Here is a 72,089-nt window from a genome sequence, read left to right as displayed (position 1 = left end):
GGCCAAGTTTAACCTGCACAGGGGCAAACTCTCAAAGTGTCCAGCGACACAGTGCCCACAAGGAGCTGCAAACGAGAGCCACACCGAGAGCTTACAACTACGTTCTTATATATGGGCGGGCAAGCAAGCGTTATACAGAAGCAGACGTGGCAGTTGGTAATTCGCTTACAAAGACCGCGAGCGGGAATTTCAAACCAAGCATTCTTGCACAAGGCGGGAAGACAGGATGTTTGTTCATTAACCTAGTAATCTCCTAGCTCTAGCTAGCTAGTTTTCTATTTTCTCATTAAAAACTACAAAGCACTGCTTATCTAGCCTACCCAGGGGAGAGCGTCTGCTAGACACAGGATGTTTGCTTTAACTGTACTTTGTCTCTTTTATTTCTTTTTAGCTACAATGTGGTTCTTGTCTATTAAGGTTAAATTTAGTTCTTAAGTTCCTTGTTCCCAACAGTGAGGGGATTAAGAAGTACAAATAGGTAGTTACAGAATAGCTAGGGGGTGTAAAGTACAGTATAGGAAATAGAGTAGCCAAAGAACTTATACACATGACCATGGACATGAACAATGGTGGGGGGATTGCCTGAGGGAGTGGGGCGTGCTGGGTGGAGGAGAACAAAGGGGGTAAAATTGGGACAACTGTAATAGTATAATAAATAAAATATAGTTTAAAATATCAAAGAACATAGAATTGCATTAAAAAAGAGTATCATAGGATTAAGGATAGTATTTATCTCCCATGTATCTTTATAAGACCAGTATAAACAGAAACTTTTTGAAATATTTAAATAGGAGAAGTGGATCCATCACTTTCTGATCACACTCCTTGTAAGGCAACGATAAGTTAATAGAGAAGCCAGGTAAAGAGTTAAAATAACTTAGAGCAAATTTTTGTGTGACCTCATCAGTATTCTGTATTTCTGCCAGTTGTTTTTAAAACAATTAAATCTAGGTGATGCTAATATGCCTGTCCTTCTCAAACTGGATAAAGGTCAAAAATTTTTCAATGTATTTCAGACTGATACATTGTAAAATACAATAAAAATGTTGTGGCAGTATAAAATTGCTCTAAAGGTTTCTAAGTGCTTACTCTCACTTTCTGTACTTATCGCAGACCAGGAGCAAACAGTTCACAAATTCACACCGGTTCAAAGACCGCTTTCAGAGGAGTACTCAGTGATACATTTTTCATAATAGAAAGCAGCAATTTTCAACCTTTTTCATCTCAAGGCACACAAACTAATTATTAAAATTCTGCAGCATGCCAAAAAATATACTTTTTGCTGATCTGACAAAAAATACGTATCATTTTGATTCCTTTGCACCAGAAGGCTACTGTTGTTTTGGCTGTTGTCATTTTTTCATTTGACAGTCTAAGGGAAAGAGGTCAGTGCCCTTGGCCAAATCGTCAGGTATTGCGTGTTTTAAAAATTCGTGCCGCACATCAGTTGAAAATTGTTGATATAAAGGTTAAAAATATATTCTAAAACATATACATGGAATGATTGTCATCCACATGTTTTACTAGAAGAACCAGTTTAGAAAGAACTTGGATGTGCTTTCAAGTGCCTGTAAGATGCAGTGAATTATATCAGTCTCCTAGAGAAATATCAAAATGTGCCTCCCATGTGTGCCCGATGTAAATACGCCTTTCTTTTGATTTGTTCTTTTGCCAGCCCTGTGGCTACTACTGCAGCTTCCTGTGTGTTTAATATATCAAATTCTCGTTCTGCTGGTTTCTTCATCTCATGCTGTACCATTTATTTAGGCTTTCCCACAGCTGAGAGGAAATAGCATTTTCAGCCATTTGGAGGAGACTTTGTTTTGTGTGGCAGTACCTCTAGGATCTGGCATGCTCTAGAAATGGAAAATATTTCCTTTGATGTTCTTAAGGTGGTGGTCTGCAGGGCTCCCAGGAAGAGGCAAGCAGGGCACACAGGTGCCATTACAGCACTTTAGAGTGGGAGGTGAGGGGTGGGGGAGGGGGGGCGGGCCTGTTTCCGTCGCCACTTCCACCCTTGTAAGGCTAATCCGGGCTACTTTGTTTCAAGTCTGTCTTTATTAGCAGATGTGAGAACTTGACCTCTTTAGGATGCTCTTAGAAATTGATTTTAACGTTCTGCTAAAGCAGAGGAATCATCCAGATACTGACAGCAGGCAGTGATAAAGATACACTTTCAGCAGCTGAAAGGAAAACCAAATCCCAAACAGCAGCCCCTTTGGCCTACAGCCTGGACCACGAGGTGACAGCTACGTGAAGAGGATGCCCAAACCAATGTGCTGCTGGAGCCATGCAGAGCGACCACAGGGAGTGGCAGTAACAAACCAATTACAAGCTGCTTGGGGAGCAGGAGGACCAACTGTTCACACAGAAAGGAAAGAAATGAAATAAAATACTAAAAATGAGAAAGAGAAATTGGGGGAACAGGAGGCAGCAAGGTGTATACAGGCCACAACACAAAGGAATGAAATGTCTGGGTTGGTGTCTGTGTTCATGTCTGTGTTCTTGGAGGTGTTCCGCTTTCAGGTCCTCCAGTCACTCAGAGGGAACTTCTTTGGCCCAGAACAGGGACTCCTGAGAGGACCAGGCTCTGTGCAGTGGCTTCCTTTCCAAGGGCTGCTCGGGCCTTCCAGGGTTTCTCCCAGTTAGCTGGGGGAGAGAGGGGACAGACGAGAACACCACTGTCCCAGCGGTGGGAGGAATAGAGGGGTAGGGGAGTTTGAACGTGAGCCGTTGTCAAAAACTGGGCACAGAATCTTCCTTCACAAACAGGTGCATGTCCCACAGCCACACGTGGACAATCCTGCCTGGCTGTGTGGGCCCGTGGGCACAGAGCACCTGTGCCAGGTCGGTGGGTCTCATATGATGACACGCTCAGTCCTGGCTCTCAGCCCCGGGTCTGCCTGCGTGTTACAGAGATCAGTTTCAACTTTGTCCTTGTTTTTTTGGCTTGTGGTGCTTCTGCCCCTACATTTCTTTTTAGTGTTTATCAAATTAAAATCAACACATTTTATAGAAGTACAGATTCCCCAGCTTCACCCTGATGACTAAAATATTTCTAGGGGAAGGTTCAGGAACTCTGGATTTCCCCAGAGCCTCCCAGAAGGTTCTATTGCATCAGGGCTAGAAGCCCTGTCTTTGGAACTGTTGGACCGAACCATGGTTAAATGTTAATTTCCAATTTTACACTTTTTTGTGTGATTCTAAATTCATCTAAACCCCATTGTTCAGATACCGTTTAAGAGTCTAGGTAGGGAATGAATTGCAACTTGTGTTGGTTTGGCAAATCCATCCCTCAAAAGGCAGTGTCAAAGAGGGCATGTAAGAGCTCTTAACTGGGGCAATCCTAAGGAAAACAGTTTAAGCTCCCTCGAGCTTTAAAAACATCTACTGTCTGTCTTACATCAGTTTTAAGATGATCTAAAACCATTCACAGATTCCCTAAGGATTTGTATAAGGCGGTGGTCTAGAGAATAGATCAGCAGGTTGGACACTGTACAATACTTGGAAGAATGAAATTACATCATTAGAATTCTGCTGTTCAGACTGGCCTCTTCTCCACCAACTAGTACAGCCACCCCCACTTCAGGATTGAAGTCTGTGCCACTCAAGTTCCTTTTGCATGCTCAAACATAAAACTCCATATTTTTAAATTCATCACAGAAGTAATTATTTGCCATATTCTACCATAGCCGTATTCTTCTCCTTTCTGTAAACCAATGAATTTCTTCCTGACAAAGGGGAGATATTAGTAGTGACCTACAGAAGAAAGGGGGGCATTTGGAGCTGAAGACACCAAAGAGGCAGCTTCTATTGTGGATCTGGGAACCCACCTGCTGCTGGGGCCTGAAACATACCTCTTCCTGGGCTTTCATGTACCTGCAGTCCACCATTAAATCCCCTCTTTGGGCTCAGACAGGCACATTCCCTAACATGCAAGCACAGGATGTGGAGACGGGAGGCTGGACCATTGTGCCTCCTTGGGTCCTGCCTACCTTGCTGGATCCCTTGATTCTTCATGGACATGTGATCAGTGCAGCCCCACGGGGTCCCATGTCTAGAAGACCCTGTGCTTGGTTTAATGCTCTGCTGTTGCCATCTTAAGATTCTTAATTCTGAACAAGAGACCCCACATTTTCATTTTGCACTGAGCCTGCAAATTAGGCAGCTGTTCCTGCCTCTAAGGTTCACCCAGCTTCCCAGGAAGGCTCAGAAGCACTTGGCCAGTCCAACTTCCTTTCCGTTCCGTGGCTGTCACATGAAACTGTGCAGCAAGATGAATGAGAGAGGTCACCTGATCCATGGGATTAGACACAAATCTTCTCAGTGGAGCAGTGAAGGGTCTTGCTGGAACAGGGATGGGGAGAATGCTCCCTTTGGCCCACTGCCCCCCTTGGCAAGCTCAGAGCCCCCTCTGAGCCACACTTGGCCCCCAGACTGGGCTCCTTTCAATAAACAGCCTATTCAGCATATAACTTTATCATTATTATTTTCGCTAAGAGTTTTAGGGAAACTCAAATCATAAAAGAACCATTTTTCCCTGGCCTCTCTCTTTGGCTGGGCCAAGGTATGTGTGTGTGTGAAGTGAATGGCACACTTAAGGTGAATGCGGTCTGGCCAGTGACTGTCACCCAACTCCCGTGCTCACTCTGCCGGCCTCTGCCCAGGAGCCTTCGGGTTTACTATTCTCCCTTCTTGGATCATCTACCTGCTTCTTTGGTGATCTTTAAGCTAAAACTCACTTCATTTCCTATAACCAGTCTCATACTGGTTATATGAGGTCCCATCAAATGGGACCTCAGGAACAAAATTAGAGGTGAGAGTGCCGGATAAAAAAAGATGTTGGACTAAGAGCAGGTCAAAGGAGAAGGAACATTGTTTCCTTCTGCTTAAAGTGTCAGGCAGGAAGCTGGTGGGGCTTTACTAATCAAGGGAAGGTTAACACCCTCACCCAGAGCTGCTTCCTGAATTCTCTAACTACCCCACAACTTACATTTTAAAATGTCCTGGATTTGGATGATGTGTGTCGGGGGCAGGGGGTCTGGAAGAAAGGTCAGATGAAATAGCATCACAAGGAGGCAGGGCATTTGGAGAAATAGTATCTAGTTAAATCCTGAGAGCTGCAGAGATCAGAAGCAACTCGAAGGAGAAAAGAATGGCGTAGGCGTATTTGTATTTATCAAAGGGGAGCCAGTCTCCTCCAGCGTGCTTTATACTTGTTGAGACCTGAAAAGCAGGCTGGTAGTGGTTTATGGAGCTCTTGCCACATGCCATGTGTGCACTGTGCTAATAAGTACTTTATGTAGATCACCTCACTCATGCCTCACAATAACTGTAAGAAGTAGTGTATTAGTCAGCACTTCTTAGGTTGCAAGTGACAGAAACTCATCTCAATTATGTTCAAGCTGAAAAGGGGGACTACATTGGCTCATGTATCTGAGAACGCCAGAGGAGGCTTCAGGGACAGCTAGATCCCTTTATTCAGTGTTCTTAGGAATCTATTTTTCTCCAGCTCTCAGTTTTCCCTTTCTTTTTGTTGGCTTTATTCATCAGCTCTCCCCAAAAGGGCCACTGGGCAGCTCCAAACTTAGAGCTCACAGAAAGAAGATGCCTTTCACAATATGCCAGCACAAGTCCTGAAGTAGACACATTGGTTTACGCTGGGTCCCATGATGGCCCCTGACCCAGTCTTTGACTCTGATTAGCTGGTCTGGGATTACACACCCACCCACGAAGCCTACTACTGACATAGCCCAAAGAGCCACATGGACGAGTAGGGCAGGGGTAGCTCCCCAGTGGAAAAAGAGGGGCTGTTACTGGGAGAAGGTAAAATGAATTACAGTTGGGAAAACAAAATACCTCCCATTACAGGGAAGCACTACTGTGCTTCTTTCAGATGGTAAAACCGGTGTAGAGTCACGTTACCTAGTTTGCCCACGGTCATACAGTTAGTGGCATATCAGCTGGGGTTCAGACTAAGGTTTTTGGCTCTGGAAGCAGAGCTCTTCCCCACCATGCTGATTTGTGTTTGGAGGGGAATCTGAAGATCGAAAAATGACCTGGAAATAGAACCTCTTTCTGTCGTGGGAATAGACAGGAAAGAGGAATTGTGCACAGACTGCCCACTCCAGGCAAGGCCGAGAAGTGTTGAGGAGAGCATCTTGTACGGGCAAGGGCCATAGCTGAGTGTGCACAGCTGAGAAGCAGCTGTACCTCCTCTGGACTGTGTGTTGAAAGCCTGTGACCGGGGGGCTACATGATGGGTAAATGAAATGTGCTGTCCTGGCACTTGAGCCCTCTTGGGGGACTCCCCAACTCTGCTTTCTCTGTGACAAAACCTAAAGAAGCCTCAACATGGAAAACAAGGTGAGGACTGTGGCTTCTACGTGCAATGAATCAGGTCTCCCCCATCCCGCTTCTACCCCACTCTCCATTCCCACCCCTCCTTTGGGGTGGGGAGCACGTCTCATGTATCTTTGAATTCCACCAATGGCATTGTTATGAAAGTTGCAAACATTCTGTGGTGCATCTCATTCTGCCAGACACCTGAGGGAATTCAGCCTTACTAGTGACTAAGTATTGACTATTGGATTTAGCCCACTTCTCAGCTCTTCACCGCTTTGGGCAAGTTATTTTGCTTCTCTGACACTCCACATCTATAAAATGTAGTTAACAACTGTCTACTGCCCAAGGTTATCCTGAAGATTAAGTAAGGCAATTTGGGTTATGAATCTCAACCAGTGTCTTTTTATTAACAGGTGCTCAGTCAGTGTTCCTTTCCTCTTCCCTCCTCTTCCGTCCTCTTTCCTCCTGCCCTAATTCAATGATCTCTCTGGGGCAACACTTCAAAAACTGTTGGGGAAAAAACAATTACTGAAGTTATTTGCATAGAAATGACATGCTTTATAACATGACATGCAGGATTCTTTGCGCCTTCTGAAGTCAGCTTTCCATATAAGGTGCTGCTGCCCTCCAGCCAGAACCCCCCAGGGAGACCGCAGTGGCTGACAACTTGGGCTTATTCCCTATTGCAGGGAGAGAGAACACGCTGTGGGGAACGGTGAGGACACCGCAGGGACTGGGGTTAGAAGGGCCTTCTCATATTCTGGCTGGTATTAGAAATTTGGAGGATGAATTTAAAGGAAGAGAGATTTTGCTTTGGATGGATCCACTCAAGGGTAATTCTGAATTCTTAACACTTCTTATCTAGAAGAATATAGGATAAAGCTGTAAGGTGTAAAGAAACAACAATCAGTCACTCACAGGAGAGCGGGGTGGGGGGCAGTTTGGAATTTTGAGGTTCAGACAATGTTCAGATTTTGTGTGTTCCAACACAATTATGGAATGCTCTTGTTTTTGTCTTGATCTATCAGTCATGTAAGAGCCTTGGCTGGTATTGATGTGCAAACTTGTTTGTATTCAACAGCAGAACACCAAAGTCTGGCTGTGCACAGCAGGCCAGCTCCCAGAGTCAGGGCCGCCTTTCTCTCTCTGAGAGCTTCACAGATCTGAACACGTTCAATGCTCACAATACTTACCTGGAGGTGGCAGGCCTTCTGCAGGCAGCTCCATTCTCTGCCGCACCCACATGGACGAATTTTTAAACCAACAGCTGGTTGTACTAAAGCAAGAGGCAGGTCTCTCTCCTGTTCAGTTGCTGGCAAGGGGGGATAATAAATCTTGGGTACATGTCAAGTAACAGAACCCCTCCCAGCACTTTGCTGTGTTACCAACACCTGAACACAGGGGGTGAGGTGTTCACAGCCCAGAAAGCACTACAGCAATTCCAGGTGTTGCTCAACCATGGCAAGTTGAGCAACATCCACCTTCCACTCTGTGGAAGGCCGATGCAAAGCTCACTATTATTTTGATGTTGGGGCTGGAGACACTGGAAAGAGGCTGAACAGCCTCCTGTGTGGTTAATGGACACAATGACATTTGCTTGAGATTTCTCTTGGCAGTGCGTCCTCCAAAGGAATTAAAATAGGGACTGCTGCTAAAGCTATAATCAGTAAGACCATCAGGGATTTGTTTTGTTTGTATTATTTCTCTAGAACAAAAAATGCAGGCAAAGACCCAAAAGGAAATAGGAAATACATGTGGAAATGGGAAAGATAAACTTAAAGCTCATAAAGCCTTGGGCTATTTGCTTCTAGTGCATCAATATCAGTGAACAAAAAGCTCACCCTCCTTCCAATAGCTCATTTAGTAGCAACTACTAGGAGGGAGCTCTTCCTTATATCCCACGTAAGTCTTTCATGTTATAGTTAAGCGTCTTTGCATGCTTAGTCAGAGGAGAAAAACAATGCTTTCTGTATAAAAAACTAGAATAAGTCCTTAATCCCTGATAGGATCTACACTCACCTTTTCCTTAGTTTTCTAGGAGCCTCCACCTTCCCCTTTTAGATCTACTGTCACAGGCTCCCCAACATGTGTTCCCTTCCCCAACAAGTTAGTTTTTCTTTCAGGTCAAATTGGCATTTGGGGAAGAGTTGGGGAAAAAAAATTCCTGTTTAGGTATGAATAGCCAAGAAATGCTTTTAATTCTCAAAGTGTCTGTAGGTATCTTGACCAGGAATATTGACTTGATCCAAAGGGAAGGGCCAATGGTGGAGTATCAGGCATCAGCTGTTATTCTTTCTAGAAAAAAAATTTCAATCTAATTTTCATAAGCCTTTGTGTGGTACCAAGAAACAGGGCATCTGCTCTGTCTCCATAAGAGGTGTTGGTCCTCTGTGAAGGATTGACAATCATCATTAAGTTAAATAATGCATATATACAAAGTACTTACTACAAATTTTATCTTGTTCAGTCTCAATGCTCAATTTTCAGTGCTCAGTGAAAGAAGTCATAATTATTATGATCTATTCAATTGCTCTTCACATACTTTGTCTAATACCAACATGGGCAGGGCAGTCACAGGTAATTGGAACTATAACTTGAGGTCATAGTCTTGTAGAAGAAGAGATTCAGGTTGGGTTTTGTCTCTTGGGAGTGCCATTTGCCCCTCCTCCACTCTAGGGTATCCATTTTTCCATGGGACAATTCACTGCATGTTTGTGGCTTGCTGTGCTTTCTGTAACCAACTGTGGTGATCCAAATTGCTTTTTATTAGTATATGACCCTGGTGACTTACACTCTGAGTGTTAGTTAAGCAGTTTGAATTAAAATATTGTGGGAACACCATCCAGGAAAGAGGTTGAAAGAGCTTTCAGACCGCACACCAAAGATGTCTGGAACCAGACACTTTTATAGAGAGATGTGGGGATTTGGGCCAAGTCATGGCCAAATTCTGACATATTTATCAGAGATGTAAGGCTGTCACACTGGGGGAAGTGAAGTCCCTCTTATAGTTCTCATGGGATTTGGAGGTGACCCCAAACAAGGTTCTCAGGTCATTCACTCAACAAGGACAGGATGGCCTTAGCTGCAACTGCAACATCGGAAACCTCCTGGGTTAGACCTGATGGTACATGGAACAGTTTCCTTTAGAGTAAGTATGCCTCTAGTTCAAGCTGCTACCTGAGGGTAAATTAGAGTAGTCTTAAAAGGATCGTTTGGCGTTCTAGTCAAGATAGGTAAATGAGGTTCTTGCAGCCTCCTACAACCACATCAAAATTACAACTTCAGAAAAGCCATCATTCAGAACTGCCTGAAATCTAGCTAAACAGAAGTCCTATAACTAAGGATATAAGGAGGCCACATTGAGACTAATAGGATGGGCAGAGAGGCTGAATGGGCTGGTCTCATTCCCACATGTGGCAGTTAAAAATCAGGAGGTATATATTGGCTGTGAAAGTCCTCCCTGAGGAGTGAGGGTTCCTGGTACCAGGAAGAGAAATCCCCATAACTCCTAGCTGTAAAAACCAGTGGGGACTGTGGCTGAGTGAGACAAAGGGCTTCTGGACTCCCAGGCAGTTCCTCTTAAAGGGTCCAGGCAAAGACTTACTTGGACTTACTCTCTCTGAGCTCTATCATGGGAACAGCAGCTTGAAAGGCATCAGAGACACATGGGGAGGAAATAAATTGTTTGTCATCAGGGTGAGAGCTTGAGGGACAGTTTTCTCCCAGACAGAAGTGGTGGCAGAGGTTATTGTTTCTTTATTGAGTCCTCTGCTTACAGAGCCACAGAGCCAGCAGGTGGGTTCCATATCTGAGTCTCCATTAACCTGGCTGATATTGTAGCCTTACCCTGGTGATTACCTGAGACCCCACCCCACCCAGCTTGTGGGCCCACCCATGCCTTTTCCAGTGGTTTTCACATCCAAATGGCCTTTCTTGCCTTATGTCTCAGACTTTCCTAAAATCTCACAAACAAGCAGAGATTTTGCATACTCTAGCCTTTGCATACTCTGTACCTCTTGCAAACTGGCCCCAAGTCTAGCACTAGTGGCAGTTGGCCTTGGTTTACAGCCTGTCTTCCCTTGGCTACATCTGAACCCAGTACAAGTAACAGCTATATGCAGGTCACTCTGTAACTGGTGCCAAGTGGCCTAGTCAGGGTACAGGAGGTGGCTGACCTTTTATCTCCAGTTTCAGTACACCCAGTGAATAGCTTCAGACTGTGCCAGATTACAACCCTACCACCTCCACAAGTGAGACACTCAAGGGATAGGCTCACCGGGCATCAAAACCCCACTGAAACAAGTCCTGTTCCATAGGAGTGGCTCCTGCACAACAGCTCTGTCTCTGTAGTTGCAGCTGGTCCTCGCAGCTAATCCACTAGAGGGCCAATCCTTCCCATTGACTACCCATGTGGTAGTTAATCATGACTTAACTACCACAGGACAGTGCACACAATCCACACAGGGGGCACACTTGAAGCACCCAACTTAGGTGACTAGGGATACTGTATCACTAAGCCCTACAAGATGCCTACTACATAAGGCCACTCTACCAAGTCTGGGAGATGTGTCAGCTCTACCCAGTACATTGAAAGAAACACAGAGAAGCAGCCAAAATGAGGAGACAAAGAAACAGGTCCAAAATGAAAGAATGGGATACATCTCCAGAAAAAGAACTAAATGAATGGAAACAAGCAAAATATCAGATACAGAGTTCAAAACAATGGTTATAAAGATGCTCAAGGAACTTAGTGAGAACTTCAATAGTATAAAAAAGGATATAGAAATCATAAAAAATAACCAGTCAGAAATTAAGGATACACTAACTGAAATGAAGAATAAATTACAGGCAACCAACACTAGAGTAGATGAAGCAGAGAAAAGGACAGTGTAAGGAGCCTCGGAGACAACTTCAAGCATACCAACAATCAATCACAGCAGTGCTGAAAGAGGAGGGAACAAGGAATTGAAAACATATTTCAAAAAATAGTGACAGGAAACTTCCCTAACCTGGTGAAGGAAATAAACATAAAAGTCCAGGAAGTACAAAGTCCCAAACAAGATGAACCCAAAGAAGCCCACACCAAGGCACAGCATAATTAAAATGCTAAATGTTAAAGATAAAGGGAGAATCTGAAAAGCAAGAGAAAAACACTTAGTTAACTCCAAAGGAGCTCACATAAGACCATCAGCTAATTTCTCAACAGAAGCTTTGCAGACCAGAAGGGGCTGGCACTAAATATTCAAAGTGATGAAAAGCTGTCATTTAGAATCAAGGGACAGATAAAGAGTTTCCCCGATGAGAAAAAGCTAAAGAAGTTCATTACCATCAAGCCAGTAATTACAAGAAATGATATAAGTGTCTTCTTTAAGAAGAAAAAAGATAAAAATATGAATATGGCCATTAAAAAGAATTAAACCTTACTATCTGCAACAGATATTGTTCCCTGACTTAAGGGAAATAAGTCAGTCAGAGAAAGACAAATACCACATGACTTCACTTATATGTAGAATCTAAAGAATGTAAATGAACAAATAAAACAGAAAGAGACTTATAGATACAGAGAACAGACTGATGGTTGCCAGATGGGAGGGTGGTTGAGGGGCTGGCTGAAAAAGGTGAAGGGATTGAGAAGTACAGATTAGTAATTACAAAATAGTCATGGGGATGTAAAGTACAGCACAGAAAATGTAGTCAATGATATTGTAATAACTGTGTATGGTGCCAGTTGGGTATTGGAAAATCAGGGATACACTTTGTAAAGTATATGGTTGTCTAACCACTATGTTGTACACCTGAAACTAATACAAAATAATATTAAATGTAGACAGCAATGAAAATTAAAATAAATGAACTTAAACTAAAAAAAAGGACTATTAGGGATGTGACATGAAGATAATCACAGAAAAATATTGGTGATTACAGTAAGAATGATGTAAAATTACAAGTAGAAGAAGGGCTACATAGATAGTGGTTGTTGTGGCTCATTTCTTAGGTTGGGTCCCCTGGAAAACAGAGGAAAAACCTTTCATGCTAATGTTTCACTAGGAGTCGCATTTGCAGGCAAGGAGCAGTGAAAATGAAAGGGTGAGTCAGAGAAGGCGGGATGGTAAAGCTGCAGTGGCAACACTGCAGTTTTGTGACAAGATGATTGCACAGTCTTAAAGGAAGCTTGCAAGAGGCCATATGGATCTCCTGCCTGTCTGAACCAGCCTTTGGAGATGGGGGTAGAGAAAGAGAAAAGAGTTCATCTTCATGCAGTTAGTTAGATTTATGTTTTCCTGAGCACAAACTCAATAAGCTTCTGTGTTACACATGCATGTGTGTCAAGAGAGTTCTTTGGTGTCTCATACCTCAAGGGTGGCAAGCAACCCCCAAGCAGATGGTATGCAGGGTGGTCATAAGCAAGAGACTATCATGACACACTCGAGAGAGACAGAAGGATCAGGACCAGCTGACCCAGCAGGACCTGCAGTCAGTAGCAGGAGGGACAGCGGCAGCGGACACCTGGCCCCTTGACCACTGGAAGAATGCAAACAGATGTTAGGGCTGCTCAAGCCAGGAGCAAGGAGGGGTGTAGATGTAGGGTGATATGTTTCCCATCTTCTCTCAGCACTCTAGAAGGCACTAAAATGAAATGAAAACAGGAAAGTTTGCCTTTCAACCCCTAGGTAGCCAAGAGTCAAGAAACTTAAGTTTAAAAGAGATGACCCAACAATTAAAAACATTGAGCAATGGCAGTACGTTCATTGTTCAAAACAATGAGATAAAAAAAAAAAAGATCAGAGCTATTGAAGCCAAAGATACAGATTACAATGCACCAGAAGATGCATACAAGATGTCACCATTTGGAAAAAGGGATTTGCACACTTAATATTTTAAACAGTTTGGAGGGAGGGGCTTTAATAACAATCTTCATAATTCTCTTATAGTATTATATTCTTTATACAATGTAATATAAGAGGAAAAAGACAACAATAGATAGGAAAGATATCATGAATGGCCCTTCTTGGAGAAAGCTAAGATATCTAAGAAGATAGGTTGGGGGGCTATCCAGTATTGGTCAGACTGATAATTCAGTGTTGGAAGGGGAAATGTACCAGGGTTAGTAAGAGGAAATTCACGGGTGGAGTGAGCAGATTCAGAATACTGCATACAGATTTTAAAAAGAACTTGTGGAGAAACAAAACGAGGAGACAGATCTGCAGAATATTTGACCTGTGCAACCACAGAGTAAACCACTATGAAGGCTAAGAGAACAAAGGTGCTTCTGCTGTGAGGGTGGAGCGTACCTGACAGTGGGACTTCTCCTCCTGTTGCAGACATTGTCGTGATGATAGGGCCCAGGTGAAATGAAGTAAATGGTCAAGAGAGGTGGGAATTCTAGTGATGGATTTGAGGGCTGTTTATCCACAGATATAAAGAATGAGGTTAGGGGGAAGAATATGAGTTCTATAGAGTTAAATGGAGCCTGTGTCAGGGTAGGTATTAAAATATCATGTAGTTGAATATGCATATTGCATTTCTAGGGAGAAGGCCCTGAGTACTTATGTCATAGACACAGGAGGTAGGAAAAAGAAGTGAAAAGAGCCCAATGAGCAGGGAGACCAGAACTGATGGGAGGCAGGCTGAAGCCTGGATTCTGTCTGTGAAGCTCAGCATGAGCTTACTATGAAAAACAGATTGGGTGAATGCTATAGGCTTTGCCAGTTTGTCTTGCAAGTTTTCCTTTTGTTTGGAGGAGCCATAGGGAGGGATGGGTAATGGAAAAGAACATTCATTAACACTTCTTCCCTAGATGTGATCCTACCTAGAAATATGAGGTGACACAGAAAATTGCCCCCATCTCAACACTCCCTAGCTCCTCAGATCAAGGTCCAAGTCCCTCATCATAGTTCAAGACCATCCACACTCTGTTTCCAGCCTCATGACACACTGTCTGTCCAGCCTAATTAAACTGTTAGACCTTAAACACATTCTCCATGTTCATGAGTTTGCTTGTCTTGTCTCCTCAGCCTGGAATGCCCTCCCTGATACTCTCTTGTTGTAGAAATCCTACCCATTTCTGCAGGCACAGTTCAGATGGCAGGTCAACCATACAGCTTTCTTTTTCTTAAATCCTTACCTGAGGATATGTTTATTGATGAGAGAGAGAGAGAGAGAGAGAGAGAGAATGCAAAATAGAGAGACAGATCAATGTGAGAGAAAAACATTGACAGGTTGCCTCTTACACACACCCCAACCAGGGATTGAACCTGCAACTCAGGTATATGTCCTGGCCAGGAATTGTACCCACAACCCTTTGGTGTACAGAAGATGCTCCAACCAATTGCAAAACCAGCCAAGGCCTGTGAAGCTTTCTTGACTACCCAGGTAGAAGTAGCTTGTTCCTCCTTTGAATTTCTGTAGCTCTGTGTACCTCTTTAACATAGTCAAATGCTGCCTAGTCATACAGTCAGAAAATACACACTAGCTTCATTCTTCTTTCTATTACCTCATTGGTACCTAGGATGGAATCTAAAATAATGTTGGATTTTTTAGAATTGTGAACTAGTAAGAGTCCAGCAAATATCTTCCAACATAAACTGAGTTAAAGGGTACTTGATGGGCAAATAGGAGAGGACAGAAAATAAAGGCAGACAAGGATAAATAACCAGACAAGTATAAAGACCAGTATAAATTTCTCCTCTGCTGCTACTTAATGAATGTCACTTCATACCCAGTCATAGAGGAGGAGGTCCTGGAGGTGACTAATCTAAGGCAGGAAGTGGAAGGATAGAAGACATCTGAGATCCAATTACGTTATTTCCAAATGCAGAATCTGTTTTCTTAAATTGGGCAAAAGCGTGCTCTGCTGCAGCTCAGTGTCATTGCACAGCGTGACCCATCTGTTACAATTGCTCTGTGCACATTTGTTCTGATATTTGATTTGACATGTGTGTCAAAGACCAAATAATGAAACCAATGAGAATTAGTGAGAATAGCCTCAAACTAAAAGGGGAGAATGGCTCTTAGAATAAAAATGAAACATAAGTGGGAGCATTTGGGGAACTGGCTGGCAGTTGAAGATCATTCTGGAGTATATTAGGTGTCAGATATGCCATATAACACACTTAGCAATGAGGACTTTCATTGTCCTGAGAAGAGGTTTTGACACTAGAAACCAGGAAATCTAAGTTGTTTTCATAACCCTAATCTCTAGCAAGTAGCTTCAACTGGCCTCAATTTTTTCTATCTATGAAATGTTCCTGAAATACTGCAAAGCACCCATCTCCCAGAGAGTATGGAGCATGCAAAAGACACTCCTCTTCCAACTCATGTTCTGGGAACCACTGGCCTTTTAATTCTATAAGAATGACAGTTTATCCAGGACAATATATTTGTGTCTGTCCATTCCAAAATTACTTCATAAGTAGCTACTGTGTGACAGGCTCAGCAATATGTTGTGTGAATGGGAAGATGAACAAGATAGATACCTTTCGAGGCCAAATAGCATTTGATGTGATTCTAGCCAAGTCTGCTTTAGGTATGTGACATTGAGCACCTGATTTTCACCTCTAAGCCTGTTTTCCTCATCTGTAAAAGTGAGATAACAGAATCAAACAGAAACAATTGCTGTGACGATCATATAATATAAAGGTGTGCAAAGCTCTCAGAGGAAGGTCTGGCACATTGGAGCCACTAACAAATGTGAGCAATGATGACAGTGATGATGATAATGATTTGACTACATCAAAGTGGCCGAGCAGCTTCAAGTTGGAGGGAGGCATATAGACCAATTTGAATCAATCACATGACAGCTTTAACAAAGTTCAGATAAACTGTGGTGCATTCAGAAAGTGGGATACTATTCAGTGCTAAAAAAAAAAAAAAAATGAGCTGGAGTATGACACCACCAAGAGGGCAATGCCGGTCATTCCTGACATCTTTCCATTTGTAAGAACTGACAACTATTCACATACAAAAGACACTACAGAGAGAATCACAGAATGTGGGAGTGAGGCTGAAGCACCCCCTGTACCACAGAGACCAAGATAGACTGCATTAGGAGGGTAAGAGAAGGTGCTACACACTGACTTCATTGCCCTCCCCCATGCTGGCATAACACCATGCAGAAAGGTCTTTCCTGAGGCTATGGTTCCTCCAGTGAGAAAAAAATTCCAGAGGGATCTCCAACCCCCAAAGTGCTGCGGGTAGCTCTGTGGGAGGCCCTACTTGGACTTGTCCCATGGAGATTGCAGGGGAGTCTTGAAACAATCAGCACTTGGGTTTTGGTGGATGGAGTTTGTACCTGCAGAGCCCAAGTAGTAATCTCAACCAGCAACTCTGCTCATCTACAGAACCAAACTGGTGGTGCACTGTGACCAGGGAGCTCAGCACAGTGTAGGTCTGCCTAATTCAGGTCCTCGTATGAAGAGATCTGCTGGCCCTATAGACTGGATTACCCATGCCCAGGTAGGAGAGCTGCCATAGACCCTGCTTTGGAGATTGACTCTTGGTCCTATTTGACCAGAAAAGTTAGTGAGAAAACCTGGAAGCTGCATAATCCAGCAATGCTCAAGCTGAGAGGCATGGACAGAATGAATGGGCCCAGAAGCAAAGCCATTACAAGGTGTGAAAGATTCCCCTGCTACACAGGGATGGAGAATTAATCTATAGCCTCACCTGAGGCAGAGCATAGCTCCTGGCCCCTCCTGACTGTAAAGGTTGTTCAGAAAAATTGAAAGTAACTTGGAGTAGCCCCTCCCCATCCCACCCAGGAAGGGTGCTGAGTCATAATCCCACAAGCTAAGGAGCCTGGCTCCCAATCCCATCTAACCAGAAGGGCTAGCAAGAATACCTGGAAGCTATGTAACCCAGCAGCAATTCTCAAGCCCAGAGGTGAACAGGTAGAGATGATATTTTGCAGAATGAAGCCAGTGGTCCTGTTTAGCCAGGGAGCAGAGGGTATGAGCTGGCTTGAGTTAAGACCACAAACATAAACAACTTGTTGGATTTAGCTCCTTCTCCTGCTGTGTCCAGGTAGAGAAACTGATTCATAGCCCCACTTAGTAGCTGAACATAGCCTTCAGACCACCCAACCAGGAAACCAATCCAGAGCAAGTGGGAAACTGCATAGCCATGCTTCCAGTGACACTTGAACAGAGAGCACAGCCTGTGATTTTTCCCATCTACAAAGTAAAACCAGTAGCCTCACCTGACCAGGGAATTCAGTGTATACCCTTTTTGATTCCATTCCTCAAACAAAGATATATACAGGCCCTAGGTCTTGCCCTGCTGCTCTGACAGGGCAGGCAAGCTAATTAATAGCTCCATATACGGCTGAGTACAATACCTAGTCACAATCATTTAGTAATCTTGACCAGAGAACCCAGGCAACTATAAAGCCCTTCCTATAGTCTCATGTGGGCAGGGAACAAAGCCAGCAATGTATCCAATTATGCTCAGTCGGTAGCACACCCCCTGACCCCTGCTCTCAGAGCTCAAAGTATTAGTTGTCTTACCCCAAAATAAACCCTAATAGTCTAAGAACATTACTAGCAGGCATGTTTAGAAGCCTAATTGAGCTGACTGGTAAATAACTATTTCTGCCAAAACAAACCTGTACAGTGTATAAAAGGATCCCAGTTACTCAACAGCATAGATGCAGTATAATACATCAAGGATTACACCAAAAAAATAAGGTAAACATGATACTATCAAAGGAAACTAAGGAATCTCCAATAACTGACTCTAGAGAAATAGAGATCCATGGCTCATCAGAAAAGAATTCAGAATAATTCTCTTAAAGAAGTGAACTACAAAAACACACAGACTGACAGCTAAACGAAAGTAGGAAAACAATGCATGAACAAATTAAGACATTCAGCAAAGAAATAAAAACCATCAAAACAAGCAAATCCTAGATTTAAAAATATAGTAACTGAACTGAACAATTTAATAAAGAGCTTCAAAAATGGACTAGACTATGCAAAAGAGAAAATCAGTGACCTGGAATATAGAACATCAGAAATGATTCAGTCAGAGGAGCAAAGTGAAAAAAAGAATTAAAAACAGTGAAGAAAGTCTATGGGACCTAATGGACAGAATGAAAACAGTCAATATTTGCATTATAGGAAATCTAGAAGGAGAAGAGAAAGAGAAAGTGACTACAGGTATATTTAAAGATAATTACTGCCAATTTCCCAAACCTGGAGAAAGGATGCACACCCAGATCCATGAAGTCCAAATGACACCAAATAGGTTGAACCTGAATAGGGCTACAATGAAACATATAATAACTAAATTGTCAGAAGTAAAAGAAAAAAATTTTAAAGCTAAAGGAAGAGAGAGAAGTAACATACAAGGGAACCAATACAATGCTGTTAGTGGATCTGTCAACAGCAAATTTTAAGCCAGGATAAAATGGAATCACATGTTCAAAATATTGAAAGAAAAAAAAAAGCCCTGTCGACCAAAATTTCTATACCCAGTAAAACTGTACTTCACAAATAAAAGAAGGATGAGATCTTGCCAAACAAACAAAAAAAGCTGAGGGAGTTTGGCTTAAGGAGAAATGCTAAAGGGAATTTTTTGAGTGGAAGTAACAACACACTAATTAACATCATAAAAGCACAAGAGGGTACATTGTGTAAACTTACTGGTAATGGTAAAAATATAGTCAAACTAGATTCTGTACTATGGTAATGGTGGTTAAACAGTCACAGCTCTACTTTGAAAGTTAAGAAAGTGGACTTGGAAAAAATTCCGTAACTAAAATATTATTAGTTACACAATATAAAATATGAAAATTATATATCATAACCTAAATTGTGATGGGGAGATGTAATAAAATGTAAAGCTTTGGCATTCTATTAATGTTACTAGTTTAAATTAGGGTGTAATAAGTTTAAGATATTTATGTAAGGCTCATGGTAATCATAAAGGAGAAACTTATAGTAAAATAATTACACAAATGAACATGACAAGAAGTCAAAGCATACTGACAGAGCAACATGTCAAACAGAAAAAAAGAGAGCAGGATAAGAAACAAGGAACAATGGACCTATTGAACAGCCAGAAAACAATGAACAATGTGGCAATAGTTAAGTCCTAACCTGTTAATAATTACTTTAAATGTAAATGGGTTAAATTCTCCATTCAAAAGACAGAGTGGCTAAATGGACAAAAACAACAACATGCTGCCTCCAAGGGACTTATTTTAGCCTTGAAGACACACATAGGCTGAAAGGAAAGAGATGGAAAAAGATATTTTAAGCAAATGATAACCTATAAAAATCAGAGGTAGCTACACTTATTCAGACAAAATAGATTTCCAACTAAAAGTGTTTAAAAAATAAAGACAAAGAGGTCATTATATAATGACAACAAGGTCAATTCATCAAGAGGATATAACAATTATAAATATGCACTCAAATCAGAGCACTTAAATATATAAAGCAAAAACTAAGAACTAAAAGGAGAAATAAACAACAATATAAAAATTCTAGGGGACTTTAATATACCACTCTCAGTAATGAATGATTTAGACAGAACATTAATACAGAAAGAATTGTGAATAACATCATACATCAAATAGATTAAACGTACATAACATTCTATTCAACAAGAGAAAAATACACATTCTTCTCAAGTGCACATAGAATATTTTCTAGGATAAGCCACATGTTAGACCACAAAACAGGTCTTAGCAAATTCAAGAAGATTGCAATCATACCAAGAATCTTCTCTGACCACTATGGTATAAAACTAGATGTCATTAAGAAGATGGAAACTAGAAAATTCACTAAACATGGAATTTAACACTCTCCTGAACAACCAAGGATCAAAGGATAAATTAAAAGGGAAATAAAAAACATCTTGAGACTAATACAAATGGAAACAGAACATACTGAAACTTATGGGATATAGCAAAAGCAGTTCTAAAAGTTCATAGCCATAAATACCTACATTAAGAAGCAAGAAATATCCCAATTAAACAAATTCTATGTCTAAGGAACAAGAGATACAAAAATACACTGATCCCACAGTTAGCAGAAGAAAGGAAAATAGAGAGCAGAAATAAATGAAATAAAAATCAGAAAAACAATAGAAAAGATTAACCAAACTAAGGGTTGATTCTTTTAAAATATAAACAACAGTGACAAACCATTAGCTAGGCTAACCAATGAAAAAAAAAGAGGACCCAAATAAATAAAATTATAAACGAATAAGGAGACATTACAATTGATACCACATAAATACAAAGGATTACCAGATACTATGAACAATTATGTGCCAACAAACTGGACAAGGAAGAAGATAAATGGTACTTGGAAAACTGGATGTTCACCTGTAAAAGGATGAAATTAGCCCTATGTCTTATAACATTGACAAAAATTGACTTGAAATGGATTAAAGACTTAATTGTAAGACCAGAAGCATGGTCTGGGTAATGATTAATTTTTGATATGACACCTAAAGTATAAGCAACAAAATAAAAATAAACAAGTGGGATTACATTAAACTAAAAAGTTCCTGTACAGCAAAAGAAACCATCAACAAAATGAAAAATCATGCTATGAAATGGGAAAAATACATACCTGATAAGGTGTTAACATCCAAAATATATGAAGAACTCATACAACTTGATAGCAAAAAAAACAAACAATCCAATTTTAAAAAACAGCAAAGGACATGAATAGATATTTTTCCAAAGAAGATAAATTAATGGCCAACAAGTAAATGAAAAAATGTTCAACATCACTAATTATCAGGGAAATGCAAATCAAAACCTCATTGAGATATCATGTCATACTTGTTCTAATAGCTATCATCAAAAAGACAAGAAATAACAAGTATTGTCAAGAATGTGGAAAGGGAATCCTGTGCACTGTTGGTGGGGTTGTGATTGGTACAGCCACTAGGGAAAACAGCATGAAGGATCCTCAGAAAATTAGGAATATGACTACCATAGGATCCAGCAAATTCACTTCTGGGAAAACATACAAAGGAAGCAAGACCAACAACTTGAGAAGCTATCTTCACCTTCACGTTCATAGCAGCATTATTTATAATAGCCAAGACATGGAAACAACTTAAGTGTTCATCAATGGATGAATGGATGAAGAAGTTATAACACACACACACAATAGAATAATATCCACTCATGAGAAATAAAGAAACCCTACCATTTGAAACTGCATGGATGAAGCTTGAGGGCATTATGCTAAGTAAAATAAGTCAGACCAAAAAAGACACATATACTGTGTGATCTCAGTTACTGTGGAAATTCAGTAAACAATCTAAAAACCCACCAAACACGGAGAAAAAGAGATCAGGTTTGTGGTTGTCATTCTTGGAGGTAGGTGTGTTGTAGGGGAGAAGGAAGGCTGGAGGAAAGTGGTAAAAAGTACAAACTTCCAATTAAAGATAAATATTAGGGATATAATGCTGGTATTATAATACCAGCAATAATGCTGGTATTATAATGCTGGTATTATATAATGCTGGTAGGGCATAAAACTGGTAGTTTTATGTTGTTACTAGCAGTTACCACTGCTGTGTCATATGAGAAAGTTGTTGAGAATAAATCCTAAGTGTTCTCACTAATAAATAAGAACTAACAAGCCATGAAAAGACATGAGGAACTTTAAATGCATATTACTAAGTGAAATAAGCCAATATGGGAAAGCTACATACTGTATGATTCATTCCAAATATGTGACTTTCTGAAAAAGTCAAAAATAAATAGAATAGATCAGCGTTTGCCAGCGATGGGGAGGAGGAGGGAGGGATAAACAGGTGGAGCAGAGGATTTTGAGGGCAGTGAAAACACTTTGTCTAATAGAATAATGATGGATATTTGTAGCTATACACTTGTCTGAACCCACAGGATGTACATCACCAAGAATGAATGCTAGGCTAAAATATGGACTTTGGGTGAATATAAAGTGTCAGTGGTTCATCCTTGGTAACAAATGTACTGTTCTGGTGAGAGATATTGATAATGGGGAGGCTATTCCTGTTGGGGGACAGGGGATATATGGGAAATCTCTCTACCTTCATCTCAGTTTTGTTATGAACCTAAAACTGCTCTAAAAGTCTAGTTTAAATTCCAACAGCATGAAGAGAATCCTTTTCTTGGGTTTGTTGGCTACCAAACTTGGGTCAGTTCTACTCTTGTGTGGTCCTTGCTGCTGCTCTGTTAGTGTTTGTGAGTTCCACAATTCATGCATCACTGTTGAGCCTCCAGTTCTGCTGTTGGGACTCGGGCTGAGCAGACATGCCCACGGTTCATGACAGCTTCCCATCCTGGGGAAGACTGGGGAAGGTGAAGAAGTGAGCAGGGACATCCCTTGAGGGATAATTTTCAGCTTCCAGCTTCCCCCAAAGTGCCATTTTCTGTATATGAGAATAATATACTGCTAGAATGAGAAGCTAAGGTTCAGAGAGAGTAAGTAACTTACCCAGGTAATTCCTTAGTGCCAGTATCAGGACTCAAACCTAGGTGTGGTAACTGAGATGTTCCGTTATGGCACCTTTTGCCGAGCTTGTTGCATGGTGAACGATGGAAAAAGAGCAAGGAGAATTTGGTGGCCTTAACTCCATAGCTCTCTTATTTCTTATCATCAACAAGTTCAAATAATTTCTGAGATTAACTTTGTATAGCATTCAAAATGGTATGGTCCTGCTCTGCATTCTAGTGGATCTGCCTGGTGTCCTTCTGTGCACTCCCAAAGCACTTGTGCCTTTCTTTTTATGGAGCAGCAATGTGCTAAGTAAGGCAAGGTGGACCCATCCTCCAGGCTCAAGGAATGACCAGTGATCTGTATAAAGCTGATCACAATAATCCCAAAGATGGATTTAGTTCTACCAAGTCAAATACAATAATATACCTGTTGAAGACTTGTGGGACAAAATTTCCTCTCTGACAAAAAGAGAAAAGGCCTTATAATCAAATTTCTTCTTAGATTCCCAGTAAGGGAGAGGCAGAGAAGCTCTCCTTTACTTGCTGCCCTTGGATATTTTCATGATGATAGGATGCTGTGGCAGCCATTTTGTAACAATGAGACAAACACCAAGAGAACTGGCAAGGAGTCACTGAGCTGTTTAATTGCTCAACTCGAACTTTACCTTAAGACTCCTTTATTCCATGAGATAATAAGACCATGAATTGTTTTAAAAATTCCACTATTACAGCCACAAACATTCTAGATGATCTTGAAAGCTTCCTGGAAGAGATGAGAATAGGCCTTGAAAGATAGTAAGATTTAGGTAGGCAGAAAGGAGGTGGGGAGTCCTTCTATTCAGGATAAGCAAAGGCAAAGAAATAAAAATTAGCCTGGCACATGTGGCTAGTGGGGAGGGGACTCTAGGCTGCTGTAGAATGTCAACTGGAATAATCATACATTTCTCCAAGCTCATGGTATTTACTCTTAGTGTGTGTATATGAATTTGCAAATATTCACTTGCCGATTTTTGTCAATAGAAGGAGAAAAGCAGTTGGCTCTGGTGCCCAGAATATACAGTGTTTCCCAGCTCTTGTTCTTCTGGCCAGACCTACAGACATGTACTGGGGTCTATGGAGAGTGGCTACAGCAAGGCAGAAGCTAAAGAAACTTTTCTCACTGGGTATTCTGTGAGATGGGCCAACAGCATCACTTTGGTTTCCTGGTAACTTGACTCCACAGAGCTGTAGCGATGATGGTGACATGAGGACAGCATTAGCCAACTCCATGGCAACAGGGGGCAGTGTACTGGGCTGCATCAGCAGACCCTGGAGGGCATGGGCACCTGTGCAGGGCGAGTCACTCTTCTCTCTGAGCAGGGTGAGGGACTTCTCTCTGAGTTGTCACTACATGGGCAGGAAGCAAGGAGAAAGCCTACATGAACCCCTTAGGGATTCCCTTGAGTCAGCCCTCAAGACATAAAAATGACAGCATGAGATTCTGAGGCAAGTGAAATGCTTCACTACCTGATATCTATGAAATGGACGTCATTACAGTTTATATGGCTCCACTGGAGTCCCTGGCAAATGAGGCCAGAGCAGGGTTTCTCGTTATCAGCACTATTGATTTTTTGAGCTGCATGATTCTTCCTTATGAGGGCTCTCCTGTGCATTGTGGGATATTTAGTAGCATCTCTGACCTCTACCCACTAGATGCCAGTAACACACCTTCTCTCAAGCTGTGACAACTGAAAACGTCTCCAGACATTTTGGGAACCACTGGTCTAGAGAAACACGGATGATAGAGATAGAGAGAGAGAGAGAGAGAGAGAGAGAGAGAGAGAGAGAGAGAGAGAGAGAGAGAGAGAGAGAGAGAGAGAGGGAGAGGGAGAGAAAGAGAGAGAGAGAGAGAGAGAGAGAGTGAGTGTGTGTGTGTGTGTGTCTGAGAGAAAGGGGGGGATGTAATATATCAGTAATTTACATTTATATTTGTTGACCATTTAGATTTCTACCTTTTCATTTTAAAAAGTTTCAGAGAACATTTCCTTAGTTTATTTGTCAATATCTTTAATTATTTTCTTGGATAAAAATTTTCAGAGAGCTTAGGACCTAGCTTTGCACATAGTAGGGCTCCATAAATTCTTGCTGGTTAGTTGATTGACTGTGGCTATGAATCTCCATCCTTCTTTTTTCCAACAAAGGTGCACTTCACAACAATTTCTAAATGGGCTGGATCTACAGAAGGCATTTGTAATTATATATAAAAATATATTTTATATAGAATTATTTCTTGCAGACCCATCCTCTCACAGTGTGGAGCCTGAACCTATGGTCCCCCGTTAGGGAAAGGTTCGATATGCGAATTCTCTGATCCCACTAGACCTACTCTGTGTTTTCAAATCCCTCCAGGGGATCTCTTAAACCTAAAGTTTGAGAATGACTACAATAGACAGTAAAACTGAACAAACACTGCTCTCACAGCATGGAAATTGCAATTCCCTCAACATTCACTCTGTAATGGTATATCCCTGGTGAGAGATGGCCAGCCTGTCTTTTGTTCATAGGAAGTCATGAGCCTTCACAATCTAATTGTGTGTAATGCTATCTAATTCCATCTGGGGCCCTGGCTCGTCTTTGAGAGGCTCTTCCCATGCCATTTACCTTACATGAAGGCCCAACTCTGCCTGCCTGATGGCCCGTGGCCTGTGAGCCAACAGCTGGCACGTTTAAATGAAGAATGATGCTTACATGTTCAACTTCATTTGCTAGATTGCTCATTAGATAGATAATGCCCTATCTTGGCCGGATATGAAGTCCATTATAAGTGAGGTGGCCAGCTGTTCAGGGCTGGATCCTTTTGATATAATCAGAGATTGTGGGGCTCCAGCAGGCACCTGTGCCAGAGAAAAGAGCAGCAAGTTCCCTGGGGCTAAGCCACATGGGCGGATGTGAACAAAGGTACTGGAGAAGATGGGAGTTGCACCCAACTTTGAATGCTGAGTAAGCTTTTACTCCATATGGGACAACCCCAGGGCAACCAGATGCATTACTAACATGTAGAAGACACAGTCAGGAGGCCAATTTGGAAGAGAACAGCTGCAGCTGGCAGGGACTTTGGTGCTTGAATTCACACCTGCTTTCCCTTCTCCCCTGTGGGTCAGAAATCAGTTTCTGTACTAATAGTTCTTGACATCTGTAATCCCAGGGGCTTGCAGGAGTGTGTGCACACGCATGTGCAGTTCCCTAATTAGACTGCAACATCCCTTAAAGACAGGAACTGTCCCTCTCACCACATGCTCAGCCTTGCTTAAAATGGGGGTCTTTCAATGGGACTACAGTTTAAATGCTCATGCACAAAGGCACCTCATCTCCAAGTTTTCCAGGGAACATCGCTTGTCCTGCCCACAAGACACATACTTCTTCTCAGAAGAAGTTATTGAGAAGCTAGTTATATAAGGGATTAAAAAACATAACACAATAACTATTAGTCAAAACTCTTCATTGTGGCCAGTTCCAAGTACTGCTTCCTAACTGAGAATTTTTTAAAATGGTGAAATGCATCATTATTCATGCCTGACATCTCCATCTCTGCTCAAAAGCAGTTTGGTGAACAATTCAGAAAGTCAGCAGCTTGAGGAAACAGGGTTACATTTAAACAAGCCAGGAAACTCTACCTCCCTTCTGGCTGGGAAGGCAGCAACTAGTGAAAATAATTCCTTTAGATTTAAGCAGACCAGCAGCTAGGGAAAATAACTCCACTGGGTTTAAGCAGAACAGGTCAGCAAACAAAGCAGCCATTTGATGGAAATGGGTGCTGAGGTTGCAGCAGGAAGAGCGGAAGCGGGAGTCAGAATAGAATGCTCACAGTCCCAACACGTTTGCGTGACTGGATGCCTGTGTAGCCTGAATGGCATAGCTTGGCATGAACGGAATGCGCTGGAATCAAGAGGAAGTCCAGCTTTCCCATGGTATCACGTTTTCTATTTGCTTCTCTTGCTCTTAAATTGGTTTGACCAAAATTTTGTTTAGTTTTTTCCTCATGATGCACTTCCTCTAGTAGCACTTTGTTGTCTTTAACTTCATTCGAAACTACTTTGTTAGATTATTTTGTGACAGCTGTCATATCGGTGTGTATTTAAAACAAAAAACTTATGAAAATTGGTGAATTTCTGTGCATTCTTCTTCCATATTGAAGATGGAAGATGATATGCAACAGTTTTGGTGTATTATATCTTATCATTTCAAGAAAGGTAAAAACTGCAACTGAAATGCAAAAAAAATAAAGGATTTGTTCAGTGTATGGAGAAGGTGCTATGAATCAGTCAAAAGTGGTTTGCAAAGTTTCTTGGTACTATTGACATTTTGGCCAAATGATTATTTGCTGTGGGGCTGTCTTATGAATTAGAAGATGTCTAGCAGCACCTCTGGCCTCCACCCACTAGAAGCCAACAGTGGGAGATAGCTGGCATACTTAAAATATCCAAATCAATAAAATTATTGCTAAAAATGAAAAATGTGTCTTTTACTTTATAAAAAAATGTAACAGACTTTTCAGCCAACTCCGTACCTTGGGAGTACCTAGCTTTTAGGCTCGATCTCTCACTCCTGAGGGGCCAGGCCATGAGACCCTTTGTGACCTACCAGTAAGATAGATGCCCCCACCCTGGTTCCAACGAAAGCCCAGAGCTGTCCTGGGGCACCCCTGAAGTGTGAAGGAGCCTCATCAGTCACCACTCTGTAGAGGTCAACAGCATACATATGTTTACCTGAATGCATACTTTCATTCTTTTCACTAGCTTCCATTTTTATCAGAAAGCCAGAAAAACAAATTATGGATTCCAGACAATTGTTCTAAGCCACATTTCTGAGACTTCAATAGAGCATGTCATACCATTTGCATCTTTTTATTACCTTAAACAGTTCACACTTATGGTTATCTAATATGAATGTAAAACTAAAGAATCACCACGGTTGTTTCATGGGTATGAGATCATGTCTCTGTATCCACTGTTTGAGCATTTATTAGTCACATACAGTGTGCCAGACCTGTGCCAAGCCCTGTGAGAGGAGGTCAAATAAGACCTTTTGTAGCATTTTCCCATGACACTTGCATTGTGGTAAGGGTGATAGAGCAATTTATCAGTGATAAGACCAGGTAGTAAAATCTATGACAGAGGCATGCTGAGGGGAGCACCTTGAGTCCCAGCTGGAAGCAGAGTGGGGTTGGGGAGAGACAGGATAGGAGGGCCCTTTAGAACACACACGCACTACACTGTCTCTGCAGTGGTGGGTGAACCAGACAGGAAGACAGGTGGGAGGGAGACCACATGTCCCTTTGCCTTCTGTCCCTTCTGGTTTTGTCACTGTAGCCTGTACTTTACTCCTGCTGTATGCATCAGGAACTCTGGAACTTTCCTATGAAGGGACACACTTTCTCATAGTGCAATAAAAAATGTAAAATATTTATTCTTTAGAAAACAATGACACCATTTTGGGTAGGTTGCTCCACCCTATGTTCAGGCATGACCTGTAATTTCAGCCTTTGATTCGTTCCCCACTTGCCCTCCATGAAACTATGGTTGCAGCTGCAGTAGATGACCCTGGATCTCTGAGCTTTGGCAGACACATCATTTCTGTGTTGCCCCATACCTTGGCCCTGCTCAGAAAGTCTTGTGTCAGGGGAATAGGGCACACAAACTTCATGAGAAGAATTTTCTGCTTGGAGAGGTCAGACCTGTGTAAATGTTAGGAGAAATGGCTGGGCAGTCAGGGAACAGTACGAGGGTTTGGGATGCCAGAAGAATATAGGAAGAGAGGAGAAGGGGGCTTATACGGGAAATAAGGCAGCTTCAGATACAAACCTGTCCTTCCTTGGGGCATTTCTGTGGGGCTCTGAATACATCAAACTAAGTTGTTCTGGACAAAAAGAAAGGAGACAAGAAGGTCTTAGCAACACCAGCACTTCTAGTGGAATTGCAAGGACTCCCATCCAAATTACCAGCTATTTTCTGGAAATATTTATTGTTCCTAGAAAACTAAAAGCCCTCAGCAATCTTCTGGGGCTGGTCCTGACTGGGGCTGCAGTTGCCATGTAGTTGAGCTGCAGGTCAGGGAGGATGCTGTAAGACATGCCTAGCAACTTCAGCATGGGGCACCATTGTTCTTTGGGATTCAATTTTACACAGAGTTCTTTAACACCAGGTTCTTGCCCAGACTTCACTGGCTGTTTGTAATTATAACCAACCATTATGTGAGTCTGAGAACCTCAAATAACCTTACCCAAAATTCAGAGCTGGGATGGAATTTTGAGTCCAGTGTTAGAATTTCATACAAGGGCCAATTAGAAAAAATGTTGCATCACCTCTCACAGTTTATACTTCAGGGAAGTCCAAAACAAAAATCACAGACCGTTTGTGATTATTTAATAGTGTTCTGGTACATGGTCTACTCAAATGCAAAACAAAATATAATTTATCCCATTACATTGAGAAATAAAATAAAGCATTTTGCAATTATTAGCAGAATGTGTTGGGAGAAAAGGTTTGAAGGAATTTTTTTTCCTTTTAGTTAACATCATCTTTTCCAGTGTATGTACTTCAAAACTATGTAACTGATACCTAGTCTAATTCTCTGAGGAAAAACAGGGAGGGAACAGTGGATGAAAAAATCATTTCCCTTTTGGAGAATAATGCAATCAAAAGAATGTTGCACAATAATATTGACATCACTGAAATCACTTGAGATAACGAATTTAAAGTGCTGTAAATTTAAGCTAGTAAGATTATGCAAGAAGAAAACAGAAATGAGAGAAAGTCGGTCACATTGTTTCTGTAAAGATTTTCAAAGGATGTTTCAAAAATGGAATCGTAGTTGTCGATCTAAGGGATACTTACAGCTGACATTAGCACCTCCAGAAGCTGTTCGGCCATTTTTACTTCTGTCTGAGTCCATCCTTGAGACTAAATAAAGATTTCATTCCCTCTTCTAATTACCTACTTATTTATTTAAAGAGAAGCCTGGAGGCTAGCTGGACATTAAGAATGGAGCAACCTCCAAAAGAAGATGAGTCAGAAAATAAAACAGGGAGCACTTTGAGTCACGACAGAACTATATCCACTGAGGAAAGTTAAGCAGCTTCTCCGGAGCCATAGAAAACTACAGGCCCTATCAGTCATCATTAGTGAACTGGTTTCCCAAACACAGGTCGATGGATCTGGGAAAACTGAATTCTCACTCGATGTTATCTGGTTCCTTCTCATGTATCAAGAACTCTCTCATGGGCCTAAACTATTGGGTTGGCCAGGAAGTCCATTACGCTTTTTTCCATACCATGACTCTAGTAGTGCTTAGTTGTCTTTAACTTCATTCAAAACAATTTTATTAGATTGTATTGTGACAGCTGTTGTATCGGTGTGCATTTAAAAAACATTAAATTGGTGAATTTTTGTGCAGCCATTTAAATATTGAGATGGAAGAAGATACACAACAATTTTAGTGTATTATGCTTTACTATTTTAAGAAAGGTAAAAAAGCAACCCAAACACACACATACACAAGCTTTGTGCAGTGTATGGAGAAGGTGCTGTGACTGATTAAATGTAACAAAAGTGGTCTGTGAAGTTTCTTGGTACTATTGACATTTTAGCCAAATAATTCTTTGCTGTGGGGCTGTCTTATGCATTGGAAAGTGTTAGCAGCACTCTGGTCCCTACCCACTAGAGGCCAAGAGCAGGAGATAGCTGACATTCTCAAAATACCTAAATCAATAAAATTATTGGTGGAAATGAAAAATGTGTCCTTTATTTTATGGAAAAAAATGTAATGAGCTTTTTGGCCAACCCAGTACTTTCCTTCTTGGCTGGTGGCCTCTGGGAGTTATAAGGCCTTGAGGAGGATTCTGCTGCGGTTCCTGTCAGCTCCCTGATTGCCAGGGTTGCTGTGACTGATGTGGCTGGCATGCCCTCTTCTCACGCCTCACACCACAGAAAGCCTCCCCAAGTTCTGAGAGGATGATTTCCCAAATAGAGAATTATTATTCAAAAAAACAAAACAAAACCAAACAAACAAACCCAAAACAGGCCATCATAGCACTTGACTACATTTGAATCATCACCTTAAGAAGAAACCATAAACTTAAACAGGAAAATATAAAAGAATATTTTTGTGATCTTACGAGTGGTGAGGAAAGATTTCTTATATAAGACAAAAACACAAACTATGCAAGATGATTGGTAAATCTGCCTACACTGAAATGTAATTAAAGACCTGTGTATATGAAGACAACAGAGGAAAAGTAAAATCAACCATAAACCTTAGGACAATATTTGCAAAACAGATACTCAATAGGGGTTTAGTATCTACAATGTGTAAAGAACTCCTAAAAATCAGAAAGAAACAATATTTACTTCACTTTTTCCTCTTGACTTTTGAGCTATTGTCATACATTTTACTTCTTTATATGTTCTAACCATATACTACATTGTTGTTTATTTAAAAAGTCAATTATCTTTTATAGATATAAATAAAGAGAAAAAAGTATTATTTATTTACATACATATTGCCATTTTTGGTGCTCTTCATTTCTTTGCTCAGAGACCTAGTATTATCTTGTGTCATTTTCTTTGTGCCCAAAGGACTTCTTTTCCCACTTCTTGTAGTGTGGGTCTGTTTTTAAAAAAACTGCTTTCAGCTTTTGTATGACCCAACACATCTTTGTTTCACCTTTGTTTTCAAAATATACAGTCATTAGATATAGAATTCTAGGTTGTCAGGTTTTTCAACATACTTCAACAGTGCTGCTCCAGTGTATTGTAGTTTGCATTGTTTCCCAGGGAAATCTGCTGGCATCCTTCTTTGTTCCTCTGCAGATAAAACATGTTTTTACTCTGGATGCTTTTAAGATATTATGTGTCTTGTTATAGTTTCCATCATGCTTCTTGTATCTGGGGTTTGTTGATCATCTTGGATCTGAGAGTTTATAATTTTCATCAAATTTGGAAAATTCCAGTTATTAGTTCTGCAAGTATTGTTTTTCTTTCCTTTCTCTTCTCTCATCCAGGGACCCCAAATACACTTACAGTAGATTGCTTGAAATTGCTGCACAGCTTATTGATGGTCTGTTTCTTTTTTTTTTAATTAGACTTTTTCTTTCTGTTTTATTTTAGATAGTTCCTATTGTTCGGTCTTTAACTAAACAACTAATCTTGTTGCCCACAATGTCTAGTCTGCTATTAATGCCATCAAGTGCATACTTCATCTTCTGCATTATAGTTTTCATCTCCAGAATTTTAACCAGCAAAATCTTTATGCCTTCCATGCTTAACTTTGTGAACACATGGAACAATTATAAAAGCTTCTACAAAGTGTCTGTATACCAACTGAAACATTTATGTGTGGGTCACTTTCAATTTTTAATTTTTTTTATTGAAGGTTTTTATGTTGTTTCTCTTTATTGCCTGGAAATTATTTAATCAGATTAGATTTAATTTTAATAGATTTAATTTTAGGTGTTGCTTTTAAAATTTTTTGGTTTGACCATAACAACATTATTCCAGGGACAATTACTACCCAATACTGAGGTCAGAGCCTTCTGATTATGCTACCCAATTTCCTCAGAACTATAAGGTTTTCTAGTCTGGCTGGTGGGAAGAGGAGTCAGGAAACAATGCTACATAAAACAACGTGAAATGATCAGGGCTTTCTGAGCAAAGATCGCTGGTGCCTGGATGAACGGATGTTTGAATGCCAAACAAGCCTTGGGAGTTAAAGATAAAGTCCCCTGGAATACTTTATACATTTGATTAGGGACCTTCGCTTTTTATCTCCCAAACAACATTTGTTTATATTAAAAGGCTACAGTCTCTTTCCTTCCCTCTGGAGGAAGGGGAGGAAGGGGTGGTCAAGTTGTCAGCACTCTAGTGCAAGCCCCATGCAAACACAGGTGATTTCTGTTCCCACTGCATTGTCCTTCGAGGTATCAAAGCAGGAGGGACTGACAAAATATATCCTCTGAGTAATTAAAGAGTTTGTGTGTGATCCAGTAATTTTCTGTCAGAAAATTACTAATAAATATAGATATAAAAACTTAATTATAGGCACTATTCCCAGTCCTGTGTGAGATCTAGTATTTTTTCTAATCTTTCTGTATGGTTCATTCCCCAGCCTTGAATATTTTAATCACAAGCATATGCTGATCAGTACTCTGCTGCATCCCTTTGCAAATCTCTAGAGTTCTCTGTTAGTATTTCTCCCCTCTGTCATTCTGTCCTGTGAATTTTAGTTTCTTTGGATCTTCTTGGGCCTTCAGCTGTTTTCTCAGCTTAGAGGGTACACCAAGCTTTGCCCGAGTTACTCCTTACTATGCTACAGCATGAAAATTCTCTAAAAGGAGTAAATCAGGACATTGGAGAAATCGCCTCATTTTTTTCCCTTGTCTTTCAGGGATCACTGTTCTTGGCTGGCTGACATCCCATGTCATGTGCTGTTCTACATATTCTGTCTAGTGTTTTAGTTGTTACAGAGAAAGGGTAAATCTAGTACTCCATTTTAGATGAAAGTAGAAGGGATCCTGCATAATTTTTAACAGAAAATTATAAAAGAACCAACTTCCCATGTCAGGAGAATAAGTAAATGAATTTTTGGATACTCTTACAATGATTTACAATACAGCATGAATTTTAATAAAATTTCAAATACATAATGTTCAGCTTCAGAGACATATAACCAACTGCCTCCTTAATATCTCCACTTACTGAAAGTGCAAATGTAAGTTGTAGAATAATATGTTATCATACAAGATAAATCTGACTTAGAGAGATGCAGATCAATGCTACATATTAATTTTGAATATACACACATGGTGAATGAGTATAAAAACATTTTAGAATAAGCTTGCAATTGAAACATGTTGATCAGTTACCTTTTAGGAACAGCATATATTACAGAATTAGTTGCCAAAATAAATGGTTAGTGCATAAATATCTCATTGTGGCCAAAGTGGCAGCTCTCTTCAAAGTGCAGCTTTGTGGTGCTTTTTTGGAAAATGATTCCAGGAAGCTCAGATTGTAATGCTATTATAATCTGTCTAATATCCTATCAAAATCCTGTTCTGCTTATACTAGTTGGAGTAGATTCAGATCTCTGCAATTGAAACCCAACTTTCATAAAGTATCTAAAAAAAAGAAAAAGAAAAGGAAAGAAATGGGCCACTAAAGATGTGTGAATTTAAATAGGTAGAAATGGGGGTAAAATATTTTAGGTAGAGAGAACAGTAGAAACAAAGGAACTGGAACCTTTCCATTCACATTTAACTATTCTCTATTCATTCACATCTTAGAAGAAAGGCCCAATTTCCCCTCAATACACATACACCTGCTTTTTCCAACTAACCTCCCTGCCATTAAAATTATTGGACAATTTCGATCTTTAATTTTCTTGACCTCTAAGAGTGTTTACTATTTCCACTTACAACAGTCTTTTCTTTAAGTTTGTAACACTACAGTCTTCTGGTTTCCCTCTTTTTCTCTGGCCTTTCCTTCTCAGCTTTCAGTGCAGAATGCCAGCTCATGTACTGGGCCACGTAATATTAGAATTCCTAGAATTCTGGAGGGTTGGTCCTTTGCTCACCATACCCTATACTCCTCCGTAAGGAATTGATTTATGCCCACAGTCTCAAATGTATTTATGTATAAACGAATTTCAAGTTTCTACTTCCAGCCATGAGAACTTACCATACACACACACACACACACACACACACACAAACTACTTACTTAGTAAATGTCTGCACTTAGTAAAGGTTCCTCAAACTCAACATGTCAAAAATTGAAAACACAATATTTATAATATACACATACATTTTGTTGTTATCAGTGTATGTATATATATGCTAGACCTTGACATTGGTTATTATTGGAGATATATATATATTATATAATGAATGTATAGATTAAAACCTCATTCAGAACTGATCATCACCCTATAACAGTAATGCTGTTATGATGAGAAATAACAGTAATGCTGCAATGATAAGAAAAGTTGTTGAAATTCTGATATCTACAAGTGAATCTGGTGGGAATTACAATAGTTGAGTGAAAGTAATTAAAAGATATAAGTGCATACATCTTTAAAGGAACATCTTTAGGATGCCCACTCCCTCCACTTTTGTTAGACATGGTATTAAAAGACCCAGCTACAGCAATTAGGCAAGAATAAGAAATAAAAGGCATCCAAATTAGAAAGAAAGAAGTAAATCTGTCACTATATTATATAGAGAGAACCCTAAAGACTCCACCAAAAAATGGGTAGAATAAACAAATTCATAAAGCTCTAGGATACAAAATCAGTATACAAAAAAGTATTGCATTTCTAGATTCTAATAACAAACTATCAGAAAGAGAAATAAAAAACCAATCCATAGTCAATTAATCTATGAATGAGGAGGCAAGAACATAGAATGGTGTAAAGACAGTGTCCTCAATAAATGGTATTGTGAAAACTGGACATTTAAAAGAATAAAGCTGAATCATTTTCGAATAACATATACAACAATAAACTCAAAATGGACTAAATACTTAAGTGTATAACCCCAATCATACAACTCTTAAAAAAACATAGGCAGTAAAATATTTGACATCACTTAGTAATATTTTTTTGGATATGTCTCCTTGGGCAGGAAACAAAAGAAAAATAAGTGGGACTACATTAAACTAAAGAATTTGTTTATATAGTGAAGTAAACCATTAACCAAATGAAAAAATAACCTACTATATGAGAGATGTTCACCAATGACACATCTGATAAAAGGTGAATATCCAAAATATACTTAAAAACTCATACAACTTAACACCAAACCACCCCCTACCCTGAACTATCTGATTAAAAATGAGCACTTGACTTGAGCTCATTTTCCCAAGAGGACATACAGATGGCCAATAGACACATGAGAAGATGCTCAACATCACTAATCATCAAGGAAATGCAAATAAAAACCACAATGACCTATCACTTCACCTGTCAGAATGGCTATAAATAAATAAACAAGTGTTGGTGAGTGTGTGGAGAAAAAATCCTCATTACAATCCTCATTAGTGGGATTGTAAATTGGTGCAACTACTATGGAAAACAGTTTGAAGATTCCTCAAAAAATTAAAAATAGAACTATCATATGACCCAGCAATTCCACTTCTGGGTATTTATCCAGAGAAATTGAAACCATAATTTGCAATATATATATATATACACACACACACACATATATGTATGTATATACACACACACACACACACACACACATATATATACCTTTATATTCATTGCAACATTAATTTATAATAACCAAAAGACAGAAGTAGCCTAAGTGCCCATCCATAGACAAATGGATAAAGGAAAAGTGGTACATACATGCAATGGAATATTAGCCATAAAGAGGATGAAATCTTGCCACCTGCAACAACATGGACAAACCAGAGGGTGTTTTCTCTGCCTGACTTAACAGGCAGAGTGACGCAGACACTGGCCAGCAGTGTCCACAGCGTCATGGATGAGACATGAGACATTCACACGGACTACCAAGTCCTGTGGAGGAAAAGGGACGGCATGGCTACCCTCCCAAGGGGATGGCACCTCGGAGCCACCTGGCCACTCTCTCAAAAGAGAGTGCCTCAATCCTTCCCTTCACAGGTTTTTTTATTGGGTTTAATTTGCACAGGAATACAGGTAAAGCTCATTAATCATTGTCAGGCAGTAAGGATCAAACAATAGATAACATACAAAGAACTCGGAGGGTCTATTCTGAGTCAGGGTCTGTTAGCTAACAGGTCTACAAAACTTTGAGGAACAAACCCCGGACCTTTATCATTTAATTAAGAGCATTCTTAGCAAAGCAGGTTTCATAGGAGTTTATGTAGTCTTTCTCAGGCCTGATTGCCCCAGGGAACCTGCCCTTTCCAGCACAGGGCTGCACTGCTCTGTCATTGTTTCAGGATTAAGTCAGGTGGAGGAAGCAAGGCAGCCAAGAGATTAGGAGACTTCTTGCAGGCAGAAAGTGGACACAGGCTTTGTCAAAGCCAAGGGGTGAGGATCCATCACCCTCTTTCTCCATAGCCCCCAAAGTCCTTCCCTGGGGCCTCCACATGATCATGTCTGTCTTAGATCGTTCCTCCCTTGGGGAATCTTACCCGTTATTGGCTAACTGATCAAGCATTGGGGATCAGCAGAAGCAGTGATCCTTCCAAGGAGATAAGCTTTGTCTCCTTAGTGGCTTATGGTCCAAAGGTCAAGGTCACTCACTCAGCCTTAGCCCTGGGGTGGGGCGGGGGGGTTATAGCTTCTGAAACCAGGCAGGGTGGCTCCCAACAGCAGAGAAAACAAACAACATATGATGTCGCTTATATGTGGAAACCAAAGACAAAACAAAACAAAATAAATGAGCAAACAAAATAGGAAGAAACTCGTAGATATACAAAAATATTGATGATCCCCAAATAGGAGGGTGGTTGGGGGGGAAGGGTAAAAAACATTGAATGGATTAAGAAACTACAAATTGGCAGTTATAAAAACAGTTACAGGAGTATAAAGTACAGCATAGGTAATGTAGTCAATTATATTGTAATGACTCTGTATGATATCAGAAAGGTATTAGACTTACCAGGTGATCACTTAGTTATATAAATATCTAATCATTATGTTGTATACCTAAACTAATATAATATTGTATATCAACCATAATTGAAAAGTAATTAAAAAACAAAGCAATCCAATTTGTATTTATATCAAAATGGATGAAATACCTAGGAATAAGTTTAAACAAGGAGCTGAAAGATCTGTACACTGAAAATTATAAGACATGAATAAAAGAAATTGGAGAAGGCACAAATAAATGGAAAGATATTCAATGCTTGTAGATTGGAAGAATTAATATTGTTAAAGCATCCATACTACCCAAAGAAATGTACAGACTCAATAAAATCCCTTTCAAAATCCCAATGATGTTTTCGACAGAAGTAGAAAATATCCTAAAATTGGTATAGAACCACAAAATTCTTGAGGGCTAATGCATTCTTTAGGCAACTTGTGTCCTGATTTTCAACTATATTACAAAGCTATAGTTATCAAAACTATATGCCAACAGCATGGTGTTGGCATAAAAACAAACACATGGTTTAATGGAACAGAATAGAGAGCTCAGAAATAAACCCACACATTTTTGGTCAATTTATGACAAAGGAACTGGGAATATATGGTTGGAAAAGACAGTCTCTTGAATAAATGGTGTTGGAAAAACTGGACAGCCACACACAAAGGAATCAAACTGGAGCACTATTTTGCATCATGGACAAAAATGAACTCAAAATGGATTAAAAAGTTGAACATAAGACCTGAAACCATAAAACTTCTAGAAGAAAACATAGGAGGTAAGCTTCTGGATGCAGATCTTGATGTTAACTCTTTGAATCTGGCAGCAAAAATACCAAAACCAAAAATAAATAGAAGGGACTCTCCCAAACTTAAAAGCTTCTGCATAGCAAAGGAAATCATTAGCAAAATGAAAAAGCAAATGAGGGAGTGGGAGAAAGTATTTGCAAATAATATATCTGATCAGGGGTTCATATTTGAAATATATACAGAACTCATACAACTTAGTAACAAAAACCCCAAACAATCTAATTAAAACATTGGCATGAGATCTGAATAGACATTTTTTCAAAGACAACATACAAGTAGCCAATGGGTACATGGAAAGCTGTTTAACATCACTAATTATCAGGGAAATGCTAATCAAAACCACAATAGGATATGACAGCATACTTGTTAGAATGGCTATTACAAAAAAGACAAAAAGTAACAAATGTTGGCAATGATGCAGAAAAAAAGGAACCCTTGTACACTTTCAGTAAGAATGTAAATTGGTACAGTCACTGGGGACAAGAGTAAAAACAATTTCATAAAAAATTGAAAATAGAACCACCATATGATCTAGTATTTTCAAATTCTGGGTACTTAGCCATAGGAAATCAGAGTATTGAAAAAATATATGCATCCTCACTGTCATTGCAGCATTATTTACAATAGTCAAGACATTGAAGCAACCTAAGTGTCAAGATAGATGAATGGATCAAGAAACTGTATATATACACACACAATGGAGTATTAAATAAAGTCATGCAATTGGCAACAGCATGGATGATCCTTAAGGATATTGTGCTAGGTAAAATAAGTCATACAGAAAAAGACAAATACTATATGATCTTGCTTAAATGTAGACTCTCAAAAACAACCAAACCAACCCCCAAACTGAGCTCACAGAGAACAAATGGTGGTTGAAAGAGGCAGGAGGTAGTGGGTGGGAGAAATGGGTAGAGGTATTCAAAAGGTATGAACTCCCAGTTATAAAACAGGTAAGTCCTGGAAATGTAACACACAGTGTGGCTACCACAGTGGATTGTAATGCACAGTGTGTTAGAAAGATGCTAAGCCCAACTGTCCTGACCACGCTCCATCTTGGAGGCCTGTTGCAATCTCAAATGCTTTCACGTCATTGCACATTACCTCGTGCCCAAACAAATTTTAGTATTATTATAAAATTCCAAATTTTCATCTAGAAAATGAGAAATGTTTTCTTTTAGTGCAATAAACTTTTTGGAAAATGACAAAAAAAAAGAAAGTTGCTAATAGAGTAAATCTTAAAAGTTCTCATCACAAGAAAAAATTTCTGGATGTATGGTGATGGATGTTAACTAGACTCATTGTGGTGATCATTTGGAATGTCTACCAATAGTGAATCATTTTGCAGTGTATCTGAAGCTAATATGTTATATGTAAATTGTATCTCAATAAAAAAGAAACATCCTTAGCACAGGTTCAATATTAGAGAATTATTAATAAAGTAAGAATCATACAGGGAAAAATGAGAAGACAGGTAAGAATGGATATTATTTAGACTACTTCTTAAATGTGGGGGTGTAATAGTTGTTTTCTGTGTTGGGTTGACAGATAGCTTTCTGTCAAATGGTTGTTTGATTTGTAGTCGAGTAACAGAACTAAGGTATGTTCCATATAATTAGATTTTTTTGAGGCAGAAGGTCAAAGAAAGTTAAAAATTACAAAGAACAATTACATTATATTTCATAACACATAATTAACAAAAATTAATGTTTCACATTTGCTTTTTGTCATTTTTAAATAAATAATATAGATAAAACTAATATCCTTATGCATGTCATTGTTCTTTTGCAGATAACATCCACTCTATTGACTTAACTGGAAAGGGTTTTTTTTTTTTTAGGGTAATAGGATAAAACATAGACTCTGGGGTAGGGCAGACGACCAGGCGTGGATGCCACACAGGCAGGATCAATGCAGCCAGAGGACCTGATGAACCGAACCACGGGGTTCTTGCAGCACAAATACCCCTGCAATGGCCACACAATACTCAGCACCCCACATGCTAGTTTGGGAAGCTAAATTTGGCGCAGTGCCTCAGAGGAATCAGATGCTTTCCCATCATGCATTTCCCCAGGCAGAACCATCATCTCACAATGCTCACTTCGCTGATGCTATTACACACAGGAGCTGTGTCTGGCCGAACCTAGGCTGTATGAAGAATCCCAGCTGCAAGACAAACTGGAAAGGGATGGCATAAGTGCGGAGCAGCCGGTCAACAGTGTTTTCTCCAGGCCCCCTGACCATCATGACCGGTCCCTTTTCTCTCTAACCCTTTATCCTCTACCTGCTGGAAGTAACCAATGTACATCTGTGAACAATGTAAGTATTTTAGTTTACATACATTGTATTTTCTCTACATGGTTGTATAACTTGGCTTTTATTTTCCACATATTTGAGACCTATTCATTCTCTTGTATTATTCATTGGTACCTTCCATTTGAATATATACCTTTTTTTCATTCACTTTTCTGGATACCTAGTTTGTTTTCATTTTTTTTCTATTATAAAGGCTAGCAAAATTAGTACCACTTATTTTCTTGGATACATTTACATAAATTATTCTAGGACAGAGTTTTCCAAAATTCCCTGGAGGTAAAATCACATGGAGACACTTATTACCAATATAGCTTCCCAGATTCCTGAAGAGTGAATGGCTGAGTAGGGTAGGAAACTTGGAAAATGCAAAACAAAATACCTGAAGCAGGTATAATTACAAGGGGACTATTCATAAAAATATGGGTATAGGTCATGGGTGGGAACACTGTTTCTGTAAAGGGCCAACTAGTAAATATTTCAAGCTTTGGGGATTGTCTTCTCCATTGTCTTCTTTTTTACAACTCTGTAAAAATGTTAAAAACATTCTAAACATAAAGGCTACAGAGAAACAGGCTGGTAGTTTGCCAACCCCTGGTTTGGTGAAACAAGGAATAGCTCAGTCGCTTGGAGTTCGTAGTAGCTGAGCTTTTCCTACGCAGACCTGTGGGAACAGAGAGGGCACTGGGACTTGAAAGAAGAAAGGCTGTACCGTAGTCAGACGTACAGCTTGTGGGAAACAGAGAGAGTGAGCCTACTGAAACCTTCAAGGGAGGAACTAAATATCTGAACCTCACTTCTCTGAGCTCCTGCCAGGGATCTCCGTTTGGCAGAGCTAACCCTGCAGCACAGGGAAATGGCTCCGTGTTATAACATCAGCACGTGGTCTAGCCTTCTGGGATACAGAATAGCATGGGTAAGGTGAAGAGTGGGTTTGGAGTCAACAGAAGGTATCCAGGAGACTTCGGTTGGAGATTCTGGTATAGGAAAGCTGGGATGGAACCTGGGAATGAGTGTTTAACAACAACTCAGATGATGTGGACCAAAGCTTGAGAAACACCCTTCCAGGAGGGGTGTACTGCGCAACATTAAATCGCTAGATCATAGTGTATGTGAGTCACCCATTTTAGAGCTAAATTGTTCTCCAAAGTAATAATATCAATTTAATTTACACCAGCAGTATATGAAAACTATCAATAATTTTCCCCTCAATTTAACTAAATACTTGATATTGTCAAGCTTTTCCATTTTTGCTAACTTAAAAGATGAAAATAGACTTTTTTTTGGTTCAGTTATAAGTAGAATTTATCTGATTTCCAGTGAGGTGAACATATTTTCATTTACTTGTATTTCAATATCCCTCCCTTTCTGAATTTATGTTTTTTTTTGCCCATTTAACTACTGTATTATTTTTCGTGTTTTTATTAGTAAAAATTCTTTGTATATTCTGGATATTACCCTATGTCTAATATATGCTACAAACCCCTTTTCCTAGTCTTTAGCTTACTTTTTTCATTCTGTTTATGTTATCTTTTGCTATACATAATTATGTAGCTAAAATATGCTAATTTTCTTTGAAAAATTTTGTGGAATAAATATTTTAATCTCATTGATTTATACTTTTTATGACTTATGACTTTTCCTCTAAAAAATTCTTTGGTATGTGTTCCACTACTTTCTTATAACAATTTCATAGATTTATTTTTCATAGTTAATATATCTGGAATATTCAGAATTTTTCCCAAAACATAAGAATATACTAAAATGCATATAAAATTATGTTGAATTATACTACAGATAAGTTAATATTCCTTTGATTTAAAATTCATTTAAAGAACTTACATTTTTCTCAGCACCAACATGAACAAATTAGTAGACAGCAGATGTTTGAAATGCTAATAAATAGAATTTCAAAAGAAAGGATATATTCAGGTCTGGCAGTTTTTGGTTAAAATAGAGTGTTGCACTAAAGTCAAAGAACATAAAAGCAATTTAGTCTAGTTAGTATTAATAGAAATGTTTCTTAATGTAATGTTATTGTGCATTGTAAGAACAATCTAATAAAAATGTTCTATTCTAGTGATCTGGCTCATAAATGCACTGTTGGAAATTATGGAAAAAGGGTGCTTTTAAGAGGTGGAAAATGATTAATATTGTTGGAATCTTGTCAAAATGGTGTCAGGAGAACATACATCTATTTCAAACATCCCCAAATTTTTGTTGAAACAAAAGAGTAAATTTGAATATGTGTGATAACAGGTGTTCTGAAATACAAAAAGACAATTAGCAATAAACCTGGAAAATACAAAGTAGATGGAACTATATTAATGAAAGAAAAAATTAAGAAAAATTCAGGGATGCCAGAGTTTCCTCCAAGCAGATGCATAAATACTCCTTGTCTAGGGAACACCATTCATACTCAAAGTTAGGGAGGTGCTGGATATTATTTGAAGACCCACTGTCTTACTCTGTTGGGGCTGCTCAGCCTACTGGGACTCAAACCACAAACACTCACTTCTCACAGTCTGGAGGCAGGGAGTCCAGAATCAAGGCACCTGCAGATCTGGTGTCTGGTGAGGGCACGCTGCCTGGTAATGGTAAAAGGAGTGAGGGAGCTCTCTGGGGTCTCTTTCCACCCTCATAACTGATCACCTCCAAAGGCCCCACCTCCTAATACCACCACAAGATAAGAATTGGGGGGTGGTTCACAAATATTCAGTCTATAATTCCCATAGTCTGAAAGGCCAAGCCAGTGAAGACTTTCACATACCCCTCCCTAGCAAAGGCCTCTAGGAGAAGGCCTTAGGATTCCTCTCTAAAAAAGCTCAAGGATTCCTCTCTAAAAAAAAATTGATTTTTCAGCCTGAGGAGAATCTCTAGAATTGATGTTATGGCCTGAGAAAAAAACAGAGCAAAACTTTAGGTAATTGAGTAACTACATAAAATAAACTATTTTTTTAGGTTTTTTTTATTGTTGTTCAAGTACAATTTTCTGCCTTTTCCCCCCACTCCAGCCCAACACCTCAGCCCTCCCTATCTCCCTCCCCACCCTGTTTCCACCCCCTCCTTGTTATTGTCCGTGTGTTCTTTTTCATTGTTCCTGCCAACCCTTCATCCTTTTCCCCTGAAATTCCCTCTCTTCTCCCCTCTGGTCATTGTCAGTCTGTTCTCAATTTCAGTGTCTTTGGTTATATTTTGCTTGCTTGAATAAACTATGTTTTCAATTACAGTTGACATATTCAATATTATTCATTAGTTTTAGATGAATGGCATATACTTTATGAACTAATCCCTCTGATAAGTCTAGTACTCACCTGGCACCATAGTTATTACAATATTATTGACTATATTCACTCTATATCCCTGTGACTAGTCTGTAATTACTTATTTGTCCTTTTTTACTTATTTTTTTAGAGAGGAAAAGGGAGGAGAGAAACATCAGTATGTGGTTGCCTCTCATGTGTCCCCTACTGGAAAGCTGGCCCACAACCCAAGCATGTGCCCTAGACTGGAAATTGAACCTGCAACACTTTGGTTCTCAAACCAGCACTCAATCCACTGAGCCACACTGGCCAGGGCTCCAATTTGTACTTCTTAATACCTTCACCTTTTCACCCATCCCCCCAACCCTGCTTCCATATGACAACCACCAATTTGTTCTGTGTCTATGAGTCTGAAGAAACTGTATTTTTGAAGTCAATTCTTCAGGAGTAAAATACCTTAGTTCTTTACTCTTAGGAGTAAAGTGCTTCTGTTTTGGCAGTTTGGGGGTCCACGGCTGGCCTGTCTTCTCCGTTCTTGCCACTATGTTCCACTCACTTACTTAAAGCTCACAATGAGTCAATTTTTTTTTTCATTTCACAAACATGTTTTGAGTGCCTACCAGGCACAGAGCCGGAAATGAGATGAATTTGTCCCTGTTCTCAAGGTACTTATACTTCAGAGGGGAAAGACAGACCATAATCAAAGCAAGCCATTATATAAACAAGAAATTCAAACTGAAATCTGCTGAGAGGGAAATAATTGGGATAAGATATAAGGTAGTGTGGGGGGCTGCTCCAGAGAGCAGGTCAGAGTAGGCCTTCCCAAGGTGACATATGATCTAAGATCTGGAAAAGGAACCAGGTGTGAAAATCCTGGAGGGCTGTTCTGGGCAGCTGAATGGGACAGATGATCCAGCTCTCCTATTTTTAAGGGCATGTTGAAAAACATACCTAGACAAATGAAGGGGAAGAATGTGTTGGACCTCTGTTTTTCTGTCAACTTTCCTTTTTATTGGAGAAGGTTACACACATCCTCACCCTACACACACATTGAAGCTTCTGCTAGAAATTTGTATCTGGAGTGGAGGGACCTGAGAAGTGTGTGCAGCCGTCATTCACAAGGCAGCTCCTTTAAACGGGCTGCCCACTACGTTTTACCCTCTGGGGGCCCCTGGCTGCCTGGCATTTTCCGTTTGGAGGTGATTCTCTATCTTCAATGCTGTATTTCACTCCGAATCCTCCCAGCGAATTCCTTACCTGCTTAAATTAGCCAGAGTTGATTTCTGGTTTTTTTTTTGTTTTGTTTTGTTTTTGTTTTGTAGCAAAATTACCCGAACTTGACAGAAAACCAATACAGGCACCTATGGTAATCAGCCTAGCTCTTCGATCATAAAAACAAACAAAAACCAAAACCTGACAACCACAGATCACATGACACTTGGAGAAAAGGAAACAGCAGAAAAGATAATAACCAAGATGAACAAACAGAAAAACTGACCTCAGAGTTCACAGAAGCACCAAATACAGTTATAATTGTAAAACATAAATATAACCTTGACCATAAAATATATGTGTAACTAATAAAAGTAAGGCTAGAGAGGTGGAAGTGGTTGGATATATGATGTGTTCGATTTCTCATCTTTCACAGTGGGATGTCAGCAAACTCCTTAAAACTGATCATTCAAGCCAGAGAACCTGAAAACCAGGAACTACTTAAAGCAACTATTTCAGGGAGCATGGATTTGAAGATGGAAAAAATTTTAGACTCTTCTACGTAGTTTTAGTTTTTCAAACTACATCTAGGCATTATTTTAATGAAAAATTAAACCTTGTTTAAATTTTAAAATAAAATTTGTATTACACAAAGGATGCATATTATTAGTTAAGGAAGGCCTGGCTCTGTTTAATTTTTAAATAAGAAATGACATCCTTTTAGGCTAGCATAGCCAGGAACCTCCAAATCTCACTCTTGACCAATGACTTCCCAGAGGGCCCATGAGTATGAAGCACGCAGACAGAGGGCAAAGCCAGGCAGACAGAAGGCAAAGTAACACTTCAGTCTTGGCTGTGGTCTTACTCGGCAAACCAGTGCTCAACACAGTGATACTAGCTATCTGAACGATGACACACTTGGTAGGCATTTTCTCCCTTAAATAACCTGGGGGTCAGTCAAGCAGCCTGTGAGGCAGGCTCAGTCTGTTTTTTCCGACCTATGCCCAGGTCATATCATACATGCCAATGGGACAGAAGTTAAATACCAAGCCCACCTGCCAAAGCCAAAGAATTTGAAACCTCAAAACAAACCCAGACAAGAAATAATTCCTCTCCTGCCAAACTCATGCAGGGAGAGGAAACTTACCTAGAGATAGTGAGCAGCCCCCAACCCTTCTGGTTTCAGTCCCATGGAAGTAAACAGCTAGAGAAAAAGGCAAGAAAGATCCCCCCACTCATGTTGACCTTTCAACCCAATGGTTCTCAGCCTGGCTATACAGTGAAATCACCTGGGAAACTCTAAGACTGCTAAGGCCCGGGCTGCATCCCCAGAAACCAGTATAATTGTTCTCAGGTGCCTTGAACATTAAACGGTTCCACATTTCTCCAGGTGGGATACAGCTTAACAATTCCAAAATGGCTTTTTGTGTATACTGGAGTAAAAAATAAGTAATGGATGGTGGATGGTGGCAGTCTATTTTCTCCATTAGAGAGAAGTTACAGACAGGAAAGAAGGGGTGACTAGAATGAACCTCGTGGTGCAGGAGTTGGAGGTACCAGTATGGAGTCATGCTGACACATACATGGCTACAGATTACAGATGTGTTTGTACAGAGGCTAATGCATACATGTATATTACTACCTCGCTCTGTTTGCTGGAAGCGAGGACACTCCAACAGCAACGGACAGTCCCAGTTCCTAGATGATGGTTTCTAGTAATGTTCTCCAATATAAGCAACCACCTGTCTTTGGAGAAGCGGCTGATGCAGGGGCCAGGGCATGGAAAATGCAAAAGAAGCCTGGAGCATCCTGTACTACTGGGAAGCAAAGCAGTGTTCAAAAACAAACGAATGCAAGGAAGGGTTCATGTCGAAGGGACACCGGAACCAAGCTGAAAGAATTCCCAACAGTCAAAGCTGGAAATATTTGAGCAACAAAATAAATAACATAGTATTGGATTATAACCCAAAGTATAAAATAAATACATGAGTCCATACAGATGTAATTAAATGACTAAATTAATAAAGGGGGAGAAAGAGACATATCTTTCTCATAGAATAGTTTCAAGTAATTTATGTTGCTACTCCCCTTCCATGAGATGGAGCTCAGCTCTTCCCTCACCTGCCTAAGAATGGGCTAGACTTTGTGACTTGCTTCCGAAGAATAAAGCAGGAAAAGGGAATGATAATAACTTTATAGTCGAGGAACCTGGGAAACACTAAGCAAGTGATGAAGGCTGACATCACCTGTGATGTCCTGTGACTATCACGGACCCTCTGAAGAGATGGCAAGGGCATTTCACTTCTGTGAAATAAATGTATAATTCCAGTATAATTATGAAAAGCACCAGATATACCCATATTGAAGAACATTCTACAAAATACTTGGTGGGACTACTCAAGGTTGTCAAGGAAAGCTAGGAAAAATTGAGAAGCTCTTTCAGAGCAGAGGAGATTGGAAGACATATGAGTAAAATGTTAATGGAATGTGGTACCCTGGACCACAGGGTACCACGGGTTAAATCTGAATAAAGTTTGGAGTATGGCGAATAACAATGTACCGATGTTGGTTTGTTAGTTTTGGAAAGTGTACTGCGATAATGTAATATGATAATAGAGAGGAAACTCAAACTGGGTCAGGGGTACATGAGAATTCTGCATTATATTTTCAACTTTTCTGTAAATTTAAAATTAGTCCAAAATAAAGTTTTATTTTAAACATCAACAACAAAAACAGCAACAAAACAAGCAGATAAAGTATTGACCAATAATGTTCAGGACAGAGGTAGAGATGTACACAGCGATCTTAATAAAATAAAGCTCTTGTAATTGGAGAAAGACAAACTTGAATTGCAGCCAAACTCAGAATCACTGTTTTGACCCCTTTGAAAGTGTTCTCTCTAACAGGGATGTCCAACCTTTTGGCATCTCTGTGCCACACTGGAAGAAGAGTTGTCTTGGGCCACATACTAATACACTGTGACACGTAGTCACAAAAAAATCTCAGAAGGTTTCAAGTGAATTTTTGATTTTGTGTTGGGCTGCATTCATAGCTATCCTGGGCCACACTCTGTCTGCGGGCCACCCACGGCCAGCGGGCCACTCATTGGACACCCCTGCTCTAGAACATATGACCAAATTGGAGTCTGATTTCGATGGAAGATTCCCCCTCCTGTTGAAGTGGAAAAGAAGAGGCGGCTCGGGGAAGTGAAAACAAAATTTTTGAACTACTGCCCACGCAGGACAGTGATCTGTATCAGAGCTGTGGAGGAACACTGAGGGTTGTGGATACTTAATTTTTCTTATTTTTCATTAAATATGTTCTTTGAGCATATTTAGGAAAACATAGAAGGAGAACGCACGATGAAGTTAGCAGTGCTTTAGAGTGGGAAACTATGGATAGGTAGGAGGTGCACATTTCATCAGTTTAAGTTGATTCCAGAGAAACCATGCCAGGGCATGCTATGCACTGGCTAGTTAGCATTTAGCAGTTCGCTAGTTAGCATTTCCTTGTCATGGCACATTGAGAGCACTCACTGTATGTTTATTGAATAAATGGCTTAATGTCTTCTAGTGGCCAGTGCAAGAGAGTAGAAAAAAAAGTCTTGATCCTGAATCACAACATTACTTTTGAGATCAAATGGTAATGTTAAAAACATGCCCTTTAAAAACTTTAAAAAATGTACAGTTCTGGCGTAAGTTAAATAGCATAATAATCTACCATTTATGTTACTTTAACCAACCTTTATAATTATGTGCTGTGCCATGAAGAAAAGAAAAAATGCTCCTAAGATGAGAAAAAGCTACTTTTTGTTTCTCAAGGATTTGCTTAATTTCATTTCCTGAGGTACAGAGGTATATTCAGAAAGCACGACTTTCCCTAGTTACATATCAGTGAAAAATACACTTTCTTAGAGCTCAAGGATTCTTGCCATCTCCTGGGAAATGTGGTAGGGCACTTAAAATCTTTATTCTTAAAGCCAAATCCATCTTGGCGGATGATCTCATGGCTTATGTTTTCTGTGGGAGAAACAAGACTGAAAATCTATCAGAGAGAGGAAGGTAGAAAGAGGAGGGAGAGTGATTGGGAATGAGTGGTGAGCTGCGAAGCAGGAAGAACCAGATGGTTCCAAACGAGAACTAAGAATCCGCCTTTCGTTCCTATCTCAGGGAAACTTGTTCTGGCCCAAGAGGAGGTCTGGACAGGACAGAGGCAAAGAAATGCCTTAAGATTTGGTCCAGGACCTCTCCAAGGAAAATATTTTTAAGAAGTTAAGCATCCGAGATTTGTCATTCCCTCTGGGGCCTTTCATTTTGTTGTTTTGAGCTCAGAAAAAAAGGACGGAGGCCAGGTAGGCTCACCACAAACAGAAGGCCTCGCAGGCTGCCCACTCCCAGAATTCCTGAGCACATAGGGCAAATGTGGGAAGCTGGAGTGATGGAAAATGCAGCCCAAGGATGAACTGAGAGAACAAGGGGTATATTTATCGACCTCAGACAAAGCATTGTAGAATGCCTTTCCAGATCCTGACCACGATGGAAAAATCTTTCATTATCAGAAATAAAATCCAATAAGTGGTTCCTGTTTTTCATTATTGGCAAAATTTTTCTTGACACACAAAAAGCTGCACATCATGAATGTGTACAGTTTGATGAATTCAGAGTGAGCATGTACATTCATGAAACCATTGGTACAATCTATTCCGTGAACCCATCCATCACCTCCAAAAGTTTCCTCCTTCCCTCTTTATTATTATTTTGTGATAAAAACACTTAACAGAAGGTTTACCCTCTTAGCAAATTTTTTAAGTAGTAAGAGATTCTTCATTGGCCAGGAAACTCAGTTGAATGGAGGGCTGGGTGCTAGGTAAATGATTCTGTTAACTGCATGTAAACACTGGTGAAATCTCAATAGCAATATGAGAATCCATCACACATGAGCTAGTGTCTTTCAAAGGAAGATAAACTGAGAGCAGGTAATTTCTTTCTAAACAAAGCTGAAAACTCAACTCCCTTTTTCCGAGTATCCTATTTCCCTCTACCTTTTTTGAAGGCAATATAGCATGCTTAAAAATTCAAGATTAGCCCTGGCTGGCGTAGCTCAGTGGATTGAGCGTGGGCTACAAACCAAAGTGTCGCAGGTTCGATTCCCAATCAGGGTATATGCCTGGGTTACAGGCCATGACCCCCAGCAACCGCACATTAATGTTTCTCTCTCTCTATCTCCCTCCATTCCCTCTCTGAGAATAAATAAATAAAATCTTTAAAAAATCAAGATTATATTAAATCACAACAGAGCTTAAGTACTACTCTGAATTTATTGGGCTTTGTTCATCAATAATTATTTACTGATCTCAGGTACTGAATGAGGCACTGGGGATACCAGGACAAGTAGGAAAGAATGTCACTTCTGCTTTCCTACTTTATAGTTATCTCCCAAGCAGCTGCAGATTCTTTCAGAATGACATGGATTTAGCTCTTATTTCAGAATCTATAAAAAGCACAGCTCCAAATTTCGGGTAATGCAAATTAGGGCTTCTGACCTAATCATACGGTAGGATGGAGACAAGGGTTATATTCGGAGACAAGGTTTGAGTTATAAAAAGATGAAACATATGCCTCTATTCATCTGCAATAAGAACACAGACATGTAAGAAACTGTGCAAGTGGTGAGAAACTTGACAGCCTCTGACATTTGACAGTGAGTATATCACTTTTGAAGATCTCTGCTGTTTTAGATAAATCTTTGGGAGCATGTGAAAGTATTTAACCTCTGAGCCTCAGTTTCCTGCTCTGTAAAATTGGGATCATACATGTGCACAGAGTAGTCATGTGAATAATCATAATATACATCTAGTGCTGAGTATCCAGTTGATCCACAAAGTGGCTGATTTTTCCCTTTTTAAAAAATTTTCACAATTAAATGGCTGATTGATGAAGTGGCAATTCCTCTATATTTGGAATGTTCATTCCCCAGAGGCTGAAATGAGTGGTAACTGACAGAAGATGTAGAGACAAATCATTCATCAGGAAGGACTGGAACATATCTGAACTGTTCTCCAACTCCGCGATTCTAGAAAAGCCTTGATTAGATGTTGCCATGGAGCTGTGGCTTCCTCCTCCGTAATAAACAAGTTAGGACACCAAATCCACTTTAGAGGCGCAGATGGGTTTAGTTATTTCTTAAGCGTCTGATGTGGGAGGCATAATCCAGGTGCCTCCAATGTTATGGCATTCAATCCTCCCAACACCTGGTGGGGAAGGGCTTTTAAAGACATGAGAAAAAAGGCTCAGCGAGATAAAAATTCAGTGTAAGTTCAATATAGTCATCATATTTCATGTAAAAACACAATATTAACTCAATGTGTGAAAGAGTGAGGGTTAAACTCAAGACTTTCTGTTAATTCAAGTCTACTTTATTTCCCCTCTACAATATGCAGGTTGAGATGCAGTTAAACTGGAACTTGATTTGGCAGGAGCGTCCATAAGTAACAGGTATTTTTTAACTTTTGGCCCCTGGTAACCAGACTTTGCATATTCCCAGCTAATTTCACATAAGCAAGAGCCACCTGTGTTTCTCCCTATTCTTCAATTGAGGCCACTTGGACAGCATTTTACCTTTTAGGTTCTGGGAGCACAGGTGTGGAATAAGAGTAAAGCCAAAAATCTAGCAATTTTGAACTCCCAAAGCACAGGGCTCTGGGCTCTCAAGCCCTCAATTGAAGACAGTGGAAATAATGAGAAGCAGCTGCATCGCTTTCCATCTTTTTAGGTTTTAAAAGGGTACAGGGCAAAGGAGGTTATTGTAAGTCATGTTTTTTTGTAAGTCACTGGCTTATTAGAGGAGACCTTTAAATATTTTGTCATGTCAGAGTTGAATGTGAAATGTGAATTGCATTTAAATTTTCTCATCCAGCCTGAAGAAAACGATTTTGCCCAGAGGCATCCATCTGCAAGTTTAGCGAACCAGGTACTGGTTACATTACATAACAGGCTGGGAGACACCCCAGAAAACAGGGACACTCTGGCAGAAGTGCTAATTCTCATTAGGTCAATTGGACATTATAAGGATTCCTTTGTGAGCCCGTATGGCCCATTTATCCACAAAAGAAGCTCAGTCCGATGCTCTCTTTTTCTAAGTGACCAACAGAGGTTGGGAGAGTTCAAAACAGGAAATTGGCTCTTTTCTTAAAGGTCTGCTGGTCTCTAGCTGTTAAGGTGACAATATCTAGCAGATTATTTAGACACTATTTTGCATACTGAACTCAAGCTTTACATTAAATATGTGCAGCATTGGAAGGCATTATATGTATAAGATAAAGCCCCCCAAATAAGAAATTCTCTCCTGCCATCTAAGAAATAAATGAATCCTATTCCAGTAGTTGGTATGATCTGTGTATTGTTGGGATCTTGTGCAGTTACTATGGAAATGCCAGGTCTAAAAAAAAGCTATAATTTCTGTTAGTATTGCAAAAATGACCCCACTTAGCAGTATGAATTGATTGAACCTTGCCCTGTAATTTGGTAGAAGGCGTAAAGGTCTCCAATCTCTTTCACGGCTCTTCTTATGAAAAGCAGTTGGCTCAAATGGCTCACGTCAGAGTACTAAAGAAATACAGTGGTTTAGATAAAAGCTAGAGCATATATTTAAGGCAGCATATTTCTTTAGAATTATGATATCAAATGATGATTTATTTATATTTATAGGAAGCTTAGGAATGTGAAATGGTTAGCTAGCCTTAACTGGTAGTATGTCATGTAATTTACTTCTTAATGAGAATTAACATTTGTTATCCATTGCCAAGTTATTCTGAGGCTCCAAGGTAAGCAGAGAAAGAAATGTTTAGAGTCTGTGTTACATTTGCATTGGATAGGAATTCATAGAAGCAAAATAGATGAGTTATCATATTTGATATTTTCACCATTTGAAATATGTCTAAACTCATTAGTGTTCTTACTATACTTTTTATCAAGGGAATTGACATAAATTATACACCATGGGGATGTGAATATTAGAGAGCTGAGATTCATACTTCCTCTTTGGTGGTGGGTGGTGAGCTGTCAGGGAGGCAAGGAACCCTGACAGGGAGTGAGGGGAGAAATGTTTTGTTTGAGTTGTGCTGTTTGCATCCACACCTGGACCCCACAATGGCCTCCCTACTTGCTTTAACGATGTGATCCTTCTTTGCCCTTCATTTCATCACAACCTCCCCCACCAACTTGTCCCACGTCCCATACCTCCCCACTCAACACAGATCTATTCAAATTCTACCCCATCTATAAACCCCAGATCAGATCGTAAGATTTTTGTTTAGCTGTCTCAGCTGGTCCAGCCAGCATCATTAAATTTCTACAAATAAAACTTTTTTTTCCAAACCACTAAACCACTCATACTCTATGGCATTCACTGACTTTTTCCCCCAATGAATCCAATAGCCTCTTTTTAGTTTTCAGTCCATCAGTATTTAGCACCATTCACCAGACATCTCTGCTCATGTTGTAATTCTATCTTCTCTTGGCTGCCCCCATCTCTGCTAACATTCCTTCTCAGGCCCCTTGCTCTCTTACTTTCCTTTACACATGCTCATTTTTAATCAAACAAACATTGTTCATTTATTATCCAAACAAACATTTATGAGGCACTCATCAAGTGCTAAGGATCTGCAGATACAATGATTAATAAGGTATGTTCCCCTTCACCAAGAAGTTTCTAGCTTAATGGAGAAAAAAGGTCAGCAAACCAGCAACTGGACTCCTTTTGTAGATGGGTATAAATTCCACTGTTTATGTGAGCATAGAAGAAGAGCTTCCATAATCCAGATAGAAGAAGGAATCAAGGAAGGCTTCCTAGAGGAGGTGGCTCTTGAGCTGAGTCTTGAAGGGTTAAAGCTTATTCAGATGAAGGAGAGAGTGAGTTTTTCGGGCAGAAAGAAGACCATGTAACATGGCATAGATATACAAAATAGCATGTTTGGAGAAATAAGGAGCTTGTGTATTGGGAGGAAGTAAGGTATAGTGGGAAGGATTATAGACCTTGAAGTGGGATATGGGATTGTATCTTGGCCACCTGACCATGGACAAATTACTTAATTTCTGAGAACCTCAGTTTTGCCACCAATACAATGGGAATAATAATATTTAGCTTGTGGTGTTTTGGAGAGTAGTTTAAAGATAACTAACATAAAGCTCCTTCATCATACCTCAAAACATAGTAGATACCTGGTAAATTATATTTATGTTTTATTATGGTGATGATGGTGTGATAGTTAATTTTATGTGTCACCTTGGCTGGGCCACAGTGCCTAGATAGTTGGTCAAACATTATTCTGGATATTTTCTGTGAAGGTATTTTTTTGATGTAATTAGCATTCAAATTGGTGGACTTGAGAAAAGCAGATCACCCTCCATAATGTGGATAGGCCTCATCCAATCAGTTGAAGGCCTTAAGAGAATAAAGACTGACCTCACCTGAGCAAGAAGGAATTCTGAGAGCAGACTACCTTTGGACTTGAACTGAAACTGTTCCTTGAATCTCTAGCCTGCTGGTCTCCCCTATTAGAGTTAGAACTCATCGAGCTTCCACAGTCACATGAGCCAATTCCTTAAAATAAATTATTCTCTCTCTCTCTCTCTCTCCCTCTCTCTCTCTTTCACACACACACACACACACACACACACACACACACACACACACCCTGTTGGTCTTGTTTCTCTGTAGAACCCCAACTATTACAAATGGCTTACTTGACTCCATATCCAACTGCCTATTTGAAATCTCTACTTGAATATATTACTAGGCATTTCTAGTTCAATATGTCCTACCTACACTGAGCTTCAGATGTATTCCCTCCGAACCCTACATCTTTCCCATCTCAGCAAAAATCAACTCCATTCTTATAGCTGTTTGGGCCCTAAACCTTGACGTCATTCTGGACTCCGTTTTCTCTCACACTCTACATCTTACTCATTGGAAAGTCATATTATTAGCTCTACATTCAAAAAACATCTGGAATTCAACTGTTTTTCATGACCTCCACCATTATCCCCATGGTTGAAACCACCTGAATTATTGGACTAACCTCCAAAATGATCATTCTTCACTCCCTTCTCAGAAGCCTTAGAGATAATGCCTTTGTCTGTTCAAAACCTCCCATGGTGTCTTTGATAACAAAAGGGCTGAAACTCTTTCCTGGCCCACAAGGTCCTACATAGTCTGTCCCCCTTCTCCTCATCTTCTACTACCGTTCTCTTGTTCACTTTTCTCAGCCCCTCTGTCCTCCACGTTGTTCCAGGAATTCACCACATCCTCTCAATGCTGTCTCTATACACAATTCCTATCCTCCTTTTGTGCTTTATTTTTCTCCTTGGAACTTATCACCATCTAACCTACTAGATTTTACTTATCTCCTTTACTCTTTCCTTATGAGAATTAGGCTGCATGACAGCAGGGGATACACTGTCTTTTGTTCAGTGCTGCATCCCCAGTGCCCAGAACAGAGCCTGGCACATAATAGGAGTTCAATAAATATATGATAAATGGTTAAATGCTCAAGGTGATAAAAATGAGGAGGAAAAGGAAAGGAAGAGGAGCAGGAGGGGGTGGAAGGTGAAGGAGAAGGAGGAATTTCTAAAATAGAGGCCAGAGAGCTCATGTGATATGTTATTTGTGATATGGGAACATGTCTCTTTCTCAGACCTCCCACTTTCAGAAAATCCAATGCCTCAGTGTTGGGCCATGTTCCCATCCATTTCTACCAACAATGCTTACTTATAAGTCCTAATCCCTGGGTGTTACTTCTGGAGATTCTGACTAAGCAGGTTTGGAGTCGGTCTATAAATCTCCATTTAAAAAAATGACATTGATGCAGGTGGTCCTTGGACCATACCTTGGGAAACATTAACTAGAATCGAGTCCCAAATTTGTAAGCCATGCCTGGCTCATAGATGTATTTTATTTGGTTGAGAAAGTGTTGGCTCACAAAATGCTTATGAAAAGTACATTACTTACCAACATTTACAAATTAAAATATTTTCTATACTATTCTTATTTCCAGGTTTCTGTTTTCATTTGATGACTTGGCAACACTGGACTTCTAATATGGCAATAGTTGGCTAAAGGTATGTGGCAGTTGCAGATTTCATTTAAAAGGGACATGTGAACTCCAGGTTACCACAGATGCCACACCTTCTTATTATGTTTTAAACACAGCATTCATCTACATTACTCACAAAGCCCCAGAAGACATCTGAGTCCGGAACTCTCTGCCTAACCAAACCAAGCCGAGGATGGGAGTAGTCTCAAGTCGACACAACTCTACATACATCCCAAATCTCAAAAGGCTGTGGGCCACTGCCTGAAGCCAGGAGCCCCAGAAGAGGAAACACAAAGACCATTTCTGTAAAGGAGGAGAAAGAAAATAGCCTTTTTATTATTTTGCTAATGATTCTGTTTGAGAGGAAAAATAAACCACTGGGTAATTTCTATACCAAACTTTTAATGTATTAGTCTATAGTTTTATTGGTAAGGAGATAAATGAGAGTACAGAGCAATTCATTTTACATAAAGATGTAAAAGATGTACATAAACATATGCATTGAGTTTTTCATCATTCATCTGTACAAAATAAGTGATCAGTTCTTGTTCTTCAGAAGGACTGAGCTTAGCTCACCAGAAGAAAGCCAGGCACACTTTGAGATAAAACTCCAGAAGAACCAGCCTGACTGGATCAGGTACCCACTCTGAGGTATGAGGGTTCTCTCCCTGGACACTGTTTTATGGTCAGCTTGGAAGTACAGTTCCGGTTGTGATGGGCTTGCTACTGAAATATAACCCAAACCAGTTTTAAGTAAACTTGTCCTAATTGCCTCAAGAGTGGTTTAAAAGAAAACAGGTGACTCCCCATTGGAGAGCCCAACGTAAACACATACACACCCCAGCCTGGGAGTCCTAGCTGTGAGGGAGTGGCAGTCCCGTGGCAGTGGGAGCTACAGCTGTGACACTGAAGGACAAACAGTGGCAGAACTGGTGGCTCACCCAGCAGACTGGCAGGAGGTCTGGTACAATGTGACTTTGAGGTTTCCAGCAAACAAAGATAATGGGCTCCCAAGGAGCACACTGAGGCATCTGGGACCGCACTAAAGGAATGGAGGATACTTTAACCTACAGGGATTGTAATTAATGGAGACGAGAGATATTTTCCATTGTCATTGTTACTCCTCTTGATTCTCTACCCCTCAGGCCTAGGAAGCAGTGGCTGTATAGACAGTGGAGCCAAACTTAACCGTAACTTCAAATATCACTCCTTCTCTATTTAAACATAAAGACCCTGAAGATCCTTGTTCCTTCATTTTTGTGGGAGGTTTAAAACACTATTGGTCCATGTCAAAACCACTGTATTACAGTGGTTACTACATTTTCACCATCCACATGTCTGTTGTAGGACTCCCTGGGACTACTGTAAGTGCATTAGATGAGTGTCCAGCCTGCTCTGATCCTCTGCCACAGTGGACAGTCCCAGCCCAGGCAACCGATTTGTAGATGTATGCCTTTTTAATATCATTATTGGTCACAAAAGCAACCCAAAGGAGTGTAGACCAATGAGAGGGAAGGCATTCCACTTCTGGAAAACCATCTGAGTGACATATTTTCTGTTTCCATATGAAAGAGCAGCATATTGGAAAGGACATAGGCTTCAAAGGTTAAAGGAACCAGGTTAAGATTCAACATCAGCCACTTCCTAGAAGTAGAGCCTCCAGCACTTAATTTGCTCTCCTGTGCCTCAGTTTCCTTACCTGTAACATAGGGCCAATATTGCATACTCAGTAGGGATTGGACTCAAATGAAAGATAACATAGTCCACTGTCTGACTCACCAAGGCCCCAGGAAGGGTCACTACGGTGGTTGTGGTTGTTCCCATACAAAGGATATCATAAGGAATCAGAGATCTACAGAGTTTAAAGGGACATAAAGTGTTCTAATCCTACTCCCTGTTAGAGGCACAAAGTACTCCAGAAGGGATTATTCAGCCTTTGCTTCAAATTGTCCCTTTCATTAATGTTAATGTTATTATTAATAATGTTATAATTATTAACATTAATAATATCACCTGACATTGTGCTGCCTATGCATGAAGCTCTGGTATTTAATGCTCACTCTGAACATATAACATGAGTAATATTATCTCCCTGCTTTATAACTGAGGACTTGGAGGCTTACGAAAGTTCTAGGACTTGCCCAAGGTCACACTGCTGGCCCTGACCCCTGATGCTCTCATCATCTTTCTGTGTTGTCTCCCATGTTCAGACTACCAAGGTCAGTTTTGCCACCCACACAAGTCATTCCTTTTTTTGTCCCTCTGAATAAAAACGAGGCCAATGGAACACACATGTCTTCTAGGCACATGAGCCCTGCTGACAGCAGAGCCAAAAAAAGTAAACACACCTGGCTCATCACCCTTCCTTTATGACCTCTTTTTATTCTAGCTCTGTCCCATCAAATTCAGAAGCTAAAACAATTTTATATGCCTTTATTGTACAATAAGGCACCCTTTCTGAAATCTCTGTCTTAGAGATTCTGGTTTAAGTTTCCTCTTCATAATTTTACAAGTTGAAGAGCTACATGACTCAACCAAGTTTGGTTATTCCAATGTATGCCTAGTGGTGACACTGTTACAGGAGGAGCTACGAAAAGCTAACGAGGGAATCTGAGGGACAAGGCGAACCGGGAAGAGCCCTTTGTGGTGGGATCTGGTCAGAGGGATTCTAGGGGTCAGGTCAGATGGAAGGAGGTGGCAACATTTGCCAGAAGGTCTGTGGCTGGTGCCCAGGCACAGCCCGGGTGGTGGAGGGCAGGCAGCTCTTCTGTAGGGACCTTCTGTGCCTTCTGCTTCAGGGGTTCACATCATCAACAGTGACAGTAGTCTGGCCTGGCTCTTACAGGGGGGAAGAGTGTCTGACTTATGTAATAACATGTATTCTATAAATATTCATGGGATCAATGAATAGAAGTAGTCCAGGAAGGGGGAGAGATGTAAAGACAAGGAGAATGAAGGGTCTTACCAGCAGTGGCAGCAAAAAAAAAAAAAAAGAAACACTTTTGGGGTGACAAAGAGAGAAGGAGACAATTCTTCAGGTGAGAGGGCCAGTTTTAAATGAGAAGTTAACTGTGAAAATATGACCCCAAACTCCACAGTAAGTTGTGGATAAATAGATGGGTGGGTCCATCCAGAAAAAGTTTATGGTGTTTATAACTGTGGCATGGGGATTATGGATGGGTTTATTTCTTCTTTTTTGCTTATGATTGTTTTGTAATTTCATTTTCTCACTCAGGTTTGCTGGAATTTGCTGAAACACTATACTTGGGTCTGCCACAGCTTGCAGGAAACTCGGACAAAGCCTTATCCTATTCTCTCCCGGGGAGTTGACTGAAAGCTATGGGTCAGCCGAACCTTAGTGAGGAGACTTTTTCTTAATGTATCTAACATTTGCTTAATAACTCTGTTTATTCACATCATCCAACAGTGAACAAAATTTATTTAAAAAAATTGTGAAAATTAAAGTATTGTTGACATACAATATTACATTGGTTTCAGGTATACCACATAGGCTTAGGCATTTATATACCTTACAAAGTCACCTGATGGTAAGCCTAATAACTGTCTGTCACTGTACAATGCTATTATGACATGATTGACCATATGCTCTGTGCTGTGTGACCTTCTCAGTGAACCTGTAGGCAGTTCACCAGTTCTTTGCAGCCCTTGTGTTGGGTGCTTCCCTCAGCTCTCCCAGACATCAGCTTGGAAATGGAGATTCACACTAACTAGTTCTTTGAATGGAAAATGCCTCATTTTCTCTTCTTATTATACAATCCCATGAATAAAAACACCCTATTAAATTTCAGTAGCTATTGCAGATACTTGTAACAATATTATATGGAAAGCTATTTCCAAGTCCAAATGGTTGGAGAATACCTTTGGCTTTACCAGTGAACCACATCTAGCACAAACCTTGTCTTTGGAATTTTTTCCCCTTTTTTGTTTCTCCTGCTTTTAACCTTAGAAAACGGTGTCACATGGGGCTCAAGGCCAACCTCTCGGTGCTCAGCAGGATACAAAGGCCTGGGGAGAATGCTATTTGACAGTAAAGAATGTTTAAAGTTTATTATTTCTGAATGTGCTGGTGTGTGTGGAGTAATTACACTACACCCTGCTGACTCTTTTTGCTTGAATTACGGCTTGGCTTGGACTTGTCTGATTTTTATCTACATTAAGCCTCCCTATCTCCCTCATTCTCACTTTTGTTTCTTTCATAAGTAAAATATCTGAAGAAAGCAGAGGTGAAGAATGGGGGTGGGGAGAAATGTGTCTGGAGATTTTTCTATATGATTACTATAATCTGAGGAACAGATGTGGGGGAACATTCCACTGCTTTCTGTTGAATCTAAAATTCAGATTGGAATCCATGTAATTTCCATTTTTAAAGAATAAAGTCCTGATGTTGCCACCAGTCCTGATTTATAGTGAAATCTCCACACTAGAGGTTAGGAATGACCAGAGTTCCGAGGATGAAGCAGTAGGTCTGGCTGCTTGCATCTTCTTGGTTTTTGCTTCCTGCCTCATCTTCCTCTCTCCAGGGCATGCCTGTCCTCGTCCAGCTCTGCCACCCACCCCTCATCCCTCCCCCTCCCGCCACAGGAACGCACATCATCAGGCCTTTGTACCTTAATGCGAATGGAAGTCTCTGTGTTAGCGTTTGTCAGCATTCTGAACCTGGTGTCAATTCACTTTGTATCAAAAGATAGTACTCTGAGAAAGCAGTAAGGAAAGGTTAAGAGTCAAATCTGATGAAAGTGGATTAACTCCCCAAGACCTTTTGTCTGTTAAAGCAGCACCTATCAGAGGTCCCAAGGGAGCAATGGGCAGGTTTTGCTCAAGTGTGGAAAAGCGAGAAAAGCAGGGCTGGAACATATTCTCATGTGTTTTTGTGCACAAAGTTAATTACACATTAAGAAAAGGATACACGTTTATTAACTTATGGTTCCTGGTCACAAGCCAAGTACAAGAGCAAAAAGTAAAGAGATGTAAACCTTACGTACAACCTAGAGTTTTTGTTTCTTTTGTTTTTCTGCTTCCAGGTGATAAGCAACACCAAGCTAAATACTTTTACATCTATTTAAAGCCTATATATACACATATATATCCATCTCTGTGTCTATGTATTATTTGTCAGGGATAATAATAATTAATATGTTTCCCTTTCCCCTTCCCTGCTAAGGAAATTTTATTTGCCCGGTCCATCTCTCTCTCTGTCTCCAGGCCTCTGATAAAAGATATCTTTGAGTGTTGAGTTTCTGGACCTTTGTAACATAGAGAGGAACTGCATCAGAAATGGCTAGTTTCACTTGCAAGAGTAATAATTTCAAGAACAATGATTGAGGCCAAAGGAAAGAGAAATGAGAAAGACTGAGGGGAAAAGGGAGCATAGGGAGGGGTTGAAGAAAGGTTTGAAAGCGAAGAATGGGGAAAGAGAACTTGGGATTATACAGGGCCCATAGGAACTAACACCTGCTTCAGTGTGGTTGGTAGGGTAATAATGTGGGTGTGAAATTATAGTTTCATTTTGAACATTTCACGTAAAATTTCACATGATATGCTTGAGTGTGATATCGTTATGTTACAGAAGTACACACTTATGATTTTGTAATAAAAGATTTTGTAATAAAAAGGGGGCGTTATTTGTGCCAGGCCCTGTATATTTATGTCCTTTGAGATAATGGAATAAAGATTTTGATTCATTTTTGTAGCTAAGGAGATTTCCTTTGAGTACAAAATAATAATAAGAAAGAACCATGGTAAATCCTCCTAAGTATAATTAAAGCTTCACAAATGTATGCATATATATTTTGTATTTCATATAATCTGAGATGACCATCTAATCTGCAATACTATATTTTAAAATGCACCATTATTTCATATACCTGCATTTAAGAGAGAAAAGCTCTTTCAATTATTATTTTGACAAGTCCTCAATTATAAGATGCATTTTTTTCAGAGGTTTTAAACTGTGAAAAATACGTGTATCTATAAAAGAATAGATAGTATTCCAGAATAAAATACACCAAAATATTAAGAGTACTTAACCACTAGATTTTGAAATTGCAAGCTGCTTTTGTTTTCTTTATACTTTTATGAGTTTTCAAGGTGTTTTAATCTGATCATGAATTACTTTCCTAATTAGAATTTAAAACATGGTTCAGATGTAGTTTTGCCAGAAATTCACAAAGAATAAAGCCCTTTGCTTCTGAGAACTTCTGGTCCCATTGGCAAAATCCTACCAATGCTACCACTGTCAGATAATTCAGTTCCGAGGTAAAACAAAAGAGCCTTTGAAGTTATTGTTACAATATGTTCTCTCGATTTCCTAGGATCTAGAGGGTGTCTTTGCTAATAAAACAAACATTGCTTTACTTAGCATAAACTATTTGTGTGAATCTATCAATGTAGGTGTATCCATTTACAAAACATAATAGTGAGTCAATTTCTAAACAGTGCGGTGCACAATTTCTTTTCAATGGCCAGTAAAATGGGAGTTTATCAATGCTCCTCAGGCATCTCTGCCTCTCATGCTTTCTCCAGCTCATCTGATAGCACTGTGAATTCAAGGTTTGAAGATTCTGCCATGTAACTTAAAAGTTTAACTCCAGCCCCCACCCATACTGATGGATTCTTCTGGAAGACCAGGATCAGGAGTTAAAGAGGAAACATGCCATCTACTGCCATCCCTTAGGTGCATAGTCCAATGTAAGAGGGAAACACAATCAGAAGAAAGCTTTCCTGTTTCCTATGGCAGGATTCTCAGTTTGAGTCAAGCCCCAGACCACTGATGAATTTGAGACAAAAGGGTAGCTTGGGAGTGAGGAGGATAGCAATTGCATTTCTGGAGAACTTTCTCCAAAATCATCATCTTTAAATGACTTTTAAAGGTTATCATCAAAATTGCTCTAGAAAAAGCTATTTGACATATGCCGTAAAACCTTAATAGTAAGACAGTGAGATACGCAGTTAGTGGGTGGTGGCTGTTTTATGTGCTTGCCCCCGACCAGAAGTGCTCTCACTCCTAGGGCTGTCAGAACCTGTCTTTGCTCATGGTCTGATCATGTCTAGAGGGCCCAGAGGGCTGCTCCTTGGACCCATCTGGAACTGGGAGTCGGGCTCATAAGTTCGAGCCAAGAAAAATAGGTTGGAGTTAGAGGGCAGAGGTAACTTTGAGTGCAGTGTAGTGTGTGCCTCTCAGTATGTCCTCTGGTCATCCCTTGCAGAGTCATGGATCGTTTCTACAAAAAGACTACTTCAATAAGGAGGAAGTTTAAAGAAAAAAAGTATAACTCTAATAAAACCTCAGTAAAAGCAGGAAAGCAGAAGGCGATACTATTCAGCAGAGTGTGTGCAGGTTGGGGTGAAGGGAACTGTTCTGACTTGAGGAGGCTTTAGGAACATGGAACAGACAGGTTTAGATTTTGAAGGTGGGCGAGAAGCTGCGGGGAGCACTGGGGTGGCTGCCACACAAGTGTCTCTGCCGGACAAAAGGGTATATCTCAGTAAGTTGAACAGCAACAGAGAGGATAGAACTTACACTTTACCCTAGAGGGTTGGTTAGTGAACATGTGATGAATTCCCTAAGCAAGTTTTGAGAGGCAGTCAGGGGTGGTCAGGGCAGGCTGGCATTGTATAAATTACAGTGAGGGTCGAACCAGAGAAATACTGTTTGCTACTCATTTATTTATTTGTTTAGTTTTTATCCTCACCTGAGGACATTTTTTCATTGCTTTTAGAGAGAGTGGCAAGGTGAGAGAGTTTAGAGAGAGGGGAAGGGAGGGACAAAGAAAGGGAGATCAACATAGATTGGTTGCCTTTCATATGCATCCCGACCTGGGACGAATTTGCAACCTAAGCATGTGCCCTGACCAGAAATCAGACCAGAGACCTTTTGGTTTGTGGGATGATGCCCAACCAACTGAGCCACCTTGACCAGGGCAGGCTGCTACTCTTTTAATGATGCTGTTGTGACATGCAGGATTTGGGTTACACATTTGCACCACTCCCCTAAACTGGGCACGAAGTAATTCCTGATTTTGCATTTAATCACTGAGGCAACAAACTGTATTTGTCCAGCGCTCTTGTCCTGAAGTGGTATTCTGTGTCAGAGATAAGACTCATTGCTGGGCACTGCCCCTCTTCTAATACATGAGGCTGTAGGACTCCACGACTCTAAACTTGGCCTATATAATTAAGAGTGTCCAAGATTTCCATGGGTTCCCCAACCTTCAGAAGGAATCCCTTCCCCAAACCAGTATTCTAAGTTCCCATCTGGTGAACCATGGGAAATCCTTTTTTATTTTCTCCTGATGGTTTTCTATTTTCAACCATTTCCTGGGAATTTTCAAGGAACAGTTAAATACTCTAAAATTTGGCTCTAGTTGTTTTTCACCTGAGAAGAGAGCTATAATACAGAAAAAAAGTTTAGAACACACTATAGAAATCACTCTTTCTAGAGCTTTTGGAAACACCCCATCCATAGGGCTATTTTCTTTTGAATTTTATTTATTTATTTTTAGAGAGAGAGAGAGAAACATCAATGTGTGGTTGCCTCTCACATCGCCCCCACTGGGGACCCAGCCTGCAATCCAGGCATGTGCCCTTACTGGGAATTGAAGCAGCGACCCTTTGGTTCACAACCTGTGCTCAATCCACTGAGCTACACCAACCAGGGCCAGGTCTATCTTCTTGACATTGGCCTGCCACCAGGTTCCAGAGCTAAGCCTACCTTCTCTCAGAACAAAGCCTTCATCAGAAGTTCCCAATATTCAGGCTCAACAGCTCACAGCCCCAAGGAAGAGAATGTCATGTGCTTTTAGGGATAATGAAGAACACACAAAACTTTACATAACTTTTAAAAGAAGTCTATCTGCCCTGGCCAATGTGGCTCAGTTGGCTGTGCATCATTCTGCAAACCCAAAGGTCTTGGGTTTGATTCATGGTCAGGCACATACCATTTTCTCTCTTCAAATTATTGACAGAGGAGACAGATACTTAGCGGAACATCGCACTCTTGTTTATAGGATGTGGTCTGGCCTCCGAGCCATGGGATAAGGCGAGTGAAATACTTGATGAGTTATATAGCCACTTTTGAAAGGCTTTATACTAACAGAGAGTGGAAGCTGGCAAATCCCCTTCAGCTTGTTTTATGGTCCAGCCACCAGCATGAAGTGAACGCACGCCAGGTTTGGCACCTCATTTTTCCTGCCATCAACTAGGCTCAGCTTAAAATTCTTAAAGATTGTCCTTAGATACAAAACACGCACACACAGGCATATGCACTCCTCACAGGGAAAACACAATTCATTTTTATAGATAAGGGTATCTGGAAGAAAACAAAAGAGTCTTAATCTGTAAAAGTACAATTATACATCTAATTTATATTACTAATTGCTTGTCAGCAACTGTGTTCTCCCAGAAAATGAGTGGGTACTTGTGTTATATCTGCATACCTAAAGGCAGCAGCCCAAATACACTTTCTCAAAAATAAATTGTTTTTTTACTACAGAGTTTTAAAAGTGCACTCAAAATAGCACTCTAAGTATTTAAATTTTCATCCTTCACTGGTACCTTCTTCAAAAATATATAAATTAGCCTTGGCTGGCATAGCTCAGTGGGTTGAGCGTGGGCTGTGAACCAAAGTGTCGCAGGTTCGATTCCCAGTCAGGGTACATGCCTGGGTTGCAGGCCATGACCCCCAGCAACCGCACATTGATGTTTCTCTCTCTCTATCTTCCTCCCTTCCCTCTCTAAAAATAAATAAATAAAATCTTTAAAAACATATATATAAATTAATAAATATGTCAATAAGGCCTTGAGAGGCTGTTCAGTTTCAAACAATTCTAACAATTCAAACAATGCAAGGTATACTTGAATGATGCTGGTTAAGGATATTCTAAGATAAATATTTGGATAAAAGTGTAGAAGTTGCACTTTCTGGCCTGCTTCGTTTCCATAATATTCTGAGTTAGGAGCTATGAGGAGGAAAAGAATAAGCGCTTGGATTTCATTCTGAAATAACTTTCTCACAAGGCAGCAGAATTCTGCGAACTAACAAATATTTCTAAAGCTACTACTTTTACATTAGAAAGAGCTTTCTTCTTGTCTTGTAAATGTTTCTTTGGAAAAAATATTTTAAATCTTCCTGTATTTTTTAAATATTCCAAATTTTAGCCTAACTTTTTGAATCTCTACTTTCTGGCTTATCTTTGGGACCATGTTTTTCCGCTTGATTATCCACAGTTCCAGTCTAGTAAAGACTCTATCCAGACTGAGCTTATCAAAATTCAGGAAACAGCTACATAAGGTGCAATTCTCCAGTTTAGTGCTCAGCAGGGCGTGAAGGGAACTTCGGAGGTTATGCCACCTGGACCCCTCATGGCCTTGGAGATAAAGTCTTTGACTCTTATTTTTATTCACCCTCCTAAATCTCACTGTGCTTCCATTTATAGTCCCTCAAGTCTCTTTCATTTCTGTGATTTTTGCCTATCACTTACACAATGATATATATCCTAGACAATTATGTATCTCCTAGACATTATCTCCCAGACAATTATACAGCTGCCCAATTTTACTGTGTTAAATAAATATTTATATATATGTTTTGCCCATTTCCCCCTCCCCTAAGAAAGTACATTAGTTTTTCCTTTTTTTCTCCTTTATCTAGTAAAGACCTAAAAGAGACAAAGGAAACAGCCATATGAATGCACATCTGGTGAGAAAACTTTCAGAAGAGAATGAGCAAGTTCAAATCATCCTTGAAAATGAGCATGGTATGGCTGGCAGGGACTGAGCAAGGACGAAAGGGTGAAAAGATGAAGTCAGAGGTTAGCTAGTCCTTTGAAAACCATGTAAGGGCTTTGGCTTTTACTTTGAGATGAAAAGCCATTGGAGGATGTTGATCAGGTTCAGCCTTTCAATTTTAAGAGACCCATGTAGGCAGATATGTTGAGAATATTCTATGAGCAACAAAGATGGAAAAGTATAAGAGTGGGAGCCACACATTCATTGGAAATGATCCAAACAGAGGTATGTGTTTGCCTGTGTGTGTGTACATTTAATTTTGAGATGTCAAGTGTGCTGGATTAACTGGACGGGTAATGCATGGAAGGAGCAAAATCTATCAAGATTCGTTAGAATGAATAAAGCAAGTTAATTCATAAATCCAGAGGAAAGTGTACAACAGTCCCCGAGTCCTTGTGGAGAAATTGATGATATAGAGGGTGAGAGTCTACTGAGAGTCTTCTTGCCACCACTAGAGTGGGATGAGAAAGAATGCTCTTGCAGCCTGACCTGATGGAGGAAACTGCTGGCTGACTGCACAAGTGCCAGTCCTGGTTGCCTTGGTTACAGGCAACTCACAGCACATGCAAATTAAGTAAATGGTAATTAGCAGTGGAGCCACAGGTGATTTAGCTAGCATTACCTTGGGGAAAGGTGGTGTGGCAGAAAAGAATGAGGACAGGTGACAAGGAATTCATTGTGAATAACAAGGCCAACATTCAGGCTGCCAGTTCAGGAACCTCTTGGTGACAGGACTTTTTATATCTTCCACGAACTTTAGTGGGCCTCGAGGTAGAAACCCTGTGGCACTGCCACCCTGGTCCTGTCTGATGCCACTGCTGAGGAGAAGGGCACCCGAGGGAGGACACGGTAGGTGGGTAAACAAAGTTGTTTTTACAAATCTTCTTTCTACTTACTAAATGAAAGAGAACATTCTGAAAAGCACACAAGCATTTCAGCATTAATACCTTGTAAATCTCTGTGGGTACATACTCCCAGCCATTAGCTAAGCACTATTCCAAGGAAAAATGAAATGGAAAATAAACCATTTAATAAAATCTATGCTTGTGGTTCTCATTGCTAAAACCTTAATAAAAAATTTATATCTCACAAATAACTTAGGTAAAATTTAAGGAATGAGAATGTTACTCCCAATATAAAGATGTGGTAGGTTGATCTGAAACAACTCAGTACCTCTTTGGAAGCCTGGCCATGAAATTAACTCTCTTGTCCTTGCCCGACAGACCTCCCTGGGTCCCTGTCGCCCAGGAAGAAGCCTGCACACTGACTGGGACGGTCATGGCTTCCCAATTTGGAGCTATCCAAAGCCACAAGAAGTAACAGTATAACAGCTGTGGCTCCTCCTTGAAGCATTCTGAGCCAATTTGATTTTTATTCTTCTCCCTGGCACAAAGGTACTTTGGAAGCTATAATTTGGACATTCGGATATCAGATTTACAGGAATCTTAAAATGCTTTGTGGGTTGGATTGAGGAAATAAAGGAAGCAAGGAGAAAAGAAAGCATAGTTCTGTTTCTGATGTTGATTTTCTGCCACCTGGAGAGAGCATCCGTGAGAGGGAAATGGCGGTGTAGACTGGGGCCAGCAAACTGGGAAAGTCAATTATTTTGTCCCATTGGTTTTATCAGGGGAGGAAGAAGATGAGCTGGTTAAGGACCGCCAGGAGCGAACGCCAGATCTGAAACACGCATCACAGGTGACAATCACACTGGTCCTGCATTTGAGCAAGGGCAGAAGCGCCTGCTATTAGCACAAGTGGAGGGCATTTCCATTTCTATTCTCGTCCAAATAATAAAGTCAACACTTCAAAGCTTTAAAAGCTTTCAAATTATTCATCTTCAGGTATTCACCAAAACATCAATTCTTCCTGTTACTGTTTGTGCCAATAGGAAGAAGTACCTTGTAGTGAAATAAAGCCCGCAGATAGACAAATACCACAGTACACTAATGCTGTTTAAGGGAATACTTTAAATAAGGGGTGTCTCTCTGCCCCAGTACATCTTTTCCCACTGAATGATCTGAATAAAAATACCGACAACCTGCTTTCTTGGAAATAGCATTAATAACTGCTTGAAAAAGAATCCATGTGTGTAGAAGCTAACTGCTTTGAGAAGACATATGTTTAGTCAGAGAGAACAAAAGCATTTGGAAACCAAAGGCAGAATCTTATTTTCTTTAAGGGTCTGTATCATCCACTTTATAATTAGCTTTCATGCGAATTGCCTTTTTTCACCTTCTTGTCCAAAAGAACTTAGCATAGATAGTTTTCTGACTAAACCCAAGGGAGAAAATTATACAAACATTTCCTATTTAGAAATTACTATAGTTCAGTATTTAGAAATTACCATAAATACTTGTTATTTAGAGCTTGATGTTTAGATTTATATGTAAGTCTTGTTATTTAGCATGTTGAACATATATCACTATATCATGAATTCAATATTTTTTATAATTTGTTTTTGACTAAAATGGGATTCCTTTGTGATTTTACATATTTCATTGTATGTATTTAAGGACCTTATTCTGAGAAAGTGTTATTGGTTAAGAACTCTGATAGTCTTTTTTGTAGTTTTATTTGAAAATGTTTTCCTCTTGCCTTTGTTTTTTGAGGACTTTTTTTTTTTTGGATGTTAGGTTCTAGACTGACTATTGTTTTCTTTCAGCATGTTGAGTATGTCTATCCACTGTCTTTGGTTTTCGTTATCGCTATTAAGAAGTCATTGGTAATCTAATTGTCACTACTTTAAAGATATTTTCCTTTTTCTAACTGCTTTTTAAAAAAAGATTTTATTTATGTATTTTTAGAGAAGGGAAGGGAGGGAGAAAGAGAGGGAGAGAAATATCAATGTGTGGTTGCCTCTCATGAGTCCCCTGCTGGGGACCTGGCCCACAACCCTAGTGCCCTAGGTTGAAAATTGAGCCAGTGACCCTTTGGTTCACAGGCGGGCACTCAATCCAGTGATCCACAGCAGTCAGGGCTCTCACTGCTTTTTAAGATTTATTTTTCACTTTCAGTGTGATGGGTTTAAGATGTGTTTTTATTCTTTTATTTGTTTGTCTTCTTAAAGCTGTGGCTTGATATCTTTCAATAGTCCTAGGAAAACTCTGAAAATTATTTTGAAGTTTTGCCTCTGTTCCATTATCTTATTTCTTTCAGGGACCTTCTCACTCTGTGCCTTTCATTCTTCTGTGTTTTCCAGATTCTTGTCTGCTTTTGCATTATTTGGTTATTTTCTTCTGGTTTACCTCCAAAGTCTAATTATTTCCTCAACTATGACTAATTTGATGTTATCACTGTCCATTGAACTCTTAACTTGGATTATTATATTTTATAAGTTTTTGTTCTAGAATTTCTATTTGATTTATTTTTAAATCCATTATATCAACTATCCCAGAGGCCTTGAGTTACAGGTTTTTTTTACTCTTCCATTTTCTCTTTCCCAATCATGTTTCCTTTCCCTACATTACTAATAACAGTTACATGTACATTAAAAGGCAAAATTAAGCTTTACTTTTAAAAATAAGTTTACCAGCTTTGAAGCAATACATTAAACAGAACTTGGGTTAGTAGAACTTCTCCCTGACCTCAGTTTCTTCACCTGTAAAATGAGGGGATTGGAAAAGATCAGTGGATTTTACAGGCCAGTAAGGTATACATTAAAGGGCTGCCAAATGTTTGTTTCTAATGAGAATATTTGTAAAACAACCATTACCATTATTTCAGAAAAAAGAGTATTTATTCCAATAGTATAAATAAATTTTAATAAATGTTATTTTAAATTTTAAAATAACAATTGATCCTTTCAAAAGAAAATCAGCTTGTATCTGTGACATTGTCCTTCTTCTTCTTTTTCTGATCAATCCTGATAAGAACAAAGTTCTTAGACCCAAGTTCTGGAACCAGAGAAATTAAGAATATGCAGTTCCTTCCAAAATTTACATTATCTGATTTCTAAAATAAAGTACTAATTATGTAGATTTGTTAAGGAACACAACAAAGAGATCCAGAAGAGAGAAAATATGACCTAATTTTGTTGAGGAAAGTTTCCTTGTGAAGTCAAGACTGTCACTGAAAGTGGCCTTGTTTGGCCTAAGAATGATCTGCAACGTTTTTAGAAATATCAAGGCTCAGGCCAATGCCATTCTCATTCAGTGGGTCTGGGGTGGATCCTGGCATGTATAGTTTTTTTTTTCTTTTAGGTTATTTGTTGTTGCTGTTTTTGTTGTTGTTGTTGTTTTACAACAGTTCTGCAGGTGTTGAGAACCACTGTGGAAACCTCATGGGCTTCAAAATCAGAGAGTTTGAATTTTAGGCCTAATCCCATTTCTTACTTATTAGGTGACCATGGCAAGTTAATGGAACTTTCTGGCCCTTAGTTTCCTCACCTGCAAAGGACGGATTATAAAATCTATATCACTGGATCAAATAAGCTGAAATGAGATAGTATATGAAAACCCTTTGTAAACTTTAGAATACAGTGTAATAAATGATGTGATAATGCATTATCATTTATTGTCTCAATGAAGGCACCCTGGCCTAGTGTGTGTATGAAGTTGACTGTAAAGAGAAATGGTGAAAAACAAAGATTTATTGGACCTTGAGTATTTGGCAGACAGGTTTCAACTTAAAGCAAAAGTTTTGTGTTACTCACTAGGGTGTTGAAAATCTTCATGCATAGGAGCTATGATTGGGTACCTTTTTAAATTTGGGTACCTAATACCCAATTTGGTGATAGATGCTTTACCTATGTTACTTATAATCCTCAAAAATAACCCTATGAAACAGATCTTATTATCATAATTTTACAAATGAGGAAACATCTCAGGAAGAAAAAAAATCATCAGCCAAAGGTTATCCAGCACATAAAGAGCAGAATCAGGATTTGAACTCAGGTCTCTCTTGCTCTGATCTTGTGCTATACATGTCAAGACTTAGAGTGGCAACTCTGGGTTTGGTCAACAGTCACTTTAACACTTTGTTTTGTAAATTAAGTTATTAACTTTTACAAGCGGTCAATGTATTCTAAGCCAGATGATGCAAATCAGGAGAAAGATGACCTGCAGGTGGACAGAGCCCCAGTGTTTGGTGCAGCCAGAGTTTACAGGATAGAGCTGATCTAGGAGACTCCATCAGACTCTCTTCTAATTAGGGAAGTTTTCTCCCCTCATTTCCAAGAGTTTCACTA

The sequence above is a fragment of the Phyllostomus hastatus genome, unplaced genomic scaffold (genome assembly GCF_019186645.2).
Source record: "Phyllostomus hastatus isolate PE091 unplaced genomic scaffold, TTU_PhHast_1.1 phas_contig_38, whole genome shotgun sequence".
Lineage (NCBI taxonomy): Eukaryota > Metazoa > Chordata > Mammalia > Chiroptera > Phyllostomidae > Phyllostomus > Phyllostomus hastatus.
The sequence above is the reverse complement of the archived record's forward strand: the minus strand, read 5'-3'. Positions refer to the sequence as shown.